The sequence below is a fragment of the Balaenoptera borealis genome (genome assembly GCF_965194805.1).
Source record: "Balaenoptera borealis genome assembly, chromosome: 18".
Lineage (NCBI taxonomy): Eukaryota > Metazoa > Chordata > Mammalia > Artiodactyla > Balaenopteridae > Balaenoptera > Balaenoptera borealis.
The window spans coordinates 27,078,669-27,150,757 of record NC_138877.1 but is presented as its reverse complement, the minus strand read 5'-3'; the positions used below and the strand labels follow the sequence as shown (position 1 = coordinate 27,150,757).

The 72,089-nt window shown below is 40.1% G+C and overlaps 2 pseudogenes across 2 annotated transcripts; both read right to left on the bottom strand.

Annotated features, from left to right (window-relative positions):
• Positions 1 to 21,385: 21,385 nt before the first annotated feature.
• LOC309615785 (protocadherin-8 pseudogene) lies at positions 21,386 to 28,026 on the bottom strand (annotated as a pseudogene). Its single transcript has one exon. The product of its transcript is annotated as a protocadherin-8 pseudogene (transcript).
• An 8,119-nt stretch (positions 28,027 to 36,145) lies between these two features.
• LOC309615804 (pterin-4-alpha-carbinolamine dehydratase 2-like) lies at positions 36,146 to 68,740 on the bottom strand (annotated as a pseudogene). Its single transcript has 4 exons — positions 68,666 to 68,740; positions 67,482 to 67,613; positions 66,571 to 66,731; positions 36,146 to 54,973 (listed from the first exon to the last, which is right to left on the bottom strand). The product of its transcript is annotated as a pterin-4-alpha-carbinolamine dehydratase 2-like (transcript).
• Positions 68,741 to 72,089: the final 3,349 nt, after the last annotated feature.

Below are 72,089 nucleotides of genomic sequence, written 5' to 3'. Positions count from 1 at the left end.
CTGGTCCAAAGCAATTCTGAAATTCATTTGGGCATATATTGCCAGTTCCTTGATTAGGGCTCAGTTCTGGGAGTGGTTTTCTAAGGCTCTTGGTTCTACCCTCTGGAATTCTGTCTCCTCCCTCTTGGTTATTATTGCAAGCTTTCTTTTCCACAAGAAATGTTCCATGTTTGCAAGTAAGCAGCAGTCTCAGCCTGCTTCCTGCCTACATAAGATTAGGGACCCAGAGCCTTTTTTCATTTTGAACTATGTCCATCCATTATACTCCAAGCTTATGACGCTTCTGTCAATACAATTCTCTTAAAGATCTTTGGGCTTCCTATGAACAGTAGTGGGATTCACTCCACCAGACAAAACTCCACTCAGAAATCTTTTTGATGTAGGCCCCAGTCTGTCTTGTGCTGAAAGTCAGGGAGCTGAGAAATAACACCCTTAAGATTCTAAGAAAATTTTTGTCTAATTCTAATGGTCTCTAAAGTGCACCCTTAAATCTTTCTGAAATCTTAACAATGTGCCCTATAGCTGTGCCCTTAAGATAATCTTTATCCTGAGATCAGGTCTGATAGATATTGAGAGCCTTTGCAATATGGAGAGGCTGAAAATAAGATACAATTTTATTTGTACACTTAGTAAGCTCTGGATCCTTTATATTTCCTCTAACTTCTGCTTGAAACTGAAAAAGTTCCTTCTTAGTATCTTTCTCTTTCTCACTCTTGTATAATATTTTATCATATATGGCTAAAAATAACCAATTAGCACTTTTGACATTCTTTCTGAAAAGCTCCTTATGCAGGTTCACTATTTAATTAGTGAATGTAATTTAATTACATTTCCTATTGTCCGAGTTACGCCAGGCTACGGTTACGCTACATTTTGTGCCACTACGTAACACGGGTTGCCTTTCCTCCAGCCTCTAGTAATAGCCCCTTCCTTGTCCTTCCAGTTGCATCAACAATTCTTTTGAGGATCTTCCAGGCTCCTCCTACCTCTGAGTCCCAAAGCTGATGCCACATGTTTTAAGGTTTTGTTTCAATCATATCCTACTTCTAGGTATTATTTTCTGTTCCATTTGTCTATTATTGTGTAACTGACCACCCCATAACTTAATGTCTTAAAGTAATTTATTCTTAGATCTCACAGCTCTGCAGATTGACTAACTTCAGCTACACAGTTCTTGCTTGGGGTCTCTTGCACAGTAGCAGTTACACAGTGGCAGGGCTGAAGCCATTTGAATGCTTGGCTGGGCAAGATCTCCTAATGGCCCATTCACTCTTACATCAGGCATCTCAGATTCTCATTCTTTCTCTCCCTCTCCCTCTCTATCTCCCCCACCCCTGCTCTCTCTCCTAGAATTTATCCTCCAGTGCCTCTCCATGTGGCATGATTCTCTTATAGCATGGTGGTGTCAGAGTAATTTCTCATCTTAACAGTGAGGTTCTCAAAGGGCACATCCCAAGAGTGAGTGTTCCAAGAGGCCAGGTAAGCAGCAAGACTTACTCCTGAGCCTCAGAAATCACACAGTGTCAAAGCAGATGTGCCCTATTGGTCAAAAGTGAGTCACAGGGCTCACTTTTTTTTTCAAAGGGGCAGGACAAAAATACTAGGGGGCACGATTCATTAAAGGCACACCTTTGGAGACTAATACAGTAAAACCATTGAAAAACAAAGAGAAAACTCTAAAAAACAGTCAAATAAAATATGCCATATTACCTTCAAAGGACCAACAAGAGGACTAATGCTGGCTTTTCAAAGATAAAATGATAGGATCCAGAAGATAATGGAATAACATTTTTAATTTTTTAAATTTATTTTCCTTTTTTTTTTGGCTGTGTCAGATCTTAGTTGTGGCAGACGGGATCTTCGTTGTGGCATGTGGGGTCTTTCATTACGGAGCGCAGTCTCTTCGTTGTGGCTCTCAGGCTTCTCTCTAGTTGTGGCACGTGTGTTTTTTCTTTCTAGTTGTGGCGCTCGGGCTCCAGAATGTGTGGGCTCTGTAGTTTGCGGCACGCAGGTTCTCTGGTTGAGGCACGCAAGCTCAATAGTTGTGGCGTGTGGGCTTAGTTGCCCCACGGCATGTGGGATCTTAGTTGCCTGACCAGGGATCGAACCTGCGTCCCCTGCATTGGAAGACAGATTCTTTACAACTGGACCACCAGGGAAGTCCTAACATTTTTAATTTAAATCCAGTTACTTGCTGAAAGAAAATAACTGCCAACTTGGAATTATATATCTAACAGAAATAAGCTACAAAAATGAAAAAAGTAAAAAGATATAATTTACAATAGCATCAAAGGACATCAAATTCCTAGAACTAAATCTAAACTATGTGCAAGACTTTGACACTGAATAAGAGATATTTTTTAAAGACTTACAGACTCAGTACAATCAAAATTAAAATTCAAGCCACTGCTTTTACATAATTCACTGGTTCTTCTCATGGAAATGAAAAGAGTTAAAAATAAATGAAGTGATCTAGAAGAACAAAGCTGGGATCTTATTCTACTATATATCAACACCTATTATAGAGTCAAGGTGGTAATGATGCAGGAATAGACAGACTGACCTATGGAACATAATAGAGATGTCAGAAACAGACCCATGCATACATGGTCCCCTGATTAATAACAATAGCAAAGAGGCAATTCAGTACAAAAAGATTTATCTTTTCAATAAACAGTCCTGGGCCACTGGATATCCATGTTAGGGAAAAAATACATGACCTGGTTTCTCCTTACTGCTTATAGTGAAATGTGAGAGAAGAGAGATAAATTAAAGGAATTGTCAGGCAAAACGGAACCAGAAACTAAAGATGTGGAAAATCCTCAGTCTATTCATATTGCCAAAAATGAGAAAGCATGCTCTGAAGAGATCACCACAGGTGTGGCTAGACAATCACTCCATAAAGAGATTGTCCAGCAGCCAGCTCAGTAGAAGCCAGGAACAGAGATGGGATTATAACAGGAGAAACACTGCCAGCTTGGGCTAAAGGAAACAGATAATGGACAAAAGGAAGGAAGGAAGGCTTTTGGACTTCTGGGATTCCACAGGATGGAACAATAGAGCTATTTGGCTGTGAACATGCCTTATCCCTCAAGAAAAAGGATGAATGATCCCGAAGGTGATTCAGAGATGGGCAGGACTGCCACTGCCACTAAAGGTCCAGAGAGCACAGGCCCAGGGTACAGGGCTGTCTTCTCCTTGGCTTCAGAGGGCCAGGCTGTTGCCACTAGTGCCTCAGAGAGAGGCTGCCACCCAGAACCTTGGAGGTGGGGACACCAGCCAGAGCCTCAGGGGCAGAGCTGCTACCTAGGACTGTGGAAGGGACAACGCTGCCCCAGTGGGCTCAGAGAGAGGAGAATCAAGCCCAAAAAGATTATTCTTTTTCTTTTTTTTTTTATTTTCATTATTCTTCTGTTTTCTTTTTTTTTTTTAACATTTTTATTGGAGTATAATTGCTTTACAATGGTGTGTTAGTTTCTGCTTTCTAACAAAGTGAATCAGCTATATATATACATATATCCCCATATCTCCTCCCTCTTGTGTCTCCCTCCCACCCTCCCTATCCCACCCCTCTAGCTGGTCACAAAGCACCGAGATGATCTCCCTGTGCTATGCGACTGCTTCCCACTAGCTATCTATTTTACATTTGGTAGTGTATATATGTCCATGCCACTCTCTCACTTCGTCCCAGTTTACCCTTCCCCCTCTCTGTGTCCTCAAGTCCATTCTCTAGTAGGTCTGCATCTTTATTCCTGTCTTGCCCCTAGGTTCTTCATTACCTTTTTTTTTTTTTTCCCTTAGATTCCTTATATATGTGTTAGCATACTGTATTTGTTTTTCTCTTTCTGACTTACTTCACTCTGGATGACAGACTCTAGGTCCATCCACCTCACTACAAATAACTCAATTTCATTTCTTTTTATGGCTGAGTAATATTCCATTGTATATATGTGCCACATCTTCTTTATCCATTCATCTGTCGATGGACACTTAAGTTGCTTCCATGTCCTGGCTATTGTAAATAGAGCTGCAATGAACATTGTGGTAAATGACTCTTTTTGAATTATGGTTTTCTCAGGGTATATGCCCAGTAGTGGGATTGCTGGGTCGTATGAGGCAAGAATATACAGTGGAGAAAAGACAGCCACTTCAATAAGTGGTGCTGGGAAAACTGGACAGCTACATGTAAAAGAATGAAATTAGAACAATCCCTAACACCATACACAAAAATAAACTCAAAATGGATTAAAGACCTAAATGTAAGGCCAGACACTATCAAACTCTTAGGGTAAAACACAGGCAGAACATTCTATGACATAAATCACAGCAAGATCCTTTTTGACCCACCTCCTAGAGAAATGGAAATAAAAACAAAAATAAACAAATGGGACCTAATGAAACTTAAAAGCTTTTGCACAGCAAAGGAACCCATAAACAAGATGAAAAGACAACCCTCAGAATGGGAGAAAATATTTGCAAATGAAGCAACTGACAAAGAATTAATCTCCAAAATTTACAAGCAGCTCGTGCATCTCAATATCAAAAAAACAAACAACCCAATCCAAAAATGGGCAGAAGACCTAAATAGACATTTCTCCAAAGAAGATATACAGATTGCCAACAAACACATGAAAGAATGCTCAACATCATTAATCATTAGAGAAATGCAAATCAAAACTACAATGCTATATCATCTCACACCGGTCAGAATGGCCATCATCAAAAAATCTACAAACAATAAATGCTGGAGAGGGTGTGGAGAAAAGGGAGCCCTCTTGCACTGTCGGTGGGAATGTAAATTGATACAGCCACTATGGAGAACAGTATGGAGGTTCCTTAAAAAACTAAAAAAGGATTATTCTTGAGCCTTAAGATCTAATGGAATTTGCCTTGCTAGGTTTCAGACTTGCTTGGGATCCATCACCTCTTTCTTCTTTCCAACTTCTCCCTTTTGGAATCTCAAGCCTCACCCATATCTGATTGAGATGCTAGTTAGCAGAGACTTCGGACTTGGAGTTGATGCTGGAATTGGTTAAGACTTCTGGAGCTGCTGGGATAGAGTGAATGTATTTTGCATGTGAGAAGGACATGAATTTTGTGCTAAAATATTCATTCATAGTTGCACTATATGTAATCAACCAAAATTGGCAACTACCTAAAGGCCTATTAATAGTAAAATGGAGGGACTTCGCTGGTGGCGCAGTGGTTAAGAATCCACCTGCCTATGCAGGGGACATAGGTTTGAGCCCTGGTCCAGGAAGATCCCACATGCCACGGAGCAACTAAGACCGTGCGCCACAACTACCGAGCCTGTGCTCTAGAGCCTGTGAGCCACAACTACTGAGCCCACGTGCCTCAACTACTGAAGCCCGCATGCCTAGAGCCTGTGCTAGGCAACAAGAGAAGCCACAGCAATGAGAAGCCCACTCACTGCAACGAAGAGTAACCCCTGCTCGGTGCAACTAAAGAAAGCCCGAGTGCAGCAACAAAGACCCAATGCAGCAAAAAAAAATTTAAATAAATAAATAATTTTTTTAAAAGAAATATATATAAAAAAATAGTAAAATGGATAAATGAATATTGGTAGATCCACATGACAGAATGCTATAAAGGTTAGCATCCACTCTTTATAACTGAATGCAACAATGTAAGTGAATCTCGCAAATATAAATGAGTAAAGGAAGTCATCACAAAAAAGCATCTAACATATGATTCCATATACACAAAATGCAAAAACAGTCCAATGTAATCTATGACGTTAGAGTCAGGAGAGCAGACATGCTTTGATGGGAATAGACTGGAGAGGAGCATGAGGGCTCCCGGAATGCTGCTCACAGTCACGTTCAGTTTCTTGATCTGAGTGCTGGTTACACAGGTGTAATCAGGTTGTAAAAATCCATTGAGCTGGATGCTTATTATGTGTGCACTTTTCTGTACATATATTATACTCTGATAAAGTTTTTCTTTAAATGAAGAAATAAAAATGCTTTCAGATAAATAAAATACAGAGAGTTCAGAGCCAGCAGGTCCAGAGTAAAATAATTATTATTGTGAGCTTTTCAGGCAGAAGAAAATGATTCCAGGTGGAAAAGTGGAAATGAAAGAAAGCATGAAGAATAACAGACTATAAATAGGTATGTCAAACCAAATAAATATTGACTGTATAAAACAATAAGAATAGTATCTTATGAAGTATAAAGTATATGTAGAATTAAAATACATGATAACAGCACAAAAGATAAGAATGGTATCAATGCAAAGTATTCTACATGCTTACATTTTCCAGGAAATGGCAAAAAAAAAAAAGTACTAATTCATAGTAGATTCTTATTAAGTCGAGTATGTATGTTATAATCCCTAAACACTAAAAGAAAAATAAAACAAAGTATAGCCAAAGGCAAGTAAATAAAGGGGGAAAATGGAATAGCAATGTTTAAAATTGTTGATTAGTTCAAAAGAAGGCATGAAAGAAGAAAAACAAAGAAAACAAATAGTAAAATAGTAGACTTAAGTACATTAAATAGTACTTATATCAACATAAATGAACTAAATATTTTAAGACTAAAATTTCATTTAGTTTCACTATTTAACAAGCATTTCCTGAAAGTCTACTGGAGTCAAACAAGATGCTCACTAAAGCCCTATACAGAGAGAGAAGGGAAAAGTTGCTCTGCTTTCTCTTTAGATGAGTTGCATAAGGACCAGATTTTTGATATCCCCTAACTTTACCAGATCTGAAGTATAAAAAGAAACAGGAGAGGGAAGTATGAGTAAAATCAGGTCACAGCGTATATTTTCTATTTCCCAAACCACCCCAGCCCAGGTCCACACAAAACTACATGTGAGAAGTTATCTTACCCATCAGAGTCAACCATCTCTACTCTCCATGACAGTGGGAAATCCATCATCTTCCCAGGCTGCTGTGGACTCGGGCGCCTGAGAAGGGAACTCACCAAGCAAAGAGTAGATGGCTACAGAACAGACGGCTCTGACAGACACCTGTGCCCCCAACTGTCCCCAAGCTTAGCTGTCTCCTTCCCCTCAGGGCAGAGCAGATGCTTAGCAAGAAGGAAAGCTCTGTAAAGGGGTTTCCAAGTCCAGTCAAATGTGGACAAGCTTTAGGGCTGAGAGAAGAACATGTATGTTCTGACCTTTTTCTCATAAAGTAATTTTAGTAACGAAAACTATGAAACATTTTTTTCACTAAATTGTTCTTTGGTTCGCTTTAGAAAGCATGGGTTCCAGCTCAGATAGCTGTTTAAAAAACAGCAGCAACAACAACAAAAACTCGTGGCATAAAACTGGATTCTTTCAGTTTTCTGTATATTTATGGTTAAATGGAGTCTATAAATGTGACTCTTGTAGTCAATAATCTCGAAGCTTTTTTAAAAACACAAAGTTTAATATCTAGCTCAATCATTTTCCAAGTTTATCTTAGTCTGTCTGAGGGAATGTGGGCAGTTGATTGCATGGTATTATAAGTATGACAGTTAGGATCCCAGAAGAAAAAATAGTAGCCTTAAGGGAGCAAGTTCATATTAAGAGAAGAAAGACTCATATCTACTCCCTACCCCAGTTTATTCCCCATCTCCAGGAAAAAAAAATTAATAGAAGCTGCAGCTCCAAATTTTGTACCAGTTGCTTGATTTATTTGACCACTTTTCTAAAACACTGGTTTGATCAAATCACAAAAGAAGTCAAATTTATGTGTTTGACTTTCCCCACTCTCCTATCCTAGTTTCAACACCAAAAAAGTGTTAATAAGTTGGGGAAAAAATGAACACTATTCAAGGGGCAAGAGAGAGAGACAGAAAAGATTCAGATAATCCACAAATCTGTAATAAGTCTCAGAATTAATTAATGTAAATTATATATACATTGAGCTAGGTAAAGACTGGGGGGCACCAAGATATATATATATATATATATATACAAGGGCACACTATCAGTGGAGGTGTTATAAAGCTGCTCAGATATACAATGAGCTTTCTTAACTTTTAGTTGTCATGCACGGAGCATTTTCAAAATACATGTTTATAATTTCTTAGCTTACAAAGGTTCTGTTACCTTCAGAGAACATTATAAAAATAAGTCAAATGGCATTACCATAACCAGAAAGAGGAGGGCAAAAGAAAGTTAAATACCTTAGGCCCTTTATACTTGTAAAAGTAGTTTTCTTTTACATTAGAAAGCTAGTGGTTTGTGGATTTCAGAAAAGGAGAATGGGTTGCAAAAGGGTTAAAGTCACCTCAGAGAATCACTGAATTACAAGCATAACCCCTGACCAGGTCATTAACTGTTTTCTAGTGTTTTACGTAAAACTCAAAATTGAATTTGCCAACAGACATGGAAAATTAAATTCCCTTGAGGAAGTTGCGAAGGCCTATGTTTTGCTACAGGAGAAATAGAACATTAATGGAAGTTGCACAATATCTGTCTTTTTTAATCAAAATCTCAACAGGGCCCTGAACAGTAGCATGCCTCAAAGGAAGCAGCACGGAGAGAGGAAGCAAAGCACCCCTTTGTGCAAGCCTGCCGAGTCTATTAGGAGCATGCATGATGGATGAGGGACAAGCAGCCAGAGGACAGATCACATCTTTGAGTGGTTGAACATGCATTTAGATTGTTCATCCGCTCCTGGTGATTTGAGCAGAGAAACTACCAAAATGGGTTTTTAAGTACTTTGCTTTCTAGACCTATAGACCTATAAAATGAAGAACTAACAAGCTAAAGGAAAGGCAATAAGGCAAGGTGGAACATGCCCTGAACCCAGAAGATGTGGTCTGGCATTGAAGCTCCGCCACTCACCAGTACTGGGACTTGCCTAAGTAATTTAACCTCGATTTTCTTATGTGTAGAAGACAATAACACTGCCTGCTTCACAGGATTGAAGTATCATTGTACACACGAAAAGCCTGACAGATATTAGTTACCACTACATCATCAGCTGATGCAGACATTTAATTAGGAAATGCATTGGCATGGCCAATGCAGGGCTGGGGGGTGGCATACTACCTGGGGAACGACCAGCAGGCTGTCCCCTAGGAGACCTCAGGGAATTGCATTCATTATCTTTGTCTATTTATCATAATACAGTGTCCAGCCCTCAGAGAGGCAGATTCAAATCCCTGATTTTTCAGCACTATGAAAATAGATCCCTTTCTGAATAGCAAAATCACTTCAAGCAACCTCATGGTTCTGATGTATAAACCCAAAATTGCAATCTAATTAATTTACAATGAAAATTCTACTTTGCATAGGAACAGAATACATGCTTCCATAGGTCCAGCCCATTCTCTCCCTGAAAACAAGCTTACATGGAAAACCAAATCATAGGCAGAAAGAGGAAGGTTGCTTGGGGATAAGAACTCAGATGGGTAGGTAATCAGCACATTTCAGGTGTCCATCTCTTTACAGGCCCTCAGGTGTAATATGTCCTCAGGGCCATCTGAGAGGTGGGCCTGGCTCCTGTGATCAGGGCTTGGGGTACTGTTTATATGGCTGTCCCATCTCCATTTTAGGGGAGGCAGACCATTGAGGCTGGGGCAGGGCACATAAGCAGGAAAGTGGCAGGAGATAGAACTGAAAACTAAGCATGGACTAGAGCATATGCCATCTATAAAATATGTCTACCAAAATATCTATGCATGTCCGTGACTGCCTTCTGGGCCTTACGTGGGAGAAGTTCTACAGGTTTTCTTGGCTCCAGATTGGAAAGAAAGTACCTTTCAGGCTGCGTGCTATCTGGAAGACTCTCTCCCATTACTTAGAAATGCCTATCAATCATCTCCCCAGCTACAGTGGCCTGAGCTAGAAGCTGATCATCCACCACTTTATTACTTCATGCCTCTTGCAGGGTATCACGACAGCACCATGGGCTGACGGGGGTGCACGAGGTGCAGAGCAGGTGGCCTACAGGCTCAATTAAATGGCACATTAACATTCACCAAAGCAGAAAAAAGTGGGCTACCAAGTTTTTGTGAGTTTTCCAAAGGATTCTTGAACTAAAGAAACAGTGCATTTATTATTACTGAGCTCTAACCTTTCCGTTTAAATGCCCTCATGTGCCTGTCAAGTTCACTGCTGGCTTGAAATATAGCCAGAAGGCAAAATGATCGACTGATCTAACTTTCCAAGAACTACTGTAAAAATATGTTTCTACTAAATGGTCTTTTTTTAAAATCAGAGGCTCATACCACTGTCAAATCCATAGGGGACTTTATTATTGTTCACCTACTTGAAAAGTTAGTTAAAAAATAATAATAATAGCCAACCAAAAGAGATAAAAAAAGAAAAAACTAATTGCACCAAACAGAAAGGAAAAAAAGAGAAAAAATTAGGAATATTTGGAATAACAAACTACATCCATTTAAAGAAGACAAGAGGGAAATGAAAAATGTTTCTGATGGTAGTAATAAATATTAAGTGATAACTATGGGCAAAGCATTGCTCTAAGCATTTTATATGTACTATCTCATTTAGCTATTACAAAATCCCTATAAAGTAGGTACTGTTATCCCCATTTCAGATGAGGAAACCAAAACCAAAGAGATTACAGTATTCCTTTTGAGAAAGAAGACATTATTTTCACTGTTCCTTTAGGTCACTTTTTATATGAATAGTAGCATTCGAGGACAGGGCAAGGTTACACATTCTGTGTTACTCTAGGTCACAAGGCATCACAACTTGTCAAATCCTATACAAATCCCATCTGAGCAAGGCAGCATGGATTAATCTTTAAGAAAACCAGGCACATTGTGGAAACCTGTTGTGTAATATACGGGTCAAGTCATTACCCTAAGATGTAATGCTGCATTGTCAAGAGTTCAAGAAAGCGAAACTGGTGGACTGAGTTCTGAGGAGAGCTGCTGTTTCACTTCCACTCTGAAGGCTAGTAAGATATTCTCTCATGTTGCTGGGCAGCGGCAACGAGGTGCAGTTCCCAGTTAGCCATGTATGTGATCATGAGGGTTTATCAGGATGTAACTCCGTTTTAAGTTGAGGAAGGAGACAGATCCAAAAAAAAAAAAAAAAAACTATCTCTACAACTTACGTCAAAGAGTGTTCTGCCTATGTCTTCCTCTAGGAGTTTTATGGTGTCCAGTCATATATTTAGGACTTCTAAAACTATGTTGAATAAAAAGTGGCAAGAGTGGGTAGCCTGGGACTTCCCTGGTGGCACAGTGGTTAAAAATCCACCTGCCAATGCAGGGGACACGGGTTCGAACCCTAGTCTGGGAAGATCCCATATGCCGCGGAGCAACTAAGCCCGTGCATCACAACTACTGAGCCTATGTGCCTCAACTACTGAAGCCCATGCACCTAGAGCCCCGTGCTCCGCAGCAAGAGAGGCCACCGCAGTGAGAAGCCTGCGCACAGCAACAAAGAGTAGCCCCCGCTCGCCGCAACTAGAGAAAGCCCGTGCACAGCAACGAAGACCCAACGCAGGCAAAAATAAATACATAAGATAAATAAATTTATTTTAAAAAAAGAAAGAGTTCAAGAAAGCTTGGGAGAATTCAGTTAGCCTGTAAGTCAGTCTTAGTCCAAGCTTCCGACATTACATTACAAAAGGGCTCCTCTGTACAACATCCAACAATAAGAATCAATGGACCTTAAATTGAGATGAGTAAGAGTCTGAAAGAGGGTCATAGGACAGGCAGCTGGCTGAAGTTTTTCCTCCCACTACAGCTAAATATTTCATCTGCCTCAAGCAAGTGAAATGACCAGCCCACACCTAATTAAACTGCACAGCGATGGTGCTGTGTCACCTTTACAGCATGACAGACACATAGCCTCACCGGTAGTCAGCCACAGAAATCAATAGCTGACATTTGCTCAATGAAATACTAATTGAGATTACCTAGCTTCACTTTTCATTCAGCAAATTCAAGTCTGCAATCAATTCCTGTGCCTGTGTAGACTATGAAAATTGGTTTTAAATGGATTTGTTTCTTCTTTAGCTAATTACAGTACATGAGTGAATTCATAATCAATTGCTACCTCTACTTTTACTGTATACGTTTCCATGAGCAAAAGAAGTCTGTCAAAGATGGATATTATGATGGTCTTTACAAAGAGAAGCTACTAAGTGTTCCACATACGTTGTAATATATCAGTTAGTTAATGTTAATTTAAAAGACTGTCTTGTTTGTTGAACAAATGTGAAACTTCCCCTGTGGTTATTAGTTAAACATATAAAAAGTTCTCAGTTTTATCAAGAGCCTATTTGGAAAAATAGAGCTTCGCAGAGTGTCTGGCACATCATAGACAGCGCTCAGACAATGTTAGCTGTTATTGATGTAGTGGGTGGTGTACAATGGGTAACACTGGAGTCAGGAAACTTGAGGTTCATATACTAGATCCATCACCCTTTTGTTTGGGTTTTCAAAAATTCATTTTTAATTGCAATATAGTTAATTTACAATGTTGTGTTAGTTTCAAGTGTACAGCTAAGTGATTCAGTTATCATATATATGTGTATATATACATACACATATGTATATATATTATTTTTCAGATTCCTTTCCATTATAGGTTATTATAAGATATTGAGGATGGTTCCATGTGCTATCCAGTATAGGTCCTTGTGGTTTATCTATTTTATATATAGTAGTGTGTATATGCTAATCCCAAACTCCTAATTTATCTCCTCCACCCCCACTATCCCCTTTGGTAACCATAAGTTTGTTTTCTATGTCTGTGAGTCTGTTTATGCTTTGTAAATAGGTTCGTTTGTATCTTTTTTTAGATTCTACCTATAAGTGATATCATATGATATTTGTCTTTGTCTGACTTACTTCACTTAGTATGATAATCTCTAGGTCCATCCATGTTGCTGCAAATAGCATTATTTCATTCTTTTTTATGGCTGAGTAATATTCCATTGTATAAATATACCACATCTTCTTTAACCATTCCTCTGTCAATGGACATTTAGGTGGCTTCCATGTCTTGGCTATTGCGAATAGTGCTGCTATGAACACTGGGGTGCATGTATCTTTTCGAATTAGAGTTTTCTCTGAATATATGCCCAGGTGTGGGATTGCAGGATCATATGATAGAGTTACAATATCATCACTCTTGACTCAACAGTTCTACTCCTGGGTATACGGCCAACAGAAGCAAGCGTTACATCCACCAAAAAATGTGTAAATGAATTCACAAAAGCTAAAAACTTGAAACCACCCTAATGACCATCAACTGTAGAGTAGATAAATAAATTGTGGCAAATTCACAAATCAAATACTACACAGCAGTAAGAAAGAATGAACAGCATGGATGAAGCTCATAGACATAACGGTGAGCCAGGCTGTACCGTTCCGTTTATATAAAGTTCAAGTACAGGAAAAAGTCACATGGTGAAAGAGGTTTGAATAGTGGTAACTTTGGGAAGAGTTATTGCCTGGGAAAGGTGCATGAAAAGGAGCCATCAAGGGAGCTGGAAATGTTCTATTCCTTGATCTGGGTGGTGGTAACGTGAGTGTGTATACATATAAAATTCCATCCAGCTGTAAACCTAAAATTCATGTACTTTAATGTTATATCATAATTCCTTCACCGACTATATGACCTCAAACAAATCATCCTCTCTAAACCTCCATTTCCTCATCTATAGAATGGGAATGATAATATAACTACCTCCTAGGATAATTATGAGGTATAAATACAATAATTCATGTAAAGCATTTAGCATGGAGCCTTGTATACAATGAGCATTTGATAAATGTTGCCCATTGTGGTCTCTCACTGAGAATGCAGTCATCACCAGTCAGGATTCAGGAGTTATAAATTGCTTGAGGAATCATACTTAAGGTAGAAGCTAACATCACAAATGTATGTGAACCTGGTTTTAAGAAAAACAAAGACATCTAATCCTATGTTTATAAACTTGAGGGAAAATTTTAGATTCTCAGCTTCTAAATATTGTTTCCCACAGAATTCATTTACATAACAAATTACTCTAATGAAGTTGAAATACTATTCAACGTAAACCAAAAGATGGGTGTACATTTCACTTTGAAGGTATGTCTCATGTAATTTTAGGTACACTCGTTCATGTTTGCTCCATTCTCGCTGGGGCCTAGACCACCGATTCTGGAAAGCTGATGCTTGGGGCCACATACTAACTCTGAAGATACCACAGGACCTGGAAACTGATTTCTACAGCAGTGATTTTCTATGGAAGGCCAGCAGCCAAAGGAGTTTAAAGGACTTTCTAGCATCTCGCCTGAGCATAGGTAAAGAATGAATTACTGATCATGAAAATGGCTGAGTTACTTCTTGGGCAAGTTTAGGAATAAGAGCAGGTTGATTTTATCATGACCATTGATGCAAAATCTCTAAAGTTATAGGGCTGAATATGAGGACTACAAATTTAAGGTGCTAGCTAGACTAGCAGAGGAGCCATTAGAAATTAGAGTTTCTGCCTGCAGAAAACCTTGTAGTATTGGGAATTCTTTTTGTTTTGTTTTTTTTTTAAGATCGCACTGCCACAACTTGTGGGATCTTAGTTCCCCGACCAGGAATCGAATCTAGCCCCGGCAGTGGAAGCGAGGAGGCCTAATCACAGGACCTCCAGGGAATTCCCGGGAATTCTTGTCATTAGACGTTTTTCAAATATTTTATAATAAATAATATAATGTGTCCACCCATTTTTAGATACTTCTATGAACCAATAAAAGACTGATGTCATGAACCAGGGAAGCGTGGAGAACAATGAGAACACAGTCACCCTGTAAACGTGCCGAGCAATGATGGTGGGTCAGTGGCTCCCTCAACAAGTCCAGCCCATGGACGTGGTCCTCCAGCCTGGCCCTCCTTCTAAATCCACTAGAACTGTGATAATGGAAAGGTTGTACAGCTTCTCTGCCCAATACCGTAGCCACTAGCCACACATGGCTAATGTGACCAAGGAACTGAATTCTTCATTGTATTGAATTTTAATTCATTTAAATTTAAGCAGCCACATGTGGCGAGTGATTATTGAATTGGGTGGACAGTTCTTGCCAGTCAGATCTTGATGAGCCCGGACCCTTCCTGTTGGGGAGATACTAGTGTCCTGCCCTTGCAGACCCAATTCTTCCCATGGTCTGAGCCAATCTTGAAGCCAACAAGACATAATCCAGATCCTTCCATCCCATCACCCGACCTTGCTGCCCCTGGATCTGGTCAGCTGTTCACCTAGTCTGCCAGTCACTGCATTGGGCGTTTGATCTCTCCTTTTGCCCCCTGGTCTTCTGCCTCAGTGTCTGCCTAGCTTCTTGTTCACAGCTAGGGGAAGAGTCCTGTTGGGGGTTCTAACCCAGATGACTGAGGCCTTAAAACTCTCTCTAGGTCCTGCCACCCCTTCTCCCTGCAGCCCTGCCTCAGATGGAGCTGCAGCTGTGAATGGGCTGAGTGCCCAAAAGCACAACATCACCAGTCATCTGTATTTGGTTTTCACCCATTGCCAGAATCTGCCACTGCTCTACCCACTAAGCACCAGGCAACCCTCTCAGATGTTAGGCTAGAGAAATGGTTTGGGTTCCCCCACCCCAGTGGTGCCCGTCCACAGCTTCTTCTTTCTCCCCACTGGGCCTATGGTTACAGCTGGGGTCCAAATTCTTCATCCAGCCTAAAGTTATTCAAAGTTAAATTATGTTCCCAGTAAAACTGTAAACACTTAACTGTATATGAACAGCTAGATGAATATTTTATTTACATTCATAAATGATCCTAGAAAATAAAATATATGTTCACTTATTATATTTGTGGCAATAAAAGGCTCTCATCTAGAACTCTTTGGTAAAATAGCATGGATTATATAAAATCATCATGTACTCTGACATTGACTATTATCGTAATTTAGGGAAATGTCTATCAAAACCAGGAGGCTCGTGGGTGCAGCTTGGCTTATAAATACTTGACAGAAACATAAATGTGTATATTCCCCAGACGTAACTGTCTATATGAGTTGCAGCATTTCAGAATGAAGTGGCTATTTCTGAGGCATGTGAAGGTGATTCGTCCACTGAAGGATGATTTAATTCATCATTCTGTTCAAGAAGTGTGGAAGGTGGCCCTGCTGGCCTGCAGATTTGAACTCTGTCATATACACTTGGCTGCCATCACTTGGGGAGGCATAGGCTTGAAAATAACATCCTTTGAGCTCTTAGTGTTCGGGCTGGAAACCCTTATTTCTCAGCTGGGAAACGTGAGGGCAACGGGTACCTGAAGAGAGTACAATCCTGTAGCTGTTTTCATGATGTGATGAAATGCCTGGATTAACCTTTCAGGATCCTTAAATGTTTTTTGTTCTGAATGATCTGAAACAACTTGGAAATAAAGTGAAATAGTTTTAAATGTTTTAAATAACAAGAATGCTACATAGTGATATACTTAAAAATGCAAACAGCATTCAGTTGTCCAGAGACTGGTTTTCTAGCTGTTTATTTTTTCTTCCTCTGGATTTTCTACCAATGACTTGTACCTCCACCTGCTGGTGCACTGAGGAAATGAAATGGAAATAAAATCCAAGCAAGTAAATTAAACGATTTGCGAGAATCTCTGATACAGGTTTGGTAGGAGAAATGGTCAGAATTACAGTCTAAAATGAAGTTTCTGAAGATTATCGGGTCAAGCCACTCATCCCCTCTGTTAACTATTAAAAGTGAGATGCAAAAAACAATTAAAAATACCTGCGATAAACATCTTATCTCCAGCTGTCAACGTCTAATTTAATTATCTTGCCATCACCCACGTGGCATCCTTTCAACACTCCCACTAAAAGTTTTACAAGAAAATGCAGCAGAGAGTTGAAGTATAAACCAAATCATAAATCAGAGCAGCTCATGAAGTCAAAGACAGAAACATCCTCAGAAATGTAAATCGGCCCTAAATCTTCAGCAGGCTCATAAAATAAGTATGTAAAACGCTACTGAAACTACGCTATAGCAGAACATTTTAAAAGCATGGACTCCAAAGCCAGACTTCCAGAGTTGGAAATCCAGCTCTACCCCTTACAGCTGGGTGGTCGTGATCAAATTACTCCAACAAGTCTATGCCTCAGTTTCCCCATGTGCGAAACGGTGTTAAATGACAGTACCTACTTAATAGCATTATCATGAGGATGAAGTGAATTAATACTTGTAAAGCACCTAGAACAGTTCCTGGCACATGGTAAAACTTGTATAAATGCTCAATAAATAAATAAAATGTAGCTGTTGCATACTGGTAAGAGGAAATGTGATTGTTATTACCGAGAAACAAGAAACGGTATTTTCTCATGCTGAACACATTGCCTTGAGCACATTATTGTTTGCTAAAGCTACACCTTGAGCTATCATGGATCTAGAGAGCTTGCCTATTATTATAAAGAGGAAACTGAGATAAGGCAAGAATAAGCTGGTAATTCCCTAAATAGTGAATAAACAGTAGGAGTTCCAGGAATTTGATTTTTTTTTTTTTTTTTTTTTGGAAAAGGCTTATTTACCATTAAATGATCTGGAAAGATACATTTACTGTAAAATCTTCAAGTTTTAAGATGACACTAAAATTTTCCACAAAACAAAGCAGCACAATGGAACTTGTAAAAACAACAACATTATTTTACCCTAATATAAAATGTGATGTTATCATCTGAAATAGTCATACAGTTGCAATGTATATTCTGGTTAGACCACACCTTCATTCATCCATTCAGTAAAAAAATGTTAGTACACATTTGATGCCAGTGATTCAGCATGGAACAGGGAACAAATAATAAACAAACAAATATATAAAATAATATCAGGCAGTGATAAATGCTATGATGGAAAATAAAGCAGGGTGGAGAGTGACATTGACAGTGGGGAGAAGCGATCTGCAGTTAGGAAGACCTCTTTGAGGATGGATATTTGAGCAAAGAACTAAATGAAGGCAGAAAGCAAACAATATGGACATCTTGAGAAAGAGCTTACCAGGCAGAGGGAACAGCAAGATCCTGAGGTCTGAAATAAAGACACGCTTGGTCAATTCAAAAAAAACAAGAAAGCCAATAAAATGACCTAAATTATCAAGGGGAAGAGTGGTAAGAAATCAGATGGGAGAAGCAGCCAGGAGCCAGATAATACAGGACTTTATGGGCCACGCGTGGCTTGTTTACAAACATGGCCCCAAAATTCTTTAATAATTTTCCAATGTAGACGTGGGGTCTTTGTCCCCTTCCTTTGAATCTGGTGGGCTTAAGATTGCTTGGACCAGTAGAATATGATGGAAATGACTATGTCTTTCTGAGGTTGGGTCATAAAAGAAGATGGGTCTTTGTCTTGTTTGGTGGAGCATTCATGTTTGCAACCGTAAGCTGGCATGTGACTTTCCTGAGGCTGCCATGCTGTGAGAGAATCAAGTCACGTGTACAGGACACATGTAGCTCCCCTTCCCACCCCCAAGTCTGCAATCCTAGAATTTCAGTCATCCTACTTACCACGCCAGACACATGACTGAATAAGCCTTCGGATGATTCCAGCTCCCAGCCATCACATCTTCTCAGCTAAAGCCTCAGAAACTGAAACAGACACAAGCTATGTCCCGTCCAAAATGGCCCAGAGAATCCATGAGCATAATATAATGATTGTTGTAAATTGCTGCACTTGGGGCTAGTTTGTTACCCAGCATTCATAACTGGGACACCATGATAGGGATTTTGGATAAGTGAGAAATCTTTGGAGAGTTGATTAACATAATCTGATTTATGAAGTAAGAGGATCACTCTAGTTCCTGCAGGGAGAACAGACTGCAAGAGGGCAAGCATGCAAGCAGAGAGGCCAGTTTGGAGCCTATTGCAGTTGTCCAAGCAAGAGATGATAGTGCCCCAGCTAGGGGAGCAGCAATGAAGATAGTGAGAAGAGCTTTGATTGACAATATAGTTTCAAAGTAATTCCAGTAGGATTTGCTGATGGATTGGAAGTTGTGTGTGGGAAGATACAAATCAAGAATGACACAAAGGATTTTGGCCAGAGAAAGCAACTAAGTGAATAGAGGTGTCATTTCCAGAGCTACAAACATTAGAGGAAGAGTGGGTTTGGAGAACAGAAATCAAGAGTTCAGTTTTGAACATGTGATATGTTCATTAAACACCCAAATGGAGATGTGAAAGAAGCAAGTAGGTATATGAATTTGGAGGTCAGGAGAGAGGCTGTTTCCATATTACTATGTTCAACTTTAAGTGCCTCATTTTAGGAAAGATATATACAAACTAGAGAATATTCAGAAGAAGGGGACCAGGATGCAGATACTTTTAAAAGCCATACCATTTAAAGAAAAAAATGTTGAAGGAACTAAACATAGGGTGGGCAAAAATATCTATGATGGTGAAGAGGCACTTGAATCAGTAGGACATACCATCAGGACTCATCTTTGAGAGACTAAACATCTAATGCCCACTTTTGTGGAGACTAACATAAAACACCTCAAAATTGACTATGCCTTTCCCCACAGGAGCTACCGTTCCAGAACCAGACACCATTACAGAGATTTTGACCTCAACACTACAGGAGGTGGACTGAATAGCATAAGGCTGTATTGGTGCAGGATTCACTGAACAGAGCAAAGCCAAACAAAACCACACACCCCTCAAAAATAAATAAATAAAATTTACAAAGAAATATCAAAAAAAGAAAAAAAATCTATCCCCATATGTTCCCAGCAAATGACATACTGGCCTATATGAAATTTACCTATTCATATGCTGTTCCCTTCTGGAATGCCCACAGGGGCAAAGTTATCCTTAGTGCTCGTGACACTAAGTTATTTTGGTATTAATAACCACAATATTCTGATTTTTCAGTATTTTAATCTTTTGCATTAGTAGAGGAAGTTTAGTAGGGTGATTAAGAGCAGGAAATCTAAAGCCAGAATTCCTGGGCTAAGATCTTAACTCTAACACTTGGGCAAACTATTTAAACTCTCTGTGCCTCAATTTCCTACCTCATTAGATTTATCATGGGGAATAAATTAAGTCAATAAATGTATTTAAAATACATAGAAACAGCTATATAGTCAGTGATCAAAAATGTTAGCTCTATTCAGCAGCACTCAGCGTACTCCCATCTATGAATGTACAGTTAAGACCCCTTGTTTAGTTTTTTAAATTATGCATTCGGGCATATAGTATTATGACTTTGAAAGCAAGAACTTCAAGGTCACAGGTGTGAACTTACCCTCTTGCTTTGTAATCATTCCAAAAGGTGCTTTCTTGATATCAGAACTGTTGTCGTTCTCTCCTGATATCAGAACTGTTGTCATTCAATTCACTGTCTCCTTTTCCACTATCTCTCACACTAAACTCATCTGGATTTGAATGTGTCCTGGAAGTGAAAAGGAAAGAACTACTCTGTTATCCATACAAATGTACAAAATTTCAAACCCATGGCTTAGAGATAATGATAAATACTCTGCAATTACCTTAAACTTGCAGCAGATTTATCCTCTCTGCACAGGAATGGGGAATGAAAAGAGGACCTGAGACGGAACCCTGTTTAAAAAGAGGTGTGAGAGCAGCAGTTAATAATATTTCACCCTTAGATATCAGAACTGACAGAGGAGGCGCAGCACCCCTCACCTGGAGTGCTGCAGGAAGACACCATTTAAACCCTGACGGAAAGGGATTCGAGCTGGACCCATAAGGAAGTTACCAGGGGCCGAAACAGCAGGAATAGACATGGGCCTCCATGAACACAGGACCATCAGGCCTCCTCCTGCTCTCATCTGTGAAGAATTTTTCCTCTCAAATAAAAAATAAACAAGTCCCGAAAAATTAGCCACTTGAAGTCCCAAACCTGATCAGGCATTGAATTTTCATAAAGCCCCCAGCGTGAGAATTTACTAAATGCTAACGAGGACACTAAGAGAGCTGGGGGTGCTCTACCTGGGCCCAGGGGATCCCGCTTCTCTTCCGAGGTGAGGAACATAAGGACACCGCACTGTTGCCGGACTGGGAAGTCTCGTCAGACTCGTTCCCCTGAGCCTCTGAGGAAATGGAAAGCGGCGGTGTCTCCACGAAGAACCTTGGGTCGAAGCTCCCAGGGTCAGCCGCTGATGTCCTGCAACATAGGCAAGCCCGGCCATTGCTCGAATGGCACCCGCTCTGTCTGTGCTCACAAAGCCTCTTCCTCCGCGTCCTAGCCTTGCCTGAGCAGGAACAAGTCACGGTGACGATGGCCACCAGCGGAAGGCCGCAGCCGCCGGTCAAAACCCCGACCACAACCACGGAGAGGTCAGGGTGCCGCCCTGCTCCATGCGCTGTGCGCCGTCCCGCGGGTCCCTCCCGTTCCTGGTTTGCCGGCGGAGGCGGCCGTGGCACCAGCACCACCTCTCCGCCAGGTGGCGCCGAGTGCGCGGGCACGAGGAGCAAGGTGGCCGTGCACTACCGGGCCGGCCGGCCTCCGTCCCGCACCACCACGGCCGCCGTCAGCGGGTCGGCGGGCTGCGGGGACAGGCGGCACTGCAGGGACAGCTCACCCGTGGTCGGGTGTAGCGCTAGCGCCCCGGGGCCGCAGTCGCTGCGGAGCTGGATATAAGTCAGCTCCGCGTTGAGGTCTTGGTCCGCGTCCCTAGCCTGCAGTCGGGTCAGCAGGTAGCCCAGGGGCGCGTCCCGGGGCAGAGGGGCCTGGGCTGAGTCACTGACGAGTGGCGGGGTCACCAGCCGAGGCGCGTGGTCATTCTGGTCCTCCACATGCAGCCGCACGACGGCCCGGCCCCGGAGCGGCGGAGAGCCGCCGTCGAGCGCCTCCAGCCCCAGCCGCAGCTCAGCCAGTTCCTCTTGGTCAAAGCACCGTCGTGCGTGCAGCTCCCCAGTGACGGGGTCCAATGAGACGTAGGTGGACACGGCGCCCCCAGCGCGGCCCACCTCGGCCTCCAGCAGCCGGTAGGTGACCTGGCCGTTGCGGCCCAGGTCCAGGTCCCTGGCGGCCACCGTGGCCAAGTAGGCCCCGGGCGGGTTGTTCTCACGCACCGACACCTCGTAGACCGGCCGCGTGAAGAGCGGCTCGTTGTCGTTCTCGTCGCTCACCCGCACCAGGTAGGGCCGTACGGTGCGCAGCGGGGGCGCGCCGCGGTCCTCGGCCACCAGCGTCAGGTTGTACTCGGCGATGCGCTCGCGGTCCAGCGACCCCGCGGTCACCACCAGGTAGCTGCCCGCGTAGGCCGGCTGCAGCCGGAAGTGCTCGTGCCCATAGAGGGCGCAGCGCACCTGCCCGTTGGCTCCCGAGTCCCTGTCCGAGGTGCTGACCAGCGCCACCAGGCTCTCGCGTGCCGCCCCCTCTGGCACCAGCGATATGGCTCCAGCCTCTGGCGTCCCGGGCCCGGTCGACGAGGTCGCGTCCGCACCCCCGAGAGCGGCGGTGGCGGCGGCGAAGGGCGAGGCGACAGGCGCGCCCGGGGCGGCCAGCGGGGTGATGGCGATGTCCGGCGCGTTGTCATTGACGTCGCGGATGCGCACGATGACCTTGCAGGTGGCGGCGCGGGGCCCGGGACCGCGATCCTGCGCCCGCACGTCCAGTTCGTAAGTGTCCTGGCGCTCGTAGTCCACGGGCCCGGCCAGGGTGAGGCGGCCCGAGCGCGGGTCGAGGCGGAAGAGGCGGCGCGCCTCGGGCGGGGTACGGGAGCCGAAGGCGAACACCACGTCGCCGTTGGGGCCCTCGTCGGGGTCCGCCGCGTCCAGGTCGAGCAGTTAGCGAGCCCACGGGCGCGTCCTCCGCCAGCTCCACCTCGGTCACGGCGCCCTGCGGGAAGGCCGGGCTGTGGTCGTTCGCGTCCAGCACGCGCACACTGAGGGCGGCCGTGGCGGAGCGCGGCGGGCGGCCTCCGTCCTGGGCCACCAGCTCCAGGTTGTAGGCGGCCTGGCTCTCGCGGTCCAGCTCCTGCAGCAGCACCAGGTCGGCGCACTGGGCACCGTCCGCGCGCGTCTGCAGCTCCACGCGGAAGGGGCTGTGCGGTTCGGCCAGGCGCACGCTCTGCAGCCCATTGGCGCCCACGTCATCGTCCACCGGCACCTCTAAGGGTATGCACGTGCCCATGGCCGCGCCCTTGGACACCTCCACGGGGATCTGGGCCCGGGGAAAGCGCGGCGCGTGGTGGTTGATGTCCCTCACCTCCACCTCCACGTGCACCAGCCGGAACCGCTCCTGCCAAAAGCTGACCACGTCGAAGGCCTGGCTGCACAGCCGCTCGCGGTCCAGGCCCGCGTCTCCGACGGTCAGCTGCCCATCGCCCTCTTGCATCTGGATCAGCGAGCTGTTGAACTTAATCAGGCGGAACTGGCCTGGCACCTCGCGCTGGGAATTAAACAGGATGTGGTCAGACAGAACACCGATGGAGGTGCCGAGGGCTTCTTCCTCGTAGGTGAGGAAATTGACAGTTTCGGTGCAAGACCCTGACACCAGAAGCAGCAGCAGAAGCAACAGGGACCCCAGTCCAGCCCTGTGTAAAGTGTCAGTGGGGAATCTGAGCCTCCAGTGAGACATTCCTGTTCGTCAAAGGGAAAGAAAACCACCAACAATCCGAGTCTCTGCGCTCAGACTTCCAGCTTTCTCAAGTCCTCCTGAGTGCACAGTCAGGAGACACTTGCCGTCTTAAATACTTTTGATCACTAAACCCTCTCTGCTATGTAATCGCTTTTCTCTGCCTGGGGCCCAAGCAAACTTCTTCTGAACCCTACCGGGGTAGTTACCTAGAGAAGAATATGCAAATAAGCATCCATCTGGACCAATCCACAGTCTCCCGGCCTCTGGGTCATGTTCTTCCCTTGAAAGAGCTCACAGAAGGGCCTGGAGAGCTGAACAGTGGCCAGGGCAGTGCAGGGGGTCATTAAGATCCCTACAGAAGTTTACACTATAAAAACGCACCCTGCTTGCTTTGCTAGTGTGCCCGAATCTCACTTTGAGAGTATGAGCAGGGGACCCGTAGCGTCTTTATTCCTTCCTGAGCACACATAGTCCTCGGACAGAGGCACAATTGCTGTTCTCCTTTACCAATTTGAAACAAATGCATATATGCATCCTTTGCCACCCACGGTTATCCATCTATATTGGGTTATCATTTCCTGTATTGAAAGGTTCTGGGGGAACAGCTTCTCCAGAGTCAGGCAGTCTCTAATCAGAGAAGAACTGTTTTCCAAAGTAATCATTTCTGAATAGCTTTTCCCAAGCAAAGAAACCATTAATGATGAAATTTCAGCCCCTTCATCTCCTTTTATGTCAGTAATTACTTATACATGAAAACTCGGTGTCAGTCAGGGAGGTTAGTCTACCCTACAATTCACTGCAAGGGATAGTTAAGGGTAAGAAAAAGATTTAGGGAAATATATTGCAGTCAGTCTTGTTAGAAAATTGCTATACACCAATTATTTTTTAAAAGCCCTTGGCTGAAGAAAACCGCAGGTGGCCTGATAGGCTGAAGGCTAAAGAAACATTAAACCATCTGTCTAAAGCACAATAGTCCTATATTAAGTTCTCTTTATGTGTGAAGTGTTCTAAATGCTAAACAGTCCCACATGTTAATGATGACATTGTTCCTCGTGCCATGGAGCCGTCATCAAGGCAGAGTGTTCTCTAACCAGTCATCTTGAATAAAATCAGTGAGCAGGCTGAGCTATTAATACGCCCAGGCTATTCTTGGCTCCTACATGATCTGTAATGTTATTGATTCCTGCAGAGACATGTCAGTAAATGACTATTTTTTTTTTCCTTTCACTCTTAAGAGGGAGTTGCACTTATTTTAGCACCAGGATCTGTGAACCCAGTTCTGAAACTGAGCCACCTTTGATGAGATAATTAATTTCCAGGGGTTTTAATTTAGTGGAGCATTTGGCAATGACTCTAATTATAAGTACCAGTAACCGATAGAGAAGTACAGTGAGAGCATGGCTTGATTTTCATCTCAGGTACTCTGAGATCCTAAAAAAAGAAAGAGCTTCATTTTGTTTACTTTAGATTTTTTAAATTTAATTTTCTTATTGTAGTATAGTTGATTTACAATGTTGTGTTAATTTCTGCTGTACAGCAAAGTGACTCAGTTATACACACATAGACATTCTTTTTTTATATTCTTTCCCATTATGATTTATCACAAGATATTGAATATAGAAGGACTGGGAGTTTATGATTAGCAGAGGTAAACTATTATATATATGATGGATAGGCAACAAGGTCCTACTGTACTTTAGATTTTTAAAATTTTGCCTGACGAGGCATTCATCTGAGGAAGGAAACAACTCTACTTCAGTTTAGTGAGACTAGATTTCTTGTTGGCCAGTATCCTCAATGGTATTAAGACAGTTTGCTTTCTTTCTTAGAACTGAGTACTCCAAGGAAGCATCTGGTTATTCAGTCTTTGGGTCTCAGGGAAAACAAGAGGATCTGATCCCTTTACCCAATTTCTTCATTCCTAGCTGCCCCTTATCGGAAGACTGAAAACTGATTCGACCCATGCTTTTTAAAAGGCACATGCTTCCACGCACTTTAGCCAGGAGAGGGACCCATTTCATCACCGTCCAAGTCTTGGCCCTTCTCTCTCTCGTGGCACACAGTCCCTGCCAAGCCTGGCTCTTGCCAGTCTTCAGCGTCATTCTGGCCATTCACGATCAGAAAAACTGCTCAGTATCCTGAAAACGAAGAATAGTCTATGACTCTATCTACCGAACATCAAAAGACCCAGATAAAACATTTTAAAAGTCAGGCAATCATACACATTACTTCCACAATGCTAAACATCTGGCCACTTAATGTTTGAAAACATCCACCTATGATGCTTAAATGCTTGATTGCATTTTCCCCACTTCGCCTCCAGCTGTTTGGCAGCAAGGAGACCATCTATGATGAGGAATGTGCTATAGTGTCAGAGATTCATTATTAGCATTAGCTTTGTTTCCTAGTAAACAACCACGTTATTAAAACACTGCTTCATGAATGAAAGACAGCTGGAGTTTCAAGAAAGAGACATTTTCTGAAGCAAAAATCACTTCTGTGCCCGTAGATTGACAAGCTGAATAATATAGAAACTGTATGATCTGTCCCCTTAGGATGTGTCATCGGGAAGCCGTGTTTACAGCCTTGAGCCAATGGTACTCTCATGTTCCATTCTGTTGGCTCTGTTAGATAAAAATCTGTCTCAATATTAAAAGCACTGTGGCAGAAATGTGCTTTATGTTGCTTGTTTTCTCATTTGCCAGCATATTGCCAAACTATACTACCGCCACTACAGGAAGACCAAAATGTGGATAAAGCAGCAGTTTGGTCCTCTGGCTCAGTTTGGTTTCAAAAGGGATGAAGGGGGGTGGGGGGATTTGGTTGAACTCCCTACATTGTTTACTTTTGTTCCTAAAACAAAAGCACCAGACATGCTAGTGTTCCCCCAAAATGCCAGAAAACCAGATCTGTAAAACAGGATTTGCATTCTAATCATTTTAATAAAAGATCTTCTCTTTTGCTGAACAAGTAACTCCAGTGTGTCCCTTACACACTAAGGCACGCTGGACAGAAACTAAGATAACTTTCACCATAAACATGGGGGAAAATGGTCCCTAATTCAAAATAGTGCCTGTGCCTTTGCATATTCCCCTTTTCCTATTCCATAAAACTAATAACATGTTTAGGGGAAAAAAATGAAGCCACGGGAAAATCCCTAATGTAAATATTTGGCTAGATTATGGTGTCCACACTTCAGAGCAAGCATCAACTTCTATAGAACCTTGAACTAACAGTTCCAGAAACAGTTTTTGTGCCATTTAGAATAAATCACTCTGTGTACTATGTGAGACCCATTTTCATTTCTCAATTGAACAAACATTCTGGAGAAAAGATTATAATGAGCAAAACATTATCAAGTGCAATGTTGCTGTCTTAAAGCAGCAAGTTCTAGAAATTGAAGCAATGAAGACTGAAAGAAAACAAATCAACCTAACAACTGGGTTTTTTTTTTTTTTCCTATTTTTAAAATCATACCTTGAAAAAGCTAAAGTCATTCTTCAGCAGGATGAGCCCCCCAAATTGAGAGTAACTGTTTTAAGTGCTCGCATAAGAAGGGTCATTATCTCACATTCCTGTTACCCCACTGACCCCATTAGGTCTTGACTGTGCATTCATTTATAAGAAAAGCCATCAGCAAATTGCTGGTCCTTTCTGGAAAATGATTTCAGGGAAAATAATTCAGCCCTGAAGTCAGCCAAAATACTGTCTACAAGCGTAGCCTAGAAACAAATGATATTTATCAACTACTTAAATGCTTGAACCTAGAGAAAATCACAGGGAACCACTATAGAGTATCAACACTAATCATAAATTCCCCTTAACATTAAACAAGGATTTAAATGACATAATCTTCACTTAGAAAAATATTTTCCCATAGGGTCATTATGTTAATAATGATATTATCAAAACTATGTAATCTTAAAATACTACATAAAACTAGTTTTTAAACTGCTGATTTTATTAGCCTAGCTCTGTGAAGGAAATTAAGTCAATGAATAATGAAAAATATTTTACTTTTTGGTTCAGGGATACCTCAAACCCCAACTGAGCCAGAGAAATTGACTTTGGTACTTGACTTTGGTCATTGGCTCAAGGACCATACTTTGGATTCTTACCACTCTATAGGAAAAAAAATATCTGCCCCCCTCTCAAGAATGTTGCAAAGCAAGAGAAGAGTAAAAGAATATGGACTAAGGAGTAACTTTTCATCTGTACCTTATTTTATCTTCATCTCTCTTCCTCTCGCCTGAACCTCTCTATTCCTAATCTAAAATAAAGCTTGTGACCACCAGTAATCAGAGCACTTTGGGGTCCTTTTTTTTTTAGGCTGCATTGGGTCTTCGTTGCTGCATGCAGGCTTTTTCTAGTTGCGGCGAGCAGGGTCTACTCTTCATTGTGGTGTGCGAACTTATTGCAGTCACTTCTATTGTGGCGGAGCACGGGCTCTAGGCGTGTGGGCTTCAGTAGTTGTGGGTCACGGGCTCTAGAGCGCAGCCTCAGTAGTTGTGATGCACAGGCTTAGTTGCTCCGCAGCATGTGGGATCTTCCTGGACCAGGGCACGAGCCCGTGTCCCCTGCATTGGCAGGCAGATTCTTAACCACTGCACCACCAGGGAAGTCCCCACTTTGGGGTCCTTTATCAACAGATATTTGATCAAGTATTGGTGACGCAATATAGCTCACAGCCTTGTAGAAGAAAATACTTAAATGCTAAAAAAAAAAGCCATCAGAGTTCAGAGAAGACACAGTGCCAAATGACATGGAGAAAGTTATATCAAGTGCAAATAGGAAGAGATCTCAGGCTTTACAGGTAAAATCAGAGTCAGCCAGAACTGCCAGGGATGTAGAGAATCCAGGAGTGATGTTTACAAGCTACGGAGAAAGGCAGGCACAGAGCCTTTTATGGGAACTAAATATACCAGTTGGTTGGAATGGATGGCTTTAGGATGGAGAAAGAGGTTGTCGATATGTATTCTATTACAGTAGTTCCCCCTTACCTAAGGGGGGTTTGTTCCAAGACCCCCACTGGATGCCTGAAACAACAGATAGTACTGAACCCTACTATATATACTATGTTTTTTCCTATACATATATACCTATGATGAAGTTTAATTTATAAATTAGGCACAGTAAGAGATTAACAACAATAACTAATAATAAAATAGAACAATTTTAACAATATACTGTAATAAAAGTTATGTGAATATGATCTCTCTCTCTCTCCTTCTCTCTGTATCAAAATATCTTATTGTACAAATTTAATGCCTTTTCTATGCTCACTAAGCACTTCTCGTGCACTGTAGCCATAGCTTTTGCAGTTTGAGATGCAACAGCAAAACTAGCACAAATTTCTTTTTCCTTCTTCACAGTTTCATGGATAGAAAATTTATTCATACCATAGATCTTAACAACCTCAGCATACAGTTTTTTTTTTTTTCTTTCCTTATTAAGTGGGGCAACTTTCACCTTTTCACTTAAAGCAAGCACTTTATGGCTTCTCTTTTGCATATTCAAATTGCCAGCTTCACTATTCTGGCCCTTTGGGGCTATTATGAAGTAAAATAAGGGGTACCTGAACACAAACACTGTGATACTGACAGTCTATCTGATAACCAAGGTGGCTACTAGGTGACTAAGGGTCAGGATACACTGGACAAAGGGATGATTCTTGTCCCGGGTGGGATGGAGCAGAACGGCATGAGATTTCATCACCCTACTCAGAACACCAGGCAATTTAAAAACCTATGAATTGTTTATTTCTGGAAACTTCTATTTAATATTTTCAAACTTCGGTTGAGCATAGGTGACTGAAACCAGGGAAAGTGAAACCACAGATAAGGGGGTGGAGATAAGGGGGAACTACTGTATGATAAATAACGTAGATGATTGTCTTTCCTGAACATTGGTGAAATCCTCAAAAAGGATTGGGTTTTGGGGGCTTCCCTGGTGGCGCAGTGGTTGAGAGTCTGCCTGCCGTTGCAGGGGACACGGGTTCGAGCCCTGGTCTGGGAGGATCCCACATGCCCCGGAGCAACTGGGCCCGTGAGCCACAATTACTGAGCCTGCGCGTCTGGAGCCTGTGCTCCGCAACAGGAGAGGCCGCGATAGTGAGAGGCCCGTGCACCGCGATGAGGAGTGGCCCCCGCTTGCCGCAACTGGAGAAGGCCCTTGAGCGGAAACGAAGACCCAGCGCAGCCATAAATAAATAAATAAATAACTTAAAAAAGAAAAAAAAAAAAAAAGGATTGGGTTTTTTCGGAAGCTTTAAACCATGATCCAGCACAATGACTGGCTTATCATAAATATTTGCCAAATAAATGATCAAGGCAGTGTGATATGGTATACAACTTCTGCCTACCTCAAAACCCACCCGGTAGCAGAATGAATTAAAGAGAAGATAGGAAGCAAGGAGAAGACCAATTTAGGTGCCTCTGCAATTATATACCAGATGTTAAAGGCCTGAACAATGACTTTGAAGAAGTATTGGGTGAGAACCTAAGAAACACTGAAAAAGAAAAACTGGCAGGATTTCATGGCATATAAGCTGTGGGGGATGCAGAAGATGGAACAAATAAGTGATTCTAAAGCTATTGGATGGCTTAAGGAATAGTCACACTTTCTCAGTGCTCTCAAATATTGAGCAATACGGTATTCCCAAATAGAATTCCCAAAGGCCCCTGCTACTTACCAGCTGAATGACCACACACAAAAGACTTTATCTCGACAAACTTCAATGTCTTTAGGAAAGAATGCTTACTTTGAGGGATTGCCTTGAGGTTTAAGTAAGAAAATGTGGGAAGAGCAAAAAGCCCAGTGCCTACAATTTTGTGAGGTCTCAAAAGACAACTGAATCCTTTGTTACAGGCACTTGCATATCATATACCTTTATTTAAAGGTATATTTCTTACCCCCATTAGGAATTCTTCCAGGTATTAATCATGTTTTCATCAAATTTGTATCCCGGAGCCCAGGACATTGCCAACCACATGAAAGGGGCTCGCGAATATTTTGAAATAGTTGTGAGGGTCCCACCACCCAATGTCACTTCTGTGTAATTCTTACCACATTACATCATCTGAATTCTAAACTGGAAAACTTGCTAAAGGATCATAAGATCCTTGGAACTTGTAGATTATGTGAGACTTCTGCAATAAGTGAGACTTGCGGAATAATATGCAAGACTTGGTGCAGCTACAAGTAACAAAACTGGTTTCTTGAGTCAGTTTCAACACTGTCCTATCAGGGCACATTGGACATTCATTGTTTTTGCCTGTTCAGCATCCAGGTTTTTTCTGAGAAACCACCTCTTCGATAAGTCAGTCCAGGTGAGTAAGGTATGATAGACACCCCCACTCCTGGTACTCAGATCACCACATGACCCAGGCTTAGCCAGATTAAAATAGCCCATCCTCCTAGCTACAGTGATTGACTCAGGTACGTGCATGTTTCCCAGCTCGGGCCAATCAGGGCCATTGGGCATCAGCTCCAGGATTGTTGCTACTATTACTAAGAAAGGGATATATTTTTTTCCTCTGGAGTTGCTGAGCTAAGAAGATGTAAGCTGGATATGAGCCACTAGGTTGAGAGTGCTTGCCTGAGTATAAATTCAACATTTTTCAAAAAAAACCAAAAACTGAAATGGCTCTGAGCACTTAGATCCAACCATGCCTGATCTCCCACTGGACTTTTCATTTAAGTATAACAGTAAGTTCCCCTTTTATATCCAAGAAAATTAGCAGCTGGATTTCTGTTATTTGTCTCCTAAACAATCAAAACAAATTCCAACAATGAGAAAGGAATTCTAAGTAACAGACTCTAAAATGAGTAATTATCTGAGGGGATCCAGGGAGAAGGTCCATGGAGACCTATCTATACACTAAGTCAACAGGTTGCCCTGCTCTCTTGCTATGTGTTTGCACAGCCGCTGGCAAACCATTACTCGTATTTTGGGATTCAGATCATGTGTCTACTAAAGCCAGAGAATAGGATTGGAGGGAAGGGCTTGGCTACATTTATTTTAAAAAAGGATAGTCTCCAGTTGAAGATAGTCCCTCTGAGAGCAGAAGGGGAAGAAAGTATACTATTACTAGAAGAGTCCCTTTTCTGACTGAGGCCAATAATCCAAGAAGGTTGAGAGTTGGCAATCTTGGCAAGTCTTAAGGGTAAAAAAAGCAAAAATGTCTGTACCAAGCTAAAGTTAGTGCAAAAAAATCAATGGCAAAAATAATCAGGAAGATAACATTGAGGTCTCACAGAGCCTTGAGGTCCCCTGTCCCTCTCAAACTCCCCTTAAGTTTGGAAGATCCAAGTTAAGATAAATTAAAATCACCTCACGGCAAAAAAGCCATCCCTTGAGATGCAACTTGGAAGCAGAGGGACATGTATTAACTGTGATTCCCACCCCAAGATATTGTTCTGAACGACCCTGGAGAGGCCCAGGTGGAAGTCATTTAAGCTGAGGGTTAAAGGCATGAACAGAACATTCAGGGCTGTTGCTAGGAGATGGAAATCCCTGGGCTGGGAGTAAATTTGAGCACTGTCTTCAGCTTTGATAGTGGAGTTGATCAAATGCAAGTAAATATTAAACTATTACCTGGCAAACAAGGGGCTGAGATTCCTGAACCCTCAATAATAAATGGTAAAGCCCCTGGAATATCATCTCAATTCCCAGCTCAGATGTGGTCACAGAGGAAAAAGGCTAAGAAAGAACATCTTTGTGACTAGGATCCGGGGAGGCCATCCTGGCCAATCTAGGAACACACATCACAGTCAGCTTAGGGAGTCCTTGCATCTTCTGGCAAACAGCCTACGTGCTGTGGACAGTGGCCACTGAGCGTGGTTTTCCCTTTCCCAGATGAGTGTTTTAAATTGCAGTTATTTGTCATTGATCTGTTGGGGAATGTTAAGTGTATCAGATAAGTTGTCAGATCATGAGCAGTTGATATACCCAAACCTGACTGAGAGCAGTGCAAATCTTCCCAAGATTTGACTTGTTACAGGACCCAGTAATTATACCTTATATTAAGCTTCCTTAGGGAACTGATTAGGTCACCAAGTAGTGATTTATTTTAAAATAATTTTTCTGTATGGTATGGAGTGGAGGCTGAGGTTTATTTTTTCTCATATGTTGTTCCAGTACATTTAGTGAAAAGAGTATCCCTTCCCCGTTGAATTATCTTGTTGCTTTTGTCAAAATGAACACATATGGGTCTATTTCTGACTGCTCTATTTTGTTCCATTGATTATATGTCTATCCTTCTGACAATTCCATATTGTCTTGACTACTGTAGCATTTATGGAATGTCATGAAACCAGATAGTATAAGTCTTCCAACGTCAGTTTTCTTTTTCAGAATTGTTTTGACTATTCTAGGTCCTTTGCATTTCTGTGTAGATGTTAGAATCAGCTTCTCAATTTCTACAGAAATGACCTCTGCAATTTTGGTTGGAATTTCATTGAATCTATGTTTCAATTTGACGAAAATGAACATCTTAACAATATTGAGTCTGCCAATCCATAAATATGGTAGATCTCTTTATTTACAATTTTAAACATTTCTCTTAGAAATATTTATTGCTTTCAATACACAAGTCTTTCCTGTCTTTTGTTACATATACTTAAAAGTATTTTATGTTTTCTGATACTATCCTAAATATTTTTTGATATTTATTTTTATCTCTTTGTTACTGATATACAGAGACACAGTTGAATTTTTTTACTTGGATGTATCCTGAGGACATTAATAAGTTCATTTATTAAATTTAGTGGATTCTTTGCTTATTTATTTTTTTAACATCTTTATTGGAGTATAATTGCTTTACAATGGTGTGTTAGTTTCTGCTGTATAACAAAGTGAATCAGCTATACATATACATATATCCCCATATCTCCTCCCTCTTGCGTCTCCCTCCCACCCTCCCTATCCCACGCCTCCAGGTGGACACAAAGCACCAAGATGATCTCCCTGTGCTATGTGGCTGCTTCCCACTAGCTATCTATTTTACGTTTGGTAGTGTATATATGTCCATGCCACTCTCACTTCATCCCAGCTTACCCTTACCCTTCCCCATGTCCTCAAGTCCATTCTCTACATCTGTGTCTTTATTCCCGTCTTGCCCCTAGGTTCTTCATGACCTTTTTTTTTTTTTCTTAGATTCCATATATATGTGTTAGCATACGGTATTTGTTTTTCTCTTTCTGACTTACTTCACCCTGTATGACAGACTCTAGGTCCATCCACCTCGCTACAAATAACTCAATTTCATTTCTTTTCATGGCTGAGTAATATTCCATTGTATATATGTGCCACATCTTCTTTATGCATTCATCTGTCGATGGACACTAGGTTGCTTCCATGTCCTGGCTATTGTAAATAGAGCTGCAATGAACATTGTGGTACATGACTCTTTTTGAATTATGATTTTCTCAGGGTATATGCCCAGTAGTGGAATTGCTGGGTCATATGGTAGTTCTATTTTTAGCTTTATAAGGAACCTCCATACTGTTCTCCATAGTGGCTATATCAATTTATATTCCCAACAACAGTACAAGAGGGTTCCCTTTTCTCCACACTCTCTCCAGCATTTATTGTATGTAGATTTTTTGAAGATAGGCATTCTGACCGGTGTGAGGTGATACCTCATTGTAGTTTTGATTTGCATTTTTCTGTTGATTAGTGATGTTGAGCATCCTTTCATGTGTTTGTTGGCAATCTGTATATCTTCTCTGGAAAAATGTCTATTTAGGTCTTCTGCCCATTTTGGGATTGGGTTGTTTGTTTTTTTGGTATTAAGCTGCGTGAGCTGCCTGTATATTTTGGGGATTAATTCTTTGTCAGTTGGTTCATTTGCAAATATTTTCTCCCATCCGAGGGTTGTCTTTTCATCTTGTTTATGGTTTCCTTTGCAGTGCAATAGCTTTTAAGTTTCATTAGGTCCCATTTGTTTATTTTTATTTTTATTTCCATTTCTCTAGGAGGTGGGTCAAAAAGGATCTTGCTGTGATATATGTCATAGAGTGTTCTGCCTATGTTTTCTTCAAAGAGCTTTATAGTGTCTGGGCTTATATTTAATCCATTTTGAGTTTATTTTTGTGTATGGTGTTAGGGAGTGTTCTAATTTCATTCTTTTACATGTAGCTGTCCAGTTTTCCCAGCACCAATTATTAAAGAGGCTGTCTTTTCTCCATTGTATATTCTTGCCTCCTTTATCAAAGATAAGGTGACCATATGTGTGTGGGTTTATCTGTAGGTTTTCTATCCGGTTCCATTGATCTATATTTCTGTTTTTGTGCCAGTACCATACTGTCTTGATTACTGTAGGTTTGTGGTATAGTTTGAAGTCAGGGAGCCTGATTTCTCCAACTCCGTTTCTCTTTCTCAAGATTGCTTTGGCTATTCGGAGTCTTTTGTGTTTCCATACGAATTGTAAGATTTTTTGTTCTAATTCTGTGAAGAATGCCATTGGTAGTTTGATAGGGATTGCATTGAATCTGTAGATTGCTTTGGGTAGTATAGTCATTTTCATAATATTGATCCTTCCAAGCCAAGAACATGGTATATTTCTCCATCTGTTTATGTCATCTTTGATTTCTTTCATCAGTGTTTTATAGTTTTCTGAGTACGAGTCTTTTGCCTCCTTAGGCAGGTTTATTCCTAGGTATTTTATTCTTTTTGTTGCAATGGTAAATGGAACTGTTCCCTTAATTTCACTTTCAGATTTTTCATCATTAGTGTATAGGAATGCAAGAGATTTCTGTGCATTAACTTTATATCCTGCTACTTAACCAAATTCATTGATTAGCTCTAGTAGTTTTCTGGTAGCATCTTTAGGATTCTCTATGTATAGTATCATGTCATCTGCAAACAGTGACAGTATTAATTCTTCTTTTCTGATTTGTATTCCTTTTATTTATTTTTCTTCTCTGATTGCTGTGGCTAAAACTTCCAAAACTATATTGAATAATAGTGGTGAGAGTGGGCAACCATGTCTTGTTTCTGATCTTAGTGGAAATGGTTTCAGTTTTTCACCATTGAGAACAATGTTGGCTGTGGGTTTGTCATATATGGCCTTTATCATGTTCTGGTAAGTTCCCTCTATGCCTACTTTCTGGAGAGTTTTTATCATAAATGGGTGTTGAATTTTGTCAAAAGTCTTTTCTGCATCTATTGAGGTGACCATATGTTTTTTTCTTCTTCAATTTGTTAATATGGTTTATCACATTGATTGATTTGCATATATTGAAGAATCCTTGCATTCCTGGAATAAACCCCACTTGATCATGATGTATGATTCTTTTAATGTGCTGTTGGAGTCTGTTTGCTAGTATTTTGTTGAGGATTTTTGCATCTATGTTCATCAGTGATATTGATCTGTAATTTTCTTTTTTTGTGACATCTTTGTCTGGTTTTGGTATCAGGGTGATGGTGGCCTCATGGAATGATTTTGGGAGTGTTCCTCCCTCTGCTATATTTTGGAAGAGTTTGAGAAGGATAGGTGTTAGCTCTTCTCTAAATGTTTGATAGAATACACCTGTGAAGCCATCTGGTTCTGGGCTTTTGTTTGTTGGAAGAGTTTTATTCACAGTTTCAATATCAGTGCTTGTGATTAGTCGTTTATATTTTCTATTTCTTCCTGGTTCAGTCTCAGGACGTTGTGCTTTTCTAAGAATTTGTCAATTTATTCCAGGTTGTTCACTTTATTGGCATATAGTTGCTTGTAGTAATCTCTCATGTATTTCTGCAGTGTCATTTGTTACTTCTCCTTTTTCATTTCTAATTCTATTGATTTGAGTCTTCTCCCTTTTTTTCTTGATGAATCTGACTAGCGGTTTATCAATTTTATTTATCTTCTCAAAGAACCGGCTTTTAGCTTTATTGATCTTAGCAATTGTTTCCTTCATTTCTTTTTTATTTATTTCTGATCTGATCTTTATGATTTCTTTCCTTCTGCTAACTTTGGGGTTTTTTTGTTCTTCTTTCCATAATTGCTTTAGGTGTAAGGTTAAGTTGTTTATTTGAGATGTTTCTTGTTTCTTGAGGTAGGATTGTATTGCTATAAACTTCCCTCTTAGAACTGCTTTTGCTGCATCCCATAGGTTTTGGGTCGTCGTGTTTTCATTGTCATTTGTTTCTAGGTATTTTTTATTTCCTCCTTGATTTCTTCAGTGATCTCTTGGTTATTTAGTAGTGTATTGTTAACCCTCCTTGTGTGAGTATTTTTCACAGATTTTTTCCTGTAACTGATATCTAGTCTCGTAGCATTGTGGTCGGAAAAGATACTTGATACGATTTCAATTTTCTTAAATTTACCAAGGCTTGATTTGTGACCCAAGATATGATCTATCCTGGAGAATGTTCCATGAGCACGTGAGAAAAAAGTGTATTTTGTTGTTTTTGGATGGAATGTCCTATAAATATCAGTTAAGTCCATCTTGTTTAATGTATCATTTAAAGCGTGTATTTCCTTATTTGTTTTCATTTTGGATGATCTGCCCATTGGTGAAAGTGGGATGTTAAAGTCCCCTGCTATGATTGGGTTACTGTCAATTTCCCCTTTTATGGCTGTTATCATTTGCCTTATGTATTCAGGTGCTCCTATGTTGGGTGCATAAATATTTACAATTGTTTTATCTTCTTCTTGGATTGATCCCTTGATCATTATGTAGTGTCCTTTTTTGTCTCTTGTAATACTCTTTATTGTAAAATCTATTTTGTCTGATATGAGAATTGCTACTCCAGCTTTCTTTTGATTTCCATTTGCATGGAATATCTTTTTCCATCCCCTCACTTTCAGTCTCTTTGTGTCCGTAGGTCTGAAGTGGGTCTCTTGTACACAGCATATATACGGGTCTTGTTTTTGTATCCATTCAGCCAGTCTATGTCTTTTGGTTGGAGCGTTTAATCTATTTACATTTAAGGTAGTTTTCTCTTTCATCACTTTAAATATGTCCTGCCACTCCCTTCTGGTTTGCAGAGTTTCTGCTGAAAGATCAGCTGTTAACCTTATAGGGATTCCCTTGTATGTTATTTGTTGTTTTTCCCTTTCTGCTTTTAATATTTTTTCTTTGTATTTAATTTTTGATAGTTTGATGAATATATATCTTGGCGTGTTTCTCCTTTGATTTATCCTGTATTGGACTCTCTGTGCTTCCTGGATTTGATTGACTATTTCCTTTCCCATATTAGGGAAGTTTTCAACTGTAATCTCTTCAAATATTTTCTCAGTCCCTTTTTTTTTCTCTTCTTCTTCAGGGACCCCTATAATTCGAATGTTGTGCATTTAATGTTGTCCCAGAGGTCTCTGAGACTGTCCTCAATCCTTTTCATTCTTTTTTCTTTATTCTTCTCTGTGGTAGTTATTTCCACTATTTTATCTTCCAGGTCACTTATCTGTTCTTCTTCCTCAGTCATTCTGCTATTGACTCCTAGAGAATTTTTAATTTCATTTGTTGTGTTGTTCATCATTGTTTGTTTGCTCTTTAGTTCTTCTAGGTCCTTGTTAAACGTTTCTTGTATTTTCTCCATTCTATTTCCAAGATTTCGGATCATCTTTACTATCATTACTCTGAATTCTTTTTCAGGTAAATTGCCTATTTCCTCTTCATTTGTTTGGTCTGGTGGGTTTTTACCTGCTCCTTCATCTGCTGCATATTTCTCTGTCTTCTCATTTTGCTTAACTTACTGTGTTTGGAGTCTCCTTTTCACAGCCTAGAGGTTCGTAGTTCCTATTGTTTTTCGTGCCTGCTCCCAGTGGGTAAGTTTGGTTCAGTGGGTTGTGGAGGCTTCCTGGTGGAGGGGACTGTTGCCTGTGTTCTGGTGGATGAGACTAAATCTTGTCTTTCTGGTGAGCAGGACCATGTCCGGTGGTGTGTTTTTGGGTGTCTGTGGCCTTATGATTTTAGGCAGCCTCTCTGCTAATGGGTGGGGTTGTGTTCCTGTCTTACTAGTTGTTTGGCATGGGGTATCCAGCACTGTATCTTGCTGGTCGTTGAGTGGAGCTAGGTCTTTGCATTGAAATAGAGATCTCTGAGAGAGCGTTTGCCATTTGATATTATGTGGGGCCAGGAGATCTCTGGTGGACCATTGTCCTGAACTCAGCTGTTCCACCTCAGAGGCTCAGACCTAACACCCATCCAGAGCACCAAGACCCTGTCAGGTACACGGCTCAGAAGAAAAGTGAGAAAAAAAAAAAAGTAAAGAAAGACAAATAAAATAAAATAATTAAAATTAAAAATAAAGAATATATTATTAAAAATTAAAAATTAACTAAAAATAAGAAAGAAAGAAAGAAGAGAGCAACCAAACCAAAAAGCAAATCCACAATGATAATAAGTGCTAAAAACTATACTAAAAAACAAAAACAAAAAAAGGACAGACAGAACCTTAGGACAAATGGTAAAAGTAAAGGTTTGGGGAAGTCTGAGGTCTTTTGCCAGCGTTCAGTAGGTGTTCTGTAGGAGCTCTTCCTCATGCAGATGTCTTTTTGATGTATCTGTGGGGAGGAAGGTGATCTCCACGTCTTACTCCTCTGCCATCTTGAAGCTATCTCCTGCTTATTTGTTTTTTATAGACTCAATTTTTTCTATCATGTCTTTTGTGAATAGAAGCAGTCTTACTTCTTTCTTCTCAATCTTTATCCTTTTTATTCCTTTTCCTAGCTTTATTTCACTGCTGAGAACCTCCAGTAAGATGTTGAAGTAAAGTAAAGAGAGCAAACATCCTTGCCATATTCTCAGTCTGAGAGAACAGCATTCAGTGTTTTACCATTAGCTATGATATTTTTAGTAGACATATCTTAAATGTTCTTTATCAGATTTGGAAACTTCTATTCTAGTACTAATTTACTGAGAGATTTTATCATATGTGGGTGTTGAAATTTGTCAAATGTTATTTTCTGTATCTATTGAGATTATCATATGATTTTTCTTCTTCATTTTGTTCGCATGGTGAATTACATATATTCGTTTTAAATGTTAAACCAGCCTTGTTTTCCTAGGATCAACCCCCCATGGTCATAACATATTACTTTTTTTCTAGCTATTACTTGATTTGATTTGCTAACATTTTTATTTTTTGCATCTATGTTTATGACGGTTATTAGTTTATAATTTTTTCTTCTTGCAATGTCTTTGGCAGGCAAATTAATTACTGTTAGTAAATTCGAACTTGTTAGCCTAGGTTTTAGTCTGTGGAAAGCTCTAGTTATTTCTCATTCCCCATAACTTAGTGAACTCAACTTCCAATCTCTGTCTCCCCTGTGGATCTTGTCAAAGCTTAGATTTTTAGGCTTTAATAAGGTAGGCCTAGAGTAGACCTGACTACAAGACACGGTCCTGTCTTCTGAGGTATGGCCTTTCTAGTGTCTCAGATGAATGCCTAGGGTGTTAACAAGAACCCTCCTCAGGCTGAATCAGAACTTTAACATCTAGCAATGCTCAACCTCTAGTATCTCTGTCTTGCTCTCAATCCTGTTAGTAGTAAGCTTTTGTGATCTTGTTCTGCAGATATGCATTTGGGTCCTCAGTCAAGGATTCACAGGAACTCCTATGTACACTTCTCTCTCACTCTCTCACCATCCGATATAGCTCCCTCCTGCCCAATGACCAGATATGCAGCTTCCATCCACTTGAGTGGTCCCAAGCTCTTATCTCTGCCTCTTCAAGTCAACTGAACCACCACCCTCAGCATGGACTCAGCTTTCTGGGCTACAGCTGGAAACCTGGGCAGAGACCTGGATGAACATGGGGAGAAAGGTCCCTTCTCTTAGGGACTGTACCCTTGTTATTCAATACCTGATATTAGTTGTCTCATATATTTGTCCAGTTTTAGAGTCATTTATGACAAAAAGCAGCAGTCTTCAAGGTTTTGTTTTAAATTAACTCTTTGTCTCACAGCCACCAGAGGCAAGATATCAGAAACTTTAGGATGATGATAAAATGGATTTTTTTATTGCCTTTTATGTGTCACCAGCAGGCCAAGAGCCATCTTTACATAGTGGCTGTGTTCCAAAAGCAGCAAGAGATGGGGCAAACCCTAATGAGAAAGTATTTGGTAAGACTCTGCTTGAATCATATTTGTTAATGCCCTGTTGCCAAAGCAAGTCACATAGCCATGGCCAGTGTCAACATGGAAGAGGATTAATAAAGGGTGAGGATACAGGAAGGTATGATTCGTCAGTGCCATTACTGTAACAATCTACCACATGTATTGACATATCCAGTCATGTACCTAAGCCCTTATGCATTGGTGTCATCTTTCTGCAATAATTCTTAAATATCACGATGTGCTTTTTCTAACAGAGGATGAAATGGCCAGTAAAATCAGGAAGATGGACCAGTGATTCCTAAGGTCTTTTCTGCTTTGGCAATTTGACACCAGTAGCTGGGGCTCCATTCCCATAAGTGTAGTTGATAATTATCTAGCACACACTGCTGAAGGTTGTTTATATCAAACCTTCATTTTGATTGGTGAGTACTTATGCTACAGGACTGCTAAATATTTAGAATATCAACCCTGACCATATATGTTGGTTATTTGCAACATGCTAATCCAAGCCTGGTTAGTACCCTAGGCATAATTCACAGACTCACAGGCTCCTTACCATTTGTCCAAACCCTTTAGGTTATACTTGAAGAAACTGAGGCCCAGAAAGATCAAGTGACTTGCTTTAATTAGGTCATACGACAAGTAAGTGGAAGAACTAAGCTTGGAATCCAGGTCTTTCAATGGTTACACCAGTGCACTCTTTATTAAGCAGTATCCCAACTGAGTTTCATGTGATTCAGTCCTGCCTTTATGGACTTTGGTCTCTTAAACTGCTGGCTTAGTTTATATATTTAAGATCTGCATTCTAGCCACAGATTTTAAATGTAAACCTTCCTAATTGATAATGAGAAGATATTTAGAATTTCCTAGTTTTTACTCTTTATAGAGTTTAATAGGAACATGTCATCACTGCAATTCCACCTCATGGTTTAGGGGTGGGTGGGAATGAGGAAGGAGTGTTATTATAACTATAGATGCAAAAACCTGCTTCTGAATTCTCTCCCACCCATTATTCCAGCAAAAGCATCCCTAAGCTCTGACTCCACCAATCAGCCCTGACACCAAGGAATTTCTGCACCTCTCTTATTGTTTTAATATGACATTCATCCTCAGAAATGTTTTTATTCTTATTTAGTTACCTATTAATGTGTGGCCCAGAACCACTTCAGTCTCAGCACATTAGGATTTGAGATGTTTTTCTCCCAAAAGCAGTCATTCAATGTGGGTTTGAACCATCCTCTGAAAGAATAATCAAGTTGTGCTCTGTAATAGGCTAAAGGGCAAGACACTGAAAATAGAACTATCTTTTGCACCTTATAAAATCCAAGTGAGTCTTTCAGAACAAGCAAAGGAGCCCAGAATAGGAAAAGGTCAAAAACCTGAAGCTGTTTGGAGCCACTAAGACTTCCAAGACCTTAAGATTTCATGTGGTCTAGCCTATTTGTGAATTTTACAGCTACAAAGGCATGAAAATTCTGTGCAACTGCAAATCACTAATAAGTCTGTACAAGAAGACATTGAAAACCCAAATTCATCTTTACCAAGTGAAGGGTATGCTAACAGGAGGAAATATAAACAGCGCATAGAGAGAGACACATAAAAAGTGTACTAACACACCAATTCAAACTCTTGTCAAACATCTCTTTAGAGCTCCTGACAGCAGGAAGCCAATTACTTGGAAAAGAATGAAGTTTGTTTTATGAGCATATTACAAACACAGCCCCTTCATCCTAACATCAAGGAAGAATTTTGCTTTTCCAGTAGAAGCCAGCAGCGTTTTGCAGCTGATGGGCTGGTAGTTTGCCTTGGAGTTTAAAGCTATAGGAGGAATCAACAGCTTCTTAACTCCCTAATTTAGCTCTGGGTGATTAATCTATGACACTTAATTTGTGGTAACCTGCAACAGAAAACCGGGGCCCTCAGAGCACAGTAACTCATGCCACAGAGTAACTTTTGGCCTCATGAGCTTCTGAAGGTCTCTAATATGACAAGTCTTCAGTGCTTTTGGCATTGGAAGCCTGTGATCTTCATCAGAGGGTTAGGAAGAGAAACACTTCCTAAACACAGGCATCATCTTCCATTTCATAACTTCTGGACATAATTATTATTATTTCATCATGTAATATTCCCTGAGAAGAAACAACTTTTTGAGAGTTTGCACATAAGAAAATGTTTTCATTAAAAGGCCATCTTTGCCCTTATTCTGAACACAAAAACATCTAATTTGTCTCACTTTTTTTATATAGCCCTTTCCTTCATATTTGAGCAAACGGATAGCAGGATTCTTAATTACTCAGCACAGTATGCTTGGTTAAATAAGGGTGTGAAGTGCTTCTCTGTGCTCCTAAACATCTGCCAGATTTTTTCCAGGGAAGAGTAACATTTTACATAAATGAGAAAAGGAGAGGACTCAAGCTATTCCACAGATCTTTTGGATGATAGAAATATCACTTCTATGCCTGGCACAGGGTTCAATGTTCCCAATCTTGCTATCATTATTGTCCCAGAAAGCCACCCTATATTGACCATTTGACCTATAAGATCCATACAAACTACAAAGCAGACACTTAAAAAGCCCTGCCATGTCATTTTTGTGCCACAGATACAAAATTCCTTGAAATTTTAATGGGAAGAGACTGAAAAAGAAAGAATCTATTCCATTTCCTTGAGCTAGCACCTTGACTGCTGCAGTTATGAGGTTAGCACAATGATATTAGTTCTCCTTCTAAAGCCTAAACAAGTTCTAATTTCCTTCGTGACTTCTTCTTTGATCCATGGTTTATTTAGAAGTATACTGTTGGCCCTCCATATCCGCGGGTTCTGCATCTGCAGATTCAACCAACTGCAGATCCAAAATATTCAGCAATAAAAAAAAAAAAATTCCAGAAAAGTTCCAAAAAGCAAAAGTTGAAGTTGCTGCACATTATTTACATAGCATTTACATTGCATTTACAACTATTTACATAGAATTTACATTGTATTAGGTATTATAAGTAATCTAGAGATGATTTAGGTATACAGGAGGTTGTGCATAGGTTATGTGCAAATACACTCTTTTATATAAGGGACGCGAACATCTGAGGATTTTGGTATCTTCGAGGATCCTGGAACCAATCTCTCCCTGATACCAAGAGATGACTATATCACTTAATTTCCAAATATTTGGGGGTTTTCTAGTTATCATCTCATGACTGATTTTTAGCTTAATTTCACTGTGTTTGGAGGACATACTCTGTATGAATTTAACATCTGGAAATTTGTTGAAACTTGTTTTAGGTTCCACTGCAATTGTTGGGTGCAGTGTTCAACGTATGTCAATTGGGTCAAGTATGTACTGTAGCCTTACAAATTATTTTCCTCGCTTATGCTATCAGTCACTGAAAGAGATATATTAAAATTATCTAAGACTAGTGTGGATTTGCCTTTTTCTTGTTTTGGTTCTATGAATTTTTACTTCATAAATTTTGAGGCTTTATTATTATATCCATGCAGATTTGACAGTGCTACTTCCTGGAAGATTAACCATTTTATCGTTGTGAACTATCCTTCTAGTAATTCTTCTTACCTTAATGCCTGCTTGGCTTGTTATTAGTTTACAAAACAGCTTTCTTTTAGTTAATGTTAATAAGAAATGTCTATCATCTTTTTACTGTCAAACTTTCTGCATCCTTATTTTTAAGTTGTTTACTATAAGCAGCGTGAAGGTTTTTGAAAAATCTAGTTTGACCATATTTGTCTTTTAATTGCAGTATTTAGACTTTCATTTACAGGTTTAAATCTACCACATTACTATATGTTTTCTCTTCTCGCATGTGCCATGTTCCCTTTGCTCTCATTTCTTGCCTTATTTTGTTTTAATTAAATGTTTTTATTATTCCATTTCCCCTTTCATTATGTTGTTTATTATACTTTTACTATTCTCTCAAGGGTCACCCTAGGATAAAACATGCATCCTTGACTCTTACTGCAGCATAACACAAGGACTTTAGAGCAATATAGCTCCATTTATCCATTCTCCAACCTTTTGTTCTATTTTTGCCCTGTGTCTATCCCATAGATATTTAAACCCTTCAAAACGATATTATCATTTTATACCTTAAATATTCATCTAGATCTACCCATATATTTGCCCTTTACACTGCTTTTCATTTTTTCTTGTATCTCCATGCTCCTATCTGGAAATACAGTAAATACTAGAGCAGAATTTGTTCTAGTATTTACTACAAAGCAGGTGAGCTAATGATAAAATTATCTCAGTTCTTTTTTGGTGTAGAATTATTTCATTTATTTTTAAAGAAGATTTTTACAGGGATGGAATTCTAGGTTAGTTTTGAGTAAATTATTTAAAGCAAGTTTTTCAAAACGTTGAATAAATAATTTCATTGCCAGCTAGCTTCCATTGTTGCTTTGGAGGGTTCATATAACAGTTTTATTTGGGCTTCTGTCTGCTTTTAAGACTCTTTTTCTTCGGTTTACAGCAGTTTTACTATGATATGCCTAAGTATGGTATTTTTTTAATGTTGATCCTACTATGGATTTGTACTGCTCCTTAACTCTTGGTATCTTTCATTATTTTTGGAGAACTCTTGGCCATCATCCCTTCAAATATGACTTCTGTTCTAATCTCATTCTTCTTTCATTGAGGGGTTCTAAATGTACCCCTCAGTAAAAGTTGTGTTCAAAACATGTTTGATCTATTTACTAAGTCCCATATTTCTCTAGTATTGAGATTTTCTTATGGTTTATCTTCCAGTTCACTAATTCTCTTTTAAGCAGTTTTTAAAATCTGCTACTAAACATATCTATTGAGTTAATAATTTCAGTTGTCATTCTTTTACACTCCAAATTTTGCATTTGATTATTTTTTAAAGTTATTATTTGCTTAAATTGTCTAACTTTTTATTTTCAACACATTCATTAAGTTTATGTCAGATAATGTCAGAATCTGGATCTCCTCCAAATCTGTTTCTATTGTGCTTTTTCTCCTAGTTTTCAGGAACATGTTTATCTCCAGGCATTGCCTGGTAATTTTGTATTGAATTCTAGATAACATATACGAAAATTTGAAGAAATAGTTTGAGATTCTGGAGACTGTCAACCCCTTCAAGACAGCATTTAGTTTTGCTTCTGACATAACAGAGAAAGATCATCTTCATCTGATCAGGGAATAAGCTGATTTAATCTGGGCTCTGCTTTGTGGGGTTGGTCTATTTCTGGTCCACTCTCACTCCTAGGGTATAGGCCATCCAGGGGTATAATTAAAACACTGGAGAGTTTGCCAAGGTTTCCCCCCTTGAGCTGGCCCTGAATTCCAGTTTTTGTCCTCTGGCCCATGAGACCACCAGAAACTCCATTTGGCTTCTCAACTTTTCAGCCATCAATTTCTGCTCAATTTCTTAGCCTCTCTGCTGCTTCTTTGGAATTAGCAAATACCTTGAAGGGGAAAGCATCCCTGAAAATCAAATTTATCTCTTTTCACTTTTCTTTCCAAAATCTTGGGCCCTCAAGATGTAGTTGCTTTAGTAGCTCTCCAATGCTTCAAATGGACTTTTTATAAAATACATTTTGTTAGATATTTTTTATTTCACTGTCACAAAGAATAGATATCCCTCCAAAATACTTCTAATATTTTCAACATGCAATCCCAGCAGCAGCAGAAATTTGACCATTTCTATAAAATACTGGATGTCTTAGGTTTAGCTAAGGGAAGATTCACAGATTTCGGGGCAAGGTGGGTCCTGTTTGGCCAAGGGCAAGTCTCAGCGGCACAGAGCAGCTGTGAGCTATTAGCAGCCACCATTCACAGCAGCTGGCTGACTGATGCATTAGGTGAAAAGGGTATCTAGGAGGGCATCAATAGCAATGAGTACAACAGATATCCTGATCTTTTCAGTAGTGCAGATTTTTTTTTTTTACTTTTTCAGTTCTTATCCAGGTATTCCTTATTCCCTTGCCTTCTCCATTGCAAACACTTTTTTCTGGCCCCTCAACAACTTGGGTGGGGGTGGGAGCTGAGAATGGGATTAGGGGAAAAGAACCCACCGCAAAACATACACATACAGTATCTCCAACACCAGTCCTAGACCACTCACCTCACTGCTGCCCTAGTAGTGTACCCCATTCAGCTTCTTTATTGGGAACACCTTGCCCTGACAAGGAGACTTCTCAGACAGAGTCTTTTCAAGATTTCTCTGAACTTGCCACTTACCAAAGAATGTCCAGTTAGCCCATGAGAAAGCTATACCTCTGTCTTTCCAAAATCTAGATGAAATGACACTCCTCCTGTGGCTTCTTCCATTGGTCTAATCTTCAAAGGCATCTCCACATAACCTCTTGCCTTTAGGATTTTCTATGCAAGAATCAGGGCCCAGTCTCTGGGTACAGACTCCAAAGGACACAAGCCGATGTCTCCCTAGAACTGTCTCTGCACTCAGCTCTTTTCCCATGGTGACACAGGGATGGATACATTTCTACAGCTCAGCCAACAATCAAAACCAAGATGATATGTTAGGCTCTCCTTCTGACAAACACCACAATTTCTCTTAAGTCCCTCTTACATGGTGTAGAGTAGAGGGAGCCATTCCCTTACCGTTAACCCATGAGGAGAGAAAGGGAAATAATTCTGATTCATTTGAAAACTACAGAAAACCTAACTACAATGGTTTTAAAAGATGTCTGATAGGTGAAGGACCAAGGGACATTGTCAAACTCCTTTTCCATTAGTGCTTATTTTAAGAGTGTTTCTGTCTTAAACACAATGGCCAAAGTATTGTTGTATTTGTCGTGTATGCTTCCTCCAGAACTCATGAAGCCTCAGGAATTTTGCACTTGTGTCTAACACAATTTGCCACAAGATGCTATGAATTATGAATTACTTCGTTCTAAAACTTTACTTTTAAAACCTAAATGTTTAACTTAATAGAATGTTATTCCCTCTGGAGAGAGACTAAGATTTCCAAGTTTAGAAAGAACACAGAGAATATAGGCTATTACTACCCAGTTGCCATCTCCTTCCTGCTGAATGACATAGAATCAGCACTAAGATCTGACTTTAAAAATAGTTTCATGTTAGCAGACCACAATGGACAGAGCTTTCCTCCCTCTATACTTCATGGGCCATGAAATCAGAATATTTCAAGCCACTATCACTGTATCTGAATTTTTGGAAGCCAAGTGTAATATAAGTTCTTTGAAGACCCCTAATTTCTCCTCTTAATTGATTCCTAAGCATTTTCTGAGTGTATGATTCTGGGCTCAGTGCTGAATTCCAAAACCAAGTAAGAAATAGTCACTTCCCTTTAATCTTGGAATTGGTGGGCTGCGGGTGTTGGCCCAAAGAAGCAAAGATAGGTGGTAAACATTAGAATATATAAGAATAAAACTCAGAGGAAATTTAGGCTAGAAATACAGGTTTTAGAGTCATCAACATTTAGCTGGTATTGAAATATTGAGACTGGAGAAAATCATGAAGTGAAAACATAGTAGTTTTACATGGTCTGGTTCATGGATCTTTTTGAGAATCTGATGAAAAGAATGGACTCTCTTCCAAGAAAAATGTACACAGAGAGATTTTTGCATATGCTTACAGTGAGTGCATAGATTCCCTGACGCTATTCATGAGTAAGAAAACACAATGTGTAATAATAACAAGGGAAGCAAATTGATGACCGAAACTTCCTGAGCCACAATCAAAGGCACTGATGTTCAAGACCACATGCAAGATAAAGCTATCCAGAAAAAGACGATTTGAAAAGGTTGAGTTTCTAAATCTAAATACTTTCATTTTTATAACTACTTAACTACGGACTACCTGCCTTTGGAACCAGTTCAGTCTATAAAACGCATCGCCACAAAAATCCAAAACCAGAGGCAATTTCGAAATATACATGTGAAATAGAGTTGGGTCTATTCATATCACAGCTCCAGAGAATATATCAAGCTAGAAGTAATGAGTTCCAGTTTATAAGGACTTTTACAGCTCAAGAAAAATCGGCTTTTCTAAAGTTTTCCCTTCTCCCGGTTGCCAGAGCACTGTGCTTATGCTTCTACTATAAAACTCATTTCATTCCTTCTTGTTCACAGGTCAACCTCCTGCCTTCAAAACTTAGGGTCTTTGTAGAAAAGGACTAATTTTTGTTTATCTTTGCCCACAATGCTGTTCTCCCAACCCTTCCAACTGCACTCCCCCGACATACACCCCCAATACAAAGACTTGCACATGCGTATGATGAATATTTGTGGAACCAACCAAAACTGTCAACCCAATCACAGAATTTTCCAACACTAGGAAAGCAGAAATCAAAAGTGTGGAAGATAATGGAAACCAGAGGCTCCAATTGCCTCTTCCCAGTTCAGGTCTGATGGCTCTCATTTCTGCTGTGGTTGACCAGAAGCATCACAGTAAATAATATAAATCAGCCCAGGGTCTCCACGTCACATTTGTCATGCCTGTATGACACTGAATGGTGTGGAATTAGAGAAAACTGAGGGGAAAAAAGATGTAAGATCCCAGAGGTAAAAGCATAGAGAGAATTCTCTTCTCATACCATATAAAAATCACCCCCTAGACAAAAGGAGACTATCATTCATGCAAAGCAAAGGACCAAACAGGTGTTAGTACAAAAATTAGATAATTTCAGGAGTCATAAACCGAATGCTTTGCTCTACATAAATCAAGAGAGAAATCAAGAACACACTTCCATGAATTAAATCACAATTTAGCTTTGTTTGCTGTGAAACATTGTAACAAGATTAGTGCAAACTGACATCTTCAAACATTTCACATGAGCCGAAAGGGAAGCCATTTTCTGACCTTGGTAGATTTACAGTCCCACCTAGTATGAAATGGAGCAGAATGTCTTTGATGTTTTCAGAAGAATATTTGCCCTAGCCCCTAGTTGACGCCTTCATTGCCTTACTCCAATAAATCTTCACTTTCTGTTTACAAACAGAGCACTTTTGGCATCCATTCCTATAAACAAAAGGTCTGAGTTTGTTGCAATATCTGACAAGGTGCTTTTTTGCATTTTGGTTTGTGATTTTTGTTTGTTGGTTTGGTTTCATTTTATCAGTCTGTCCATCTTCAACTATCTAAAGGGCACTTAAGCCCCAATGCCTCGCAATTCAAAAACATGAAATAAAATTAAAAAGCAGATGGAGAACAATTTCAAACTAGCCTTGACTTCATGTGAGTCTCTTGAGGTAATACATAGCCTCACATAAGCTCTGGCTAGAACTATAGTTTGCCCAAACTATTTGTCTATTCTATGGGAATGTAGGGTTTGTTCCTTTTCCAGGGTGATTGTATAGAGGCTGTAGTAGCTCGGGAGAATAAAGTGTTATTTTTCTCTCTAACAACAACAATTCCGAACCAAGAAATCAGTTTGTCCTAGACAAGGAAGGCAGCCTAATAAACAGCACAGAATAGAGTTCCTCTTTGTTAGACTGGGTATCATATTTTTTATACTGAGTGAAGTGCTTGATTCAGAAGATTCTGAAAGAAAATCAGGTACAGGACAAGAGGGGAAATGGCAAGACTGGACTACTGAGTGAGAAAGGAGAAAAATGATAAATAGGTCTCGAGGTGTGGCTGCTTATTCTGAGGATAGGAATTCAACAATTGGGTTTATTTTTATAAACTCAGACCTTTGCCTCGAATGATTGCCCACTCCCCCCAATTATACTCTGTCACATGACAAAGTCATACCCATTATTCAAGCTTCAGCTCATACATCATCTCTTCTGTAAAGCACCCCCAACATCACAAAAGGAACTCCTTTCTCTCTCCTTTGTCCTCCTGTCTCACTTAATCAGTACCCTTTTTAGAGGAAGTCTCCCCTCCACTCTGAGAGCACCTTGAGGGCCCTGGGTTATTATTCATCATTTTCTCCCCAGGGCTTGTCATTACAGATGATGCAAAAATGTGCTTAATAAATGTATGCTGAATAAATCTAAGTGACTAACATTAAAAAAAAAAAATCAAACTCCCAGATACTTAAATTAGACAGACAACTAATAAAGCTCCACTCACTGTATGTCACGAAGACCCAGTCTGAAATTAGGGAAACCTGCCAGAACGTAGCAGTTATGAAATCAGCCTTGGATGTGACACCCCCTAAGAGGAGTTAGCATAGAATGCAGAGAAGAATTTTTACAGGAAAAGGAAATGAAAAATAATTATCTTTTATTTGGGTTCATTTTCCAAAGGAATTTTAGCAATGGGCACATTTTTTTCATCAGGAAAAAAATGAAAATATATACCCTGGAATATCCCCATGTGCTATATAATTATATCCTGGGCAGAAATGTTATACACCAACATCACGTTTATAGAGCACATGGGCGAGGATCCAAGGAATCTCCTCCCACTCAGAAATTTCTCAGTCTCATTTATAAGAAGACACTTAAATCTACACTTAAAAGTACCCTTACATTTAAAATGAATGCTGTATGGACCACTGCACAGATTACCATGGACATTGTCCAAATGTTGCCTCATACTTATGGTAGGAACCTAAAGCTTATTGAAAAGGGCTGTTTCTTTTCCACAGCCCCTTTGCAAAAATATATTTAGGGATGCACTGACTTGCCAGAATTACTCAACTGCTGTATGATTTGAATAACTTTCTCCAGAAGAGTCTCTTAATTCTCTGCAGGGCATGAAGAGACGTATATAATGAATACACACAATCACACACACAAACATACATACTCACATGCACTCACACACATGGACATTCACACCCAGGTGTGCAAACACTTTCACATACATGTTCACCCGCATATATATTCTCTCTCTCTCTCTCTCTCTCTCACACACACACACACACACACACACACACACACACACATCATCCAGTGAAAGCGGCTCAGTGAACAGGTTATTTCTAGAACAGCTATTATCTGACTCTCATGTGATGAAAAAGGGGTACCTAGTAGGTTTCAGCCCAGTTGCCATTTGTATCTTATAGTAGCCATCAGTAGCAACCAAGTCTCAGAAATTGGAGTCTTGTTTATTATTAGCACATATTCCCACACACACTTCTGCTAAATATTAAGGATAGCGGCAGGTCTTGACACTATCAGAAATAAACTTGGTATTTTTAAATCTCAGGGAAGTGAGCTGTAATCACAAAATTAAGGTTAAGAAAAACTGCATTCTTAGGCCTTAAAGTATCTTGGTGTTGCTTCTCTAACTCCAATTAGTGAGTAAACCCCTTCTGTTCTCCCTGCAAGGTTCCCCTTAGCTAGACTGGAAACCCCACAGGAACAGGTCCTTGCGTGCCCTTCTCACCACTGGGACCCACAGCCATCACCGTAGTGAAGGAATGAGTGACCCGAGGGATGCTGCAAAACTCTCTATTTAACATTGACGTCAGCTAATTTGTGGACATTCACCATGACATATTAGGGTCCTCTCCTCTAGAGAAGCAAAGGAGAAAATGGAAGCATGCCCAAGAAAACCCAGCCTTTCCCAGGTGTTTCCACAGCTCAGAAATGCATTTGTCAGCATCCTCTCTCTCCAGGTACTTGGCTTCCTTGTGGCAACTTCCTCCATTTAGAGAAGAGACTGAAACCATGCATATGCTTTTCTTATAAATTATCTTCATTCCTTCCCATAGTGACACTGGAGAGCAATGACTCAGCCTGTACCTATCAACAAAGGGGTAAGAGCTGAGTAATTGTCCAAAGACACTAATCAGAGCAGCAGTGAATATGTATTATTTATAGCACACCTTTCCCTTAGGTGAAATGTTTTGACCAGAAAAATCAGATCATTATTGCAGATTTACACCTCATTTGTCTTATGTAAGCATCATTTCACAATACTAAAGAGAAGAGAGTTAGCCTAACGGTTTTTATCCAACCATTTGTACTAAATAAATAAAGTCCTAGAGTAGATTCTCAGCAAAAGTTTGAATAAATATATGCATAATTGTGTTACATGGAGGTCCCACATAGTACATTTATATTATACCTTTTAACCGTAATGCAATTGAGAGTAGAGAAATACTTACAGGGTTCAAACTAGGAATAAGATCTGATTGGTTTGTTAAACTGACTATATGCATTCTGCATCTATTGTGTATTATTTACATTTTTTTTACACAGATGAAAAGATACATACAAATCTATCTACACAGAGTTATCCCACCCAATCGTGCTTCCTGCATTTTTAGGAATTGTAGCATCTGCAAAGCTACAATAAAATTAAAAGAAAGAGAAAAAGACAACAAATGTGTCTTTGAAAACTGTGCCAAGGAAGAGCCCCTTTAGCCTGAACTAAGCCCCAGTGTTCAATTTGTCCCTGCCCCAGACGAAACAGTACCCATTTGGAATGCTACATGAAGATGTTTTGCTTTTGTGGAGATAATTGGCTCTAAACAGGCATAGTAATTAGCAACATCAGGTAGCTCAGGCAGCATTTGGTCGCCCATTGCCTATTTATTTGTGAGCAAATGGGAGGGTGTAGGGGTGACAGGAACAGATGGGGAAGAGATACAGGCACTTCACTGGTGCCTTGCTTGGATGCCTCACGCTTTCTCCCTCTGGCACCATCGTTAGTGCCCTGGCTTCTGAGCCAGTTCTGAAGAGCCCTGGGCAAGTGCAGATGCCACCAGCTGTTCCGGCTGCCCTTCCCCATTGCCTGCTCCTTGTCCTTCACTGCACCAAGAGGGAATTTCTGTGCTGATATTTTCAATCTCTGCACTCTATGGTTTCACAGTTGAAGACTTTTTTTTTTTTCAACAAAAACAAGCCAATAGCGCTGTAGTTAGGGGTTAATTGGGCATAAAGGCAAAATGTGAAAAGACCCAGCTGTTCCTCTCAGGGAAAATTGCAGAGAGTTATTATAACTGATTGCTACCTTTCAACACGATTCTCTAGTCTGGTGGCAGTACCAGGGACCAAGAAGTGACCAAAGTCATGGGGAAGGAATGCCATGTAGAAATGCCTGTAAAAGGGTGGCCAGGGGCATGGGGAGCCATGAAAATGGACAAGTACAGAAAAGGAAATAGCTATAAAAGAACCACAATGGAAATTTTTGGATAAGAATAGAATGGCTAGTGTTCATTGAGCCATTACTACTGCTAGGCACCATAATAAGCAATTTACATAGACAACGCTATGAACTTGGTATCAGTATTATCCCCATTTTACAAAAGAGAAAACATGGGCCTAAAATACAGGTTTTTAAAAGTGATTGACTGCCACTCAGCTTATTAAGTACTGGACTGCAATTCAGACCAAGAAGTCCCTTTCTGAGGCTCTCCTGGGAGTCCAGGAGACTGAAGTTCTACTTCCGGGCCAGTTTCTGTATACTAGGGTAAATGTCAGCAAGTCACTACACTTCAGTATCTATCTCTACAGACAAGAGTGGCAATTCCGAGTATGATAGACAGCCTCCTGCCTCAGAATCATCTGAAAAGCGTATTTAAAATGTAGATTTCAAAGTCTCTTCTTAAACCTAATAAATCAGACTCTCTCTAGCAAAGTGCCCAAAATTGCATTATTAATAATCCCCAAGGATTTTTAGGTTCAATAAAATGTAAGGACTTCTGGACCAGTTGATCTCTAAATCAAAAATGATATGGCTATGGTGGTTGATATGACATCCAAGTAATTTTTTGCATTATTTATAATTAAATTTTGCTTATTTGAAAGAAAACTCAAATTAGTTTTATTCAGTATAAATTCTTTTACTCAAAGAGGTGATTTTGAATTACTTTTTTTTAAATTTCTAAAATTCAAGCTCATCTTCAAAAGGTAAAGATGGTTTTCCAAGCATTGAGGAAATGAAAACCCTGAGGTTTAGGACTATTCCAGAATTGCCCTAAGCCATGCAGCATTTTCAGAAACAGAACTCTGTGGGGATGATTTTTTTTTTTTCAAGTTTAAATCATTTTTGTTTAAGCACTGATTTTACAAAATGTGATCGTTCAAAAGGTGAACTAAATTTACAACTTAATTTGTTCATGTATTGATAAATTGCCTTCAAAATACATTGGAGCTAGATGTGTATATAAGATTTTACATGCGTTTTGGAAAAAGTCATCCAGAAGCAGCTGCTTTTTTAATAAACTTGGCCAGTTTCACATCTCTTTGGGTCAGTCCTCTGCAGTCATGTGATGTGAGAGTTATCTGGACCTTGTTGTACACATTGAACTACTCCGGGTGATGATTAAACTTCTCTGCTTGTAGGGCAACTCAGGACATAAAGCCAAATGCCTGATTAAAATTTTTGAAAGAGAACTCTTTGTAGATGGCATCTCTCTCACTTAATTCCGACCATCCTGCTGCTTTAAGGTCAAGTATAACTTGGTTCCTCTCCTCTGCTGTCAACCAGCGAGCATCTGCTGACGTGGCCGTGAGGCTCTGGCTCCTGCCCCGAAGCCCCGCGAACCAGCGCCATGTCGCCTACCGCGCCCCCAGCGCCCCAAGAGCCCTATGGAGATGATTTTACATGAGTCTCTTTTCAATGTATGAACTCTTTTTTTTTTTTTTTAAATAAAGCTTTATTACCTGTAATCATAGCTCCCAAACAGAAAACTGTTAGGTTGAACCATATGAAATTGCTTTTTTTACTTGCAAAAACAGTGATTTCATATGGCTCAACCTAATGTGTGTGCGTGTGTGTGTGTGTGTGTGTGTGTGTGTGCAGGCGCGCATGCCCATATGGGCCGGGCATAATTCCTGACACTAGAATATTTACGTATCAACTTGCTGGGTCCTCGTAATGCTCTGCTGCTCTCTCAGTGCATTCTCAAGAGATATTAGATATTGATGGTGAAATTTTCCATTTGACTTCCCAGACTTTACCTTACATCCTAAGATCTTAATAAAAAGGTGAATATTCACAACTATAGCAGACCAATCAGTGATCAAACTAAAAATCTAATAACTTCTTTTTCCTATCCGTTCCCAAGCATACAAGTATGTGCATTCAACCCGTAAGAGCCACACAATTTCCCACATACTACTCTTGCATATGTGAATTTACTGTGTCTTTTGAAAGACGGCTTTAGAGTCTAACAGATTTTGTCAGCTGCTTGTTTTCCCAGTATTCAGGCCATTTTCCTCAAACTAAATATTCATTCATTGTCACTAAAAACATATCAATAGGAGAAAGACATCTAAAAGTTAAAAATTAAGTGAAATGACATGGATCTGCATGGACTGAATACTTGGGGAAGAAATAAAAGCGATTGAGCTCACCCTGCCAAAAGAAGTATCTGTGCCTCTTTCCCCTCTGTGTCTCCTTCCTCTGTGCCCACCTCTGAGTGCCAGTGGGATTATTTGGCAGCACTGGGCTCTAACTAAAGCTTCTAGAAGCTCTCATTCAGCAGTGAAATTGTTGTCTTCCTCTGATCCTCAGATTATGGAGATGAGGGGATGAATGTACAGCACTAAGATTCCCTACCGAGATAGCTTTTCACTCTTTTCAGTGAGAAAAAGATCAAAAGGAAACTGGCTAATTAGCATACCAAAGGAGACAAAAACCCCTAGAGCTTTATCGTTGTTGGAATCCAATAATAAACACCCGAGTACAAAAAAGATTATTTGATAATGACACACAGAATTGAAAGCCTTTGAAACAGCAGCTTCTAGAAAAAAAAAATATTTTTGGAAGGGAAAATATCCATAATTATACAGAATAATGCTTATCCATTGGGGAACAGCTCTTGGTTCCTGGAAGAGCTACTTGCAGAACCACTTTGCCTAAGAACGGTGGTGTGGATTGCGTTTATCTGAAAAACTCAAAAAGCCTACAAAAGGCTTCAAATCCCTTCCCAAGTAAACATTCAGTGCTTTCATATTCCCAAAAATTAAACACAGAATTCTTGTCTTAAAAATAAGTGTCCCCTTTTCCCATACCAGGGCCCAGTCAAAGGCTTGAACTCAAAACCAGAGGAATTTACAAAACTTTAGGACTCATTATTCTTCTCAACAGCATTTTCTGGTTTAGAAAGTCTGGAAGTCTCTGTAAATATGCACTTTTTAAAAAAAAGAGAGAGAGAGAGAGCAAAGCAATTGTTGAATTATAAACAAGTTACTCTGAGACACAAGTATAGGAATCCACCAGGACCACGGAGAGAGACAGCCTTGAAAGAAAACCAGACCCTTACTCTTTGGGTTAATATTAATATTGTAGTGATTTTCTTCAGACATTGAGAGGTTGATAACCAGCAGAATAGATTTTTCGGTAGTCATGGTGGGTTTGACTAAGTTGTGAGCATATCTGCCTCTTCCTCCAAGGCATCTGTAGACCATGTTGGTTAACATTGGGCATGTGGTCAAGGCTGGCTTCCCCATGAGAAGCTGACTCACATCCAAGTCAACTCCAGGACCTTTCTAGGACAGGAGACTGTGGGACTCTGAATTTGGGGAGCAGGTGCTAATAGAGAACTTCTGCATAAAGGAACACAGTTGCCAAGCCCTAGTTCCTATTTAAAATGCCTACTGATCACAGAGAAGGCATTGATATTATTTTGCTTGGAGATTACCCAGGTAATTATAATGAACTTGCCTGCAACCCTGGCTCTAAGCCATTTGAATAAAAAGACCCAGAGTCCTGGGTTATTAATACTTTATCCTGTTTCTAGGCAAAGAATCGTTGTTAATGAGTCAAATGGTAATGACTCTTTATACAAATCTGAGTTTAAATGAATAATGCCTCTCCTGTTTTATACATTTTAAAAAAATAATAAATAGATGAGAAATATACTTTTGACTGGCCATCAAGTATCCTACCTTTCTTTATCTCTGGGACCCCTAGTTCCTCTCAGATTTGACAAGATCACTTAAGGACCTTATTTTGTTAGTTTCATACAGAATTATTTCTTTGTTCTTTTTTATAAATTGCCCATTGGCAGTGAAACAAGCCCCAAATCAGAATTTTACTTAGAAAATGTGTCTGAAGGAATAAAATAAATGCCATTTACCCACCACTCCAAAGTATTAATTAGACTTAGCTGTTTGCCAGCTAAGTGCCAGAGGAGCCCATGGTGATTAGCTGCACTAATTGGAATTTCAAGTGGCGCTGATAACCACACAAAGATAATAGGATTATACCTTCCCTCCCTAAAAAAAAAGTAGCTTTGTCTAACTGTTTAGATGATGGCTTTAAGCTGTTTCACACCTAACTATCCCCAGAGAAAGGGAACATTTTTGGATTCTATTTTTATTCCTACAGAGAGAGGGAAATAAAATTATTTCAGATAGTAACAAAAGTACAAAGGAATGTCCCTCTCTGTTTCTCCATCTCAACTTGCTCTCCAAGAAGCACAGAAAAGCAAATTTATGTGACCACCAACAGCAATTCAAGCTGAGTCAGAAAGTCAGTTAGACCTGTCTGTCTCAGCAGGAATATATTTTTGTTTTGGTTTGCAGAAACTCTGTCAGAAATTGATGAACACCTCCATTCCCAGGATGACCAGAGCTATAACTACAACTCATATTTGGGAAAGCTGAGCAGATGTTCTTATTCATATTTTATACATTAAGAAACTATCATTTGAAGAGGTTGAGTCTTTCCCAGTATTCTCTTCACTTGAGAACATTCCACGTTTATAGAAATGTAGCAATTTCCAGACCTAACAGGTCCCACAGGTGTCAAGGGGCAGAGCAGGACTCCACAGCTTCTATCCTCCATCTGTTCACTGGGAGCCAGGCGCTGGACTATCTCCCTGGGCTGAACTGCCTCTTTGGGGTTCAGATACCTCTATTTAATCCCCACAAGTAAAACCCCAATGCGGTGGGGAGCTACAAACACTATGAGTGGGTCACGTTCACTGTCTTACCTTCCCCTTGGATATCCAGGCCAGCTGATGCAGACGATGGCATAAACAATCATAAAAGAAAATTGCATGAGGAAAAAAAGAGGGTGGGGTTGGAAATCTTCTTTCTCAGGTGTTAAATATTCAAAAGAGATAAATTAACATAGATTTGTTTCAAGTAAATATGAAGAGCAAATGCTGGTCACAAAGTTACTTGCACTTGTAATCAGAGTTCTGGTGGCCATGAGGCAGAAATTTTACCCCTGGGCTGGTCAGGTCCCATCAGCAACTTGAGGGGCCATAAGGTGTTTTCCAAGGCAGAAGCAAGACCTACATTGCAAACCTCTCTAGTTTGAAAAAAACAATGGATAAATTTAATTGCACAGCCATTGGTTTTACCCACAGTTGAAAGCGTGCCTTCTCCAGCACGTGGCCTGGTTCACATGGAGAATCTTAGGAGGTACAGAAGCCATGTGGAATTGCCATAGCAATCTAAGGAAGCCTGAAAGGCCAACTTACCCCTACATATCTCCATCACAGGCCCAGGCATAATTTTAGATACTCTTTAGGTTGAGGCATTACATTTTTAGGATACTCTTTTCTGTTATTATTTTATCCAAGAAAGCAATGATTACTCAATATCATATTACTGAAAATGAGTTTGGGGAACCTGAGTCAAAAGCAAGGCCTTGGCGGAATCAAAGAAGGTAGAGATAAATGTATTCGTGTAAAGAAAGACAGGAAAAATATGGGTAGATCCTGAAGCCTTTTCTGGGGGAAACCTAGCAGACAACAAAGTCTTCCTAGGAAAAATGTAAGAATGGTGGGCTCCAGGGAGAGGAATTCCAAAGGTGGGAAAGAGTTCACCAACAGGTGAAAAGAAGTGAATCAAAGATGAACTTTTCTCACTTTAGAATTTTCACTTGGGTTATCAAATAACCAAAATAGGTTCTCTGGTTCACATGATTTTTAGGGTGACTAAGAATTAGTTCCTCCCTAGAATATAAGCTTCAGGCAAGCAAACAAATTGTTTTATTTATTTCTGTACCTTAATGACAAATACTATGTGCTTGGCTCATAAGAAGTACTCAGTAAATATTTTATGAATTAATGCATGAGTGAGGAAAGAAGGAGGGAGGGAAAAGAGAGAGAGAAAGAGAGAAAGAAGAAAGAGAAAAAGTAGGAAAGAAAAGAGAACTATTGAATGCAATTTTTTCTAAGTCTAAGAAAACTGAATCTTTGGCAGTGAGAAATTTTAATAATGGCAATTATGGCTATTCATGCTATAACTTTTGATTCAGAAAATATAGGAGATCAAATTAAATGTGTACTTATTGTCCTAAGGAAATAACTTGGAAGAGATTTTTGTTTGTACTTCTGTGTTAGTAGAGAATGAAAAGGCAGTAAAGCAATAGCTATTGGAAGCTGGAGAAAAAAGGTCTTGAGGTATGTAAGGGCAGAACAATTAGTAAAACAGCCCCTTAAGATAACTTGAAAATTTGAAATTGGTACCCAGAGTTGAAGTAATGCTACAACAAAAACCTAAACTAGTGAAGTGAGCAGAGACCTGACAAACCTCAAGAAGACTCTTAGTAATCATTAGAAAAGCAGTAGGAATTGCTTTTTGAAGCTGGAGAAAAGAAAACCCAAGTTATGTATGTGCAGATTAATTAGCAAAACTGTCATCTACAGTAACATGGAAAACAGAAAGGATACCTAATCTGTAGATCCAGCTAAGGATGATACAGAACGCTGAAAGTAGCACTTGACGTCTTTTAGTTGCTTAAGATAATTTATGGAAGGAGTAAGATGAGCTAAAATAGTAACTTCGTTTTCAAGCAGAATTTAAAGCAAATGTAAACGAATTGGGGGTTTAAATATAAAACAAATTCTTACCCCCAGTGTAAGTTGGTAAAATATTTTCAAAGTAAGAAATTGCCTCAAAAAATATCAAATCCAGGGCACTACCAGTAAAATGAGACCTCAAAGTAAAGACTGAATCAAAGATGTTGCTTATGAGAACTCAGAAAGATTTAGGGCACTGCCTCATATACTCCTGGCTAGACAAAGGGGCTTCTAATAATCCTCAGGACTCATAGAATCTCTCATCTAGGAGGAAAAAAAAAAAAGGTCTTCTAAGTATATTAAGGGCACAGTCCTACAGCACCCTGACTTGCAGGCAAAATTAGAAAGGGGTCAATCTTTATGGATATGACAAAACTACTGCCTAATGAAATGAACCCATAATAAGATTTATAAGAAATCCACAAAGTTTTTAAGAGAATTATACAATATCAACATTGCCAGATTGGACTAAAAGAGACAGAAGTATTTCAAAATGAAACTTGAATTTCAAAATTAAAAGAAAACCTTATCCCCTCAACCTTCTTTGTGCAGAAAGAAAACTGAAAAAGTGACTCAGTTGCAGCCATGGAGAACCACCACCAGATAGCAGAACTAGGACCTAACCATGAAACTGGCATTATGTACCCAACTAGATTTCAGACTTGCTAAGGACTAGTGACTCATGTTTCTCCCATTTCCCCTCTCTGAATAGGTGCTTTTGTTTTCTGTCCTTGCTCCACGATTATAGATTGTGGGTGGTAGGCAGAAAGGGTAAAGACAACTTATCTATTTACCTTAGAGGTATTGAGCTTGAAAGCCACCACACCTAAGAAGCCTTATCCTCCCTGGACCTGATTTAGACAATGAGATTCTAGACTTCAAGCCTGAGTCTGATGCTCTAATGGAATGAGACTATGGGAGACTCAGAAAGGGTAGAACGTAAAGTTGCCTCCTTGATTGACTCTGCACTTGACCATGGAACAAGCTTTGGTTTTAACTGAACATTAGCAATTGCAATGCCAGAAAAGGCTTAATAAGCAACTATGTATTGGGCTTATCCTTTTGGAATGCTCCATCTTGAAACCCAGCTGCCATACTGTGAGGAAGCCCAAGCTAGAAAGAGAGAGAGGAAAGGCCACAGAGAGATACAGAGATACCTAGATAGCCTCTGCAATTACAGTCATCCACCTAAGTCATTAATGAAGAATGAAAACATCTTGGACATTCCAGCCCAGCAGACATGGAGCACAGATGGGCTTTCCCCACCAAGTCTGGGCCAAATTGCAGAAACATGAGTGAGTACATGATTGCTGCTGTTTTAAACCACTAAGTTTTGAGGCGGTTTATTATATAGCAATAGATAACTAAAACAGCTTGTGTGTGTTTCTTTTTTAAAATTATTTTTTCTTTTTATAAATATTCTGTGTGACTTAATTTTCTCATTACTTGACTTTAATACCTAAAAATGTGTTGGAGGGTTTCAAATTCCAGAAATTTAAAGGTTCTCTTCAATTGGGTTTCAGTTAGTATAACACAGTAGAAGAATGATTATATTACATTTTGAATTATATGAGAAAGCAAAAATAAGCACTAACTTTTCAATAGAAGATGAAGAGCCTTAGGACATACTGGTGCTGAGATCACAGGGAAGTTATTCTCCACCATATTATCCTGTTCTATTTTCTTTATAGCATTTATTACGGTATGCAGATATCTCACTTATTTATTTGGTCACCCCTTTGTCATCCTTGTGCCACACTGGAATGTAGCCTCTAGTCTGTCTTTTGTATGTTGGACCACCAGCATTTAGAACATTGCCTGGCACATAGTAAGGGCTCAATAAATGCCCTATGAAACACAGTGCTAATATAAAATATACCTTTTAGGGGGAAAAGTGCCTAAGGTAGAAATTACTAGTGTTCAGCAGCATTTCTAGTCCTCCTCCCCTTCTTGACATGTGGAAGATAACATTTCTTAGCCCCCTTGCATTTGGGTCATTATGGTCATGACACTACTTCTGGCCAACAGACTGGGAGCAGAGTGACATGTGTCACTTTTCAGCTGAAACATTTAAGATCCAGTGCTGGTTTCTCCATGATCTCTTCTCCTGCCACAGGAAACACTGAAGTTTCATGCTGAGTTTCCTGGGGTGCCTTGCTCCCACAATTGAACATGACCACCTTGGAGAATTCTCTGGACCTGCAGAAGATTTTGCCTGAGCAAGAAATAAACTTTGTTGTATTGAGTCACTGAGAGTTAGGAGTTGGTTGATCCTGCAGCACAACCTAACCTATCCTGACTGATATAGTGCTTGGCAATGAGTTTGTATACTCTTGGAACTCTGTAACTATAAAGCTTGCATGGATTTATAGATTCAATGACAATTTATTGAGTATCTATTATGTACAAGGCACTCTGCTAGGTCAAGGAATAAAAATAAATATGAATTAGATACTACTTTCAAGGAGTTTATAGTTTTATAGGAGAGGTAACTTGGGTACGTAAGGAACTGTAATTCAAGGTAGAAAATTGTGAGGGTCATAAGTTAGGTACAGGTAAAGTGTTATGGAAATCTACCTGAGATGGACATGATAAAGATTTCTTAGCCTAGATCCTTATAAGCATGGCAATTTATGAAAGTGAGAGGAATGACTTCCTGTTCATACGTGCCATAGTACAAAAGATCAAGCTGTGATGCCTGCTGTTTCCCCACATTCTCATTTCTCTGTACACTCCCATTCTAGGCTTGTTAGAGGTTGAATTATGTCCCCCCTCAAATTTATATGTTGAAGTCCTAACCCTCTGGTACCTCGGAATGTGATCTTATTTAAGGATATGTTCTTTACAGAGGTAATTAAGTTAAAATGAGGTCATTAGAGTGTACCCCAATCTGACTTGACTGGTGTACTTATAAAAGGGGAAATGTGAGGACAGGCATGCACACAAGAAGAATGCCTGGTGAACATCATGGTAGAGGTCGGGGTAATGTGTTGACAAGACAAGGAACAACAAAAATTGTCAGCAAACCCACAGAAGCTAGGAGAAAAGCATGGAACATATCCTTCTACACAGCCCTTACCACGAATCAGCCCTCTTGACACTTTGATCTAGACTTCTAACCTCCAGAACCATGAGACAATAAATTTCTGTTGTTTAAGCCACCCAGTTGGAGGTACTTTATTACAGAAGCCTTAGCAAACCAATGCAGCCTTAAACAGACGCGGCAGATAGGGAAAGGAATAAAAGCCTGCAACGATTCAGCCAACTCCGTGTTCCAGCTGCGCATTATCTATTTCTCTTTCCTCTTCTTTCCTGGCAACAAATCAGGTTGATGAGAAAAAGGAGGAAAGTAACCAAAAATTTCTGGCTATCATTGCCTGTGATGGAAAAAAGGAAGAAACCTGGTGGGAACTGAGCTGGTTTTTCAGAATATCTAATCAAGCTACTGGAAAAAGAGTGGGTAGAGGGGTGTGTGTGTGTGTGCATGTGTGTGTGTGTGTGTGGTGTTATTATGTTTGCTTTTTTTTTCTTCTTTAGTGAATGTCTTTTAAACACAGTTTTGATTTTTATCCCAAGCAACCAAGTTTAACAGAACATCTAAATTTTAAAATGCTCTAAAGCCTTTCAATGTTTGTGTTTGAAATTTTCTCAAGCTTATACAGTGGGTAAAGCATTAGGATGGTTTGCTTCACATTATTACAATGGATTTCTAACTCATTAACTCTCCAAGCCTTACACACACCAATACAGAGAGGTCCCTTTGGGTACATTTCCCGCTTTTGATCTCTCATGCTCTTTTCATACATAAGATGTGACATGAAGTAATGACACTAGCTCTTAATATCGTTTGTAAAAGTGCTTCTGAAAGCAATTTCAAATAAGGAGAACCAAAATATTTGGAGTAATGTCAGCATCTCTGGTAGAATAGACTCTACAATCTCCCCTGGTGACCACTTTAAAATGCAAATCTCTTTAGTTACTTAAGTTCTGATTCTTTTTTTTAATCTTGGTAGTTTGCAGTCACAGCTAGGATTCTAAACACGCATTTTGCTTCTCTTAAAGGTAAGCCAGCCATTGCCAACACACTTCTAAAGTGACAAAATGAGTATTGCCTTGCTAGACCCCTTACAAAATAGATAAATGACACAATCTCTGCCTTCTAGGGAGGATAAAAAATAATAATGGAAGAAACGGTATTTCCATAAATGCATATATTAACATTTGACTTCATTAAAAAAATGCTCATCTAAAAAAATAATTTCCCTTGAAGTTAAGAAGTTTTATGATAGATCTAACATTAAAGGGAAAAAGAAAAAGGTTGTGGGGCTAATAATAATAATTAGCAGTTATGTTGGCACTTTCTATCTTCAAAGCACTTTGTGAAATATTAACTTGCTAATCTTCCCAACGTTCTTGTCAAGTTTATAAAGCTTTAGCCTGTTCTGATGTTCCCTCCAGTATAATTCTGTATAATATGTGAACATTCATTTGATTTTAGCAAACAAACACTACTGGAGATCTGATCAGCCCACACAGTGTCTGATAAACCCAGTCAGCTCACAAATTTTAGTGTGAAGAAAAGATGGTACTTCCTGCCTCATTAGTCCAAAGACTCACTGAAAATTGAAAGTTCTGAACTTATTTACAAAACAGAAACAGACTCAGGCTTCGAAAACAAACTTAGGGTTACCAAAGGGGAAAGGTGAGGGAAGGGAGGATAAATTAGGAGGTTGGGATTAACATATACACACTATGTACTATATATAAAATAGGTAATCAACAAGGACCTACTATATAGCAAAGGGAACTCTACTCAGTACTCTGTAATAACCTACATGGGAAAAGAATCTAAAATAGAATGGATATATGTATAACTGAACGACTTTGCCGTACACCTGAAATTAACACAACATTGTAAATCAACTATATCCCAATATAAAATAAAAATCAAATAAAAAAAAATTGAAGGGTCTGCCTAGAAAAAGGATGATCACTTTAAGCACCTAACCATATTTTATGAAAATGGGCTTTTTCTGTGTTTTTCTCTCTTTAAATTATGAACTCTTTAAGGAAAAAAACTGTGTGTTTTTCATATCATTTCCAAGGATCATTTTACCTGTGTAGGGTCAGAGTGATGCCTAATAAACATTAGTTGAGCAATACAAATGAAGTCTTTCTTGAGAACCTATTATTAAACTGGGAAGAATAAATAACATGTGGAATCTTTCCTGCTGTCTTGGAATTTAGCACAGAAGAGGAAGCAAGAGTTATGTACAGAAAATAATTAGACACAAAATACAGAATACAACTAAGTGCCGTGATGTTTGGCACAAGAAATAAATGCTAGGGGAGAATTATATATTTTTTTTGGCTTTTCAGCCCATTAACCCCACGTCCTTCCTTTGAGTTTATACATGTTTGTCTAACCAACTTTTGACCTGCAATAAATCATTACCATAGTAAAATATTACATTTCTTAGAATGCTTAATACAGAAACTTCACTCATTTGGGAATTATATACATATTTAAAAAGTTTCTTCCTGTACAAAAAAACAAAAACATACAGAAATAAACACACACACACACTCACACACACACTGGACTCTGATGATGACCCACAGTCTAAATTAAAGCCTTAGGGCGTTTTGAAGAAAAAGTAACATAGCTCCAGGCTTTAATTGAAATTTGTATGACTTTTATGAATTTGAAGAAAGTTTTTTTTTTCGTAAAAAAGAATTTACTTAAATTCTTCTTAAGGTGGAACTTTATTTTTCATTCCTTTTTTTTTCCACATGGGAATTTTGTTGCAGTTGTGGTAATCCATAGCCCCACTACACATGTGAATCCATAGTGTTTTTTCCAGGAAATTCTGAATCTTGTCAGGATATTCTACAGGTACCATAAATTGACATGTCCAAACAGAATTCATTATCTTCCCATCAAACCCAAATTTATTCTTTCTCCCAGCTAGGAAGTCCCCTAAACCTGGGGCCATCCTTCATGCTTCCCTCTCCCGCGTCTCCATCTTATCCGCAATGAAGTCCTATCTATTCTACCTCATCAATACCACTCTAATCCCTCCCTCCCTGTATCCCGGCTCTCTCAGCCGCGTTTCAGGACCAAGGTCAGTGCATCCTTCTAAGCAACCTCATCATACCTTACCCGCCACCCCATCCACTCCAGCCCCCAGACTCTCCCTTCTTCAAGCCAACCTTTTCTTCACCACCTGTACCAGTTACTTTATTGTCTCTGAGCACCAAATATACCCTTCTCTGCCCTGCTTGGAGATACTGGAGCTGAACCTAATAAACATTTCTTTTGCGAGGGGGCACAGTGTCAGGTCTTGTCAGTAGAGGGCGCTGGAGGGAGACTGCAAGAGGAAGGGGCTTCTCTTCCTGGTTCCAGCGCGTTTGTTCCTACTGAGCCTTGAGCGTAATTTCTCGCCATTCCACAGTTCCCTTGCCGGTGGTGTCCAGGAGACCCAGCGACGCAAACCCTCCCACGAGTTCCTTCCACACTCCACCAGGTGGCTTCCTGCTCACCAGCCCAGCCTGCAGCGCCTCAGCGAACTCCTCTGCCCTCTACTGGACCACACTAATGAGTCATACCCTTGGCGGCAGGGAGGGGAACCTCTTCCAGTTTTGTCCTTTCCTTGCGTGCTCTCTCTCGGTCCCGTAAGTAATGACTGCTTTCTACATCTTATGCCTGTGTTCTTGAGGGTTCCCTTTAGAGTTCTTAGTGGTAATAACCTTTAACTAGTTAAAAATTTGTATGCAGTAGTTTTCCCTGTTTAAATTACTATTGTGTGTTCATTCTCCTGACTGGTTCACCACTTTTGTTCTAAATATACATCAAAACCTGCTAAAACCCTGCAGCAACTTCCCACCTTATATAACATTAAATCTAAATTATTTTGGGGTCCAAAACAAAAGCCTACTTGGGAACTATAATCATACAGTGTGGCAGTCTCCACAGATCAGATGGATGACCCATGAGGATTAAACTGCTACTTGCCTTGGTTGTTGGTGGACATGGCATTTGACCACAGATACCACAGGTTACTCAGACATACCCTACTTGCCCTTGTTCACTGCAGTCCACCTCCAGCTAGAGCTGTTGGACCACAGCACTCACTGCCCACAAAGCTTCATGGTACCCAAGGGCAAAACAAACCCAGCTAGATAGAATAGTACTCAGTTTTTCCCATCATCCCAGCTCAGCCCAAAGGCCTTCAATACATTCCCTGAAGGGAGAAAGTCCACCGAAAGAATTCAAAACATGTTTGAGACAAACTTTCTCCTTGCTGAAGTCACAGAAATGGCTGGTTCTACCTGTTTCCTTCTAAAAGGCCTGCAGTCACATGACAATGACTGTAGTCCTAGGCTGCCGTATCTTTCACCCTTCCCACAGCCATCACCAGGAGCCCAATTCATCCCATCCTTAACAGCACTCTTCAGGTTTATCTGTCAGGGGAAAAGATCCAGATTAAAAATGAAACAACCATTTCTCTTGCTTGACAAGGGCAGACCGACTCTGCCAAATTTCCATCCCTATCATTGGGGAACAGGACTTTAGGAAATAAATAATAAATGCTTTCTGGCCTAGGGCCACCTAGCTTGGAAGACTTAGGGACTCCTTATCTTAGTGCAACAATTATTCCAGTTAATAGGTTAAGGGATATATATATATATATATATATATATATATATATATATATATGATTACCGGTAATCCTTTCACACTGTTGTTTGGTACTTATTTGAGATGCGGGGCACACATATTGAAGGATTAGCTCCCCTCTCTCCTTACTCATATCCTTAGAATGATACCACTTCCTGCTATCTTCTCTTGCAGAATAGAAATGAAGAATAGTTACACTAGGGGAGTTATTACAATCAGGCTCTTTCATATCTTTAAGGCAATTACAGGCAAAGACAAGAGTGCCTAATGCACAGCATTTCCAGAATTTGTAATTTCGACATCTCATCTTGCCAAGCCATGATAACATCCAGATGTTGCCCTATTGAAAGGTGTTAAATAGAATAAGCCTCGAGCCAAGAGCACTTCCATGTTTTATTTTGGGGGCTTCCAAAATCTAAAGTGTACTTTTTTTCTTTACAATATCAGAAATTCAGTGGTTTAGGAAATAATGTTCTGGTCTGCATGATGCCTTAGTGTCTGATAATAATAAGAGCAGCAGTAATATTTTAACACTTATATGGTGCTGTGTGCTTTTCAAATATTAATTCAGTTAATTCCCTCTGGATTCTCGCCTGAGTCAACCACCTTCACCACAAATTTCTCCAGATTGTTATCTAATTTTGGACAGGGTAAAATGCCACTTCTTCCAGGGTTGTTTGCAAGTAATAAGAAGGAAACTGACCCTCGTTGAAGACTTTGCCAGGGGATGAGATAGGCAGTCCTCATAAATCCACAAGGAGAAGGTACTGTGCTCATTCACAAAGTTTGCCTAAGACTTTGGAGAAGGAAATTAAATCCTAAAGTCCACACTCACCGTCACATTCTGGGTGAGAGTTACATAGGAGCCATTGAAGGTGATGGGGTTTATTTTACAGAGCAGACTACACATGCTAGAAAAGGACTGCCTGCTCTACTCACCCTGCAAGTCCTTTCCAAGTTCCTGGAATGTCTCTGTGAGCCCTGCACTCAGTACCCCTACATCTCACAGACATGGGCCTTGCTGTGGGATGGCACACTGTGCTAAGGGGGCACTTAGGGGGGGCACATAACCCAGCCTTCAGATATCAAGGATGGCTTCCCAAAGTCCAAGGCATGACCTGAACAAATGAAAAGGCATTGCATAACCAGGCCCAGAGATCCTTCATTTTCACTATACTTGCCATTTCTCTTGAGTTGAAGGTCTGGGGCTGGAGGGATAACTTTAAAAGTCCAGTGTCAGATGCATCTCTTTAGATTTGTCCTGTTCTGAATTTTCTTTAATGAGGTTAGCAATCTCACTAGTTTCTTACCCCAAGAAGGTTCTCTATGGCATTCCCCTGCTCCTTTTAGGAGTCAGCATGAACTTTCTGACTGTCCTTAGCAGAGAAATGCAAATAGAACCCACAAATCTCTTACCCCTGTGCAAATGGATGAAGTTAGTGTCAGCTGAGTGCCCTCTGGGTGAGAAAGAGAGATGCTTATCTTAGATTCACTCATAGAGTTGGAACCTGTCTGAACAACAAACTGTCCTAGGGAAATAGCATCTTTCTCTATGGATACAGCACAAGGTCAAAGGGTCTAGGCTAGGGCATCCCATGGACCAAAGTTGAGAGTAGGGTAACATGCCTCTAGGCATGTCAAGGAACAAAATACAGGGGTTGTTCAAAGATGTAGTATCCTAAGAATTTTTAAGTCAGTCTAAAAGCAGATATTCTGAAATCTAAGAATATCTAACCCTCTTACAGATGCTTCAGAGCAGAAACACGCTGCCACATTTGTTCATGGATGTGTTAACAGCTGCCACCATCCTCTAAACCACTTCCTTTCTAAGCTACTCGGATCCACTGGGATACACACTTTATAAGGCCTCACAACAGCCCTACACCCTGTGTGTCTGGAATGAAGGCAAAGAGAAAAATTTCCCTTCCTACCAAAAAAAAAAAAGCATGAAATTGAATGTAAATCAAAGAGTTTTTGAGAGCACATATTATTTGGGAACACAAAGATAAGAGAGACGTGGCCTTTCCTCCCTGGAAGAGCTCCTAGAGCCCAAAGTAAAAGACAGATTGATAACAATAATTGATAAACAATCCAGGCCCTCATTCATTCATTCAACAAACATCCCTTGCTCAGTTTGGAGGTAAAAGCATATGCAAAGTCATACATGAGTACAGAGATGCCATGCTGTACCAAGGATATCCAAAAAGAAGTAGGAAAAAACTGAACAATCTAAGCTAAGGAAGGATTCTAATGTGTGCTTGCCCACCCTGCTTAGAAAGTCCTTATATCAAGGGGAAGGTGAGAGTTGGGATGTTTGTAGTTAGCAGGGAAGAGAAGTGGTATTTATTCAGCACTTTCCTTATAAATCCCTGAGAGGTCCATGAAGACTGTAAGCTTTTTTTTTTTTTAGGGAAGGATTTTTTATTTATTTTTATTTTTGGCTGTGTTGGGTCTTCGTTTCGTATGAGGGCTTTCTCTAGTTGCGGCAAGCGGGGGCCACTCTTCATCGCAGTGCGCGGGCCTTTCACTATCGCGGCCTCTCTTGTTGCGGGGCACAGGCTCCAGACGCGCAGGCTCAGTAGTTGTGGCTCACGGGCCTAGTTGCTCCGCGGCATGTGGGATCTTCCCAGACTAGGGCTCGTACCCGTGTCCCCTGCATTGGCAGGCAGATTCTCAACCACTGCGCCACCAGGGAAGCCCAAGACTGTAAGCTCTTTGAGAGCAAGAATCATGTCCTACTCAACCCAGGATTCCAGTACTTGATATAGAATAGTTAATTAATATATATATATTTTTTTAAGTCTTTGCCAGTATGATTGGGTTTTTTTAAATAGATCTTTATTGAAGTATAATTGCTTCACAATACTGTGTTAGTTTCTGTTGCACAACAAAGTGAATCAGCCATATGCATACACGTGTCCCCATATCCCCTCCCTCTTGAGCCTCCCTCCCATCCTCCCTATCCCACCCCTCTAGGTCATGGCAAAGCACGGAGCCGATCTCCCTGTGCTATGCTGCTGCTTCCCACCAGCCAACTATTTTACATTCGGTAGTGTATATATGTCGATGCTACTCTTACTTTGCCCCAGCTTCGCCCGACCCCCATGTCATCAAGTCCATTCTCTATGTCTACCTCTTTATTCCTGCCCTGCAACTAGGTTCATCAGTACCACTTGTTGTTTTTTTTTTTTTTTTAGATTCCATATATATGCATTAGCATACGGTATTTGTTTTTCTCCTTCTGACTTACTTCACTCTGTATGACAGACTCTAGGTCCATCCACCTCACTACAAATAACTCAATTTCATTTCTTTTTATGGCTGAGTAATATTCCATTGTATATATGTGCCATATCTTCTTTATCCATTCATCTGTCGATGGGCACTTAGGTTGCTTCCATGACCTGGCTATTGTAAACAGTGCTGCAATGAACACTGGGGTGCCTGTGTCTTTTTGAATTATGGCTTTCTCAGTGTATATGCCCAGTAGTGGGATTGCTGGGTCATATGGTAGTTCTATTTTTAGTTTTTTAAGGAATCTGCATACTGTTTTCCATAGTGGTTGTATCAATTTACATTCCCAACAACAGTGTAAGAGGGTTCCCTTTGCACCACACCCTTTCCAGCATTTATTGTTTCTAGCTCTTGTGATAATGGCCATTCTGACTGGCATGAGGTGATACCTCACTGTAGTTTTGATTTGCATTTCTGTAATAATTAGTGATGTTGAGCATCTTTTCATGTGCTTCTTGGCCATCTGTATGTCTTCCTTGGTGAAATGCCTATTTAGGTCTTCCACCCATTTTTTAACTGGATTGTTTGGTTTTTTGATATTGAACTCCATGAGCTGTTTGTATATTTTGGCGATTAATCCTTTGTCTGTTGTTTCATTTGTAAATATTTTCTCCCATTCTGAGGGTTGTCTTTTTGTCTTGTTTATGGTTTCCTTTGCTGTGCAAAAGCTTTTAAGTTTAATTAAGTCCCATTTGTTTATTTTTGTTTTTATTTCTTTTACTCTAGGAAATGGGTCAAAAAAGATCTTGCTGTGGTTTATGTCAAACAGTGTTTTTCCTATGTTTTCCTCTAAAAGTTTTATAGTGTCTGGTCTTACATTTAAGTCTTTAATCCATTTGGAGTTTATTTTTGTGTATGGTGTTAGGTAGTGTTCTAATTTCATTCTTTTACATGTAGCTGTCCAGTTTTCCGTGCACCACTTATTGAAGAGGCTGTCTTTTCTCCAATGTATGTTCTTGCCTCCT